The 63,435-nt window shown below is 46.6% G+C and overlaps 2 protein-coding genes and 1 long non-coding RNA gene across 3 annotated transcripts; 1 reads left to right on the top strand and 2 right to left on the bottom strand.

Moving 5' to 3' along the window:
* Positions 1–9,418: 9,418 nt before the first annotated feature.
* On the bottom strand, positions 9,419–25,954 carry LOC122364628. The gene is made up of 4 exons (XM_043335197.1): positions 25,499–25,954; positions 16,699–16,798; positions 12,185–12,338; positions 9,419–10,608 (listed from the first exon to the last, which is right to left on the bottom strand). Exons 2-4 carry the CDS (start codon positions 16,789–16,791, stop codon positions 10,490–10,492), a joined length of 366 nt encoding a protein of 121 aa, XP_043191132.1. The 5' UTR covers positions 16,792–16,798; positions 25,499–25,954; the 3' UTR covers positions 9,419–10,489.
* A 4,933-nt stretch (positions 25,955–30,887) lies between these two features.
* Positions 30,888–32,606, bottom strand: LOC122364617. Its single transcript, XM_043335193.1, has one exon. It carries the CDS (start codon positions 32,604–32,606, stop codon positions 30,888–30,890), a length of 1,719 nt encoding a protein of 572 aa, XP_043191128.1.
* Positions 32,607–53,360: 20,754 nt separating this feature from the next.
* On the top strand, positions 53,361–57,523 carry LOC122364625. The gene is made up of 2 exons (XR_006253602.1): positions 53,361–56,072; positions 56,921–57,523. It is a non-coding gene; the product is annotated as an uncharacterized LOC122364625 (long non-coding RNA).
* The last annotated feature ends 5,912 nt before the right edge of the window (positions 57,524–63,435 follow it).

Here is a 63,435-nt window from a genome sequence, read left to right as displayed (position 1 = left end):
CGAGAATTAGGTCACAGGTCAAAGGTCACTTGGGTTAGGGTCATTAACTTTTCAGAATAGGTGTCAAATTGATCAACTCGAATGTACTGAAAGTTTCGTCGCGATCAGTCGCTTTTTACGCGAGGTATTTGCGAAAAACCATGGGGGGTCATCCGACCCCACCCCCTCCCTACACATGCGAGGGCTCATTGTGTGAAAGCTGCAGTTATTTGCTTTCATTGCGAAGTGCTTAGTAAAAATGTTTGACTTTTTGTTTCAGGCAAGGTGTGTTTTTTTACATTAGCCAAGTAGGTTTGGGTAGTGTGGGGTAATTTGAACATATTTTTACGTCTTCTCCGTTGTACCAAATTCCAGCTCAACCCTGGATGAAGAAAAACTGTTTCAGTAGCGCATGAGTCACTTGCTTTCACCATGCAAACCTCATTTTTGGACGAGCCGAGCATACCTTGACTAGCATAGCATCACTTCTCCACCAAGTCATGGTGTGTTCAAATTGCCCCACCGTGGGGTAATTTGAACATACTGCCTTTACCTGCCATAAAAACGATAGTCTCGCCAGCACCGATGTTGTTTGAACCATAAACGAATAGGCAGAGCAATTCTAAACATACCTTCATTTGAAAAATCAACACAACAACAAAAATAACAGTTGCAAAGTATCAATATCTGCACGCTGCACACAGGTTAGTTGACAGAATTCGCCTCTCTTCGATTAATAGAACGTCTATCATCTCCGTTCGATAAAAACTACCAAACCTTACTTCATCTGTTATAGTGGTGCCAATCGGAACCTGGCCGACCTGGACATTCGGAGTTCCGATTCTTTATAATGTCCAATTCGGAATTGATTGCACAAAGGTATAGTAGTCTGGAAAACATTGGACAATGGCCTGCCACACTTAAGCATTTTTATCAAGTAATCGTGCGTATCATTGATTGGCGAATGGAAAGCTTGTAATGCTCTCAATATAATGAACATTTTTCGGCTGGTAAAATTACATGATAAGCAATATAAATGACGGTTTTGAGTGTTCATAGCTGCATAATTTTTGGACATATTTGGACAAATAGTTGACTTTAACATTTTTGGACGGAAAATAAACGAAAATGCCGGACATTAGACGGATATTAGACGTAAATTTTCTAAAACTGGCATCACTTATCCTGCTTCTGCTGTGGGTTGAAAATATTGGCAAATAAAAAACTGGGAGCGTTGTTTTTTCGGAGCTATCCCTGTCTTCGTTGAAATTCTCACACTATGTTCAAATTAACCGACGCTAAAAGTTATTTTGCCATTTTAACCCGCGCCCCGCTGGGGGGGGGGCAGAATCTGCCCCCTCCTCCTGTTTTTGGCCAATAACTTCTAAACGCGTTACGCCAGCTACGTCAAACATTCAGTACCTTATCATACATCAATTTGACACGTTCCCTGAAAATTTGAGCGAAATCCGCCGGCGATTTTTTGAGAAATTGACGTTTTAGTGACGTCATGTTCGCCATTTTCGCCTCAAAAACGGCAAAATTTCAAACGCCGCTAACATCTTCATTTTTAAAGGAATCAAGACGCAACAAAAAAAAGGTTATACGTGATTCTCCTTTGTCTATCAAATGGCTATCTCGTTTTTTTTTTTTAATTTTGGATTTTGGCCCAATTTTTCAAAAAACTTACTTTTTTGGGAAAATAATTATAAAATCCAAAATTTTGAGTGCATCGGAAAAACCGGAATATATGTCAGAGAAGTGGTCTATGTTTACCTACATACCAATTTTTAGAAGAATCGGTTCAAAAATGTGGGAGTTATTTAAAATTTTATGACGTCACGACACACAAAAATTATGAAAAATGTTTTTTTTTTTTGGAAGTTCTAGAACTCGTACGGAAACAAAAATAGCATCATTCGATTTGCCGTGAAAAACTGCATCAGATAGATACCTTTTTAGGCCTTAACAACCAACTTCAAAATTTGACCTTACTTGACCTGACCTTGACCTGACCTCGACCTGAAATTCATCCAGAGGTGGTCCATATCACTTATTGAGTGTGCCTATTGAATTCTATGAGTAAAATGACCCATAAAACATGTGTCGCACATGCCCTTTTCTATATTTTGTTTTGGGTGACCTGACCTGACCTGACCTGACCTGACCTTGACCTTGACCTTGGAATGACATTGTATGCAACGAATATTGTCTTGGTAGTCTAAGAACACGTTTTGGGCAATCAGTCTCAGTCCATTCTTCGGCAACTACGGTGCAAGGCCGACACTGTAGAAACTTGCATTTTGTACCCTTGACCTGACGTTGACCTGACCTCTGCAAAAAAAATTGGGCTCTTTAGATCCGCTTGTTGAGAGCTTTCGATTGCCGTTTTCCCCGTCTTTCTACGGCCATCGGTTCGGAAGTTAGACAGGGGGGGGGGCAGAATCTGCCCCCCCCCCCCCAGCAGGGCGCGTAGCGTATGGCTGAATAGCCCAGCGGGGCGCGGGTTAAAAAACAGGGTTCAAAAGCAAATTTCTTGGATTGAAGGCACTGATTAAGTTATTGTACAACAAAAGCCGTTGCGTATTATGCGCTAGCAATGCAAGATTTTGTGCTGGTTGCAATGACAGTGTTGTTAGGCGTTTTTCCTTGCGAAATTGATTTTTTACACTGTGCGTCAACATCTTCATTCCCTGGAACTTTAAACCCCGTGCATATGATAGCCCCTTTAGTTACGATATTTTCTCTAATTGGTCTTATTGTCATGCCACTTAGGATTTTCCGTAATTTTGTGTTATTCACACTATGTTCAAATTGCCCCTCATGTTCAAATTACCCCACCCTACCCTATGCACTTGGGTGACCGTTGCAATGTACCGAGTGGTTTCTTCCAGATAACACCGATTGACGATTCTAGAAAATACTTTGGACTAATAAGCGATCCACATGTTTTCAGCAGTCACCACAGGGGAACAGCGAATTATCGATGTGAAATGAGTGGAAGTTGTATAGCAGAGCAAATAACTGATCATGGTAGGTGATGTGAAATGTGGGCAATGAACACGGCGAGGGTAACGCCGAAACTCCGCTCCCGCCATGAATCTTATGCGGAGTGACGTTGCAGCAGTTCCATTATTACTATAATAAATTATGCATGCACAATACACATATTATGCTGGATATGAAACTTGGTAGGCAAACACTTTGAACAAAATATGGCTCCACTAATGCCTATGTCCTCATATTTTATCGATTTGACGAAAACCCACCGAGTGACACACTGCACAATGGTTCATTTTGCGCCGACTGGCCGCTCATGGGCGCGGTAATTCCCCGGTAATTTGGCCGTCATGATGTCTACGTCATCACACCAGCAGTTTCCCGTTATAATAGCTGCCGTAACATGGTTACGGTGGTTATGATTGGTTACAATTCGTTACACTTGCCGTGTCAGTGAGCTATTTCGCAGCTCCCCCCGTCGCACGCTGTACTGAACTGCTGGCCCCTGCTCCAGGAATAATACCAGGGTGGTCATTGTTCTCTTGTTCGTGATTTTCGCAATGACTAGTCTCCGTAGCCCAGGGGGTATAATAACTCGGCACAAAGGCGCACACGGGTCACGCCGTGCGAGGCTGGCAGTCGGCGTCGTCGCGTAGCATATTCAAATTCGCAGCCAGGTGACGTAAACGTGCGTAAAAGCGCACACGAATCACGCATACAGGTAGGTGGTTGGCGGTCGTCATTCTCGAATCCCCAGTGGTGGCATACATGCATGTGTAAAAGCCCACACGATTCACGCACATGTAACACTGAGCACGGCCGGCCAACTGCTTTTAACGTTACAGCTGAGCGATTCCAGCCACTGCCACTCATATAAACCAGTTTATGATAATTAAACCTGTCGTAATTTCTAGCCTCGCAGTACGTTTAGTATTCAATTATATAAGCGACTGACAAGGTGTTTAGTTTTGATTATATTTCATCATTATTTTGATAAATTGATAAAGCTAAGCAAATGTAAGATGGAAAAGGAAGTTGGTGGTAACTTCTGGAAAGAAGTTTGTTCTCCTTTTGGATACAAGACTGCATTATGATTATATCTAAGATTAAAGTTTGTATTCCTTTTGGATACAGGACTGCGCTATACCTAACTGTTCAAAAGATGAGGATGACGCTTGCCCGTGAAAAAGAAAGCAAAATGAATGCGCATGTCACCCATTTTGAGTATTTCGGGTCAGCATAGTCGCGAGGTCAACTAAAGCAACATTAACCCGGCAGTTGCTGGGGTATTTCGCCACTCACCGTTTGTTGGGGGGGGGGGGGGGGCGTTAAACGCCCCCAGCCGATAACTCGAGAACCAATAGGCGCAGCGAAACGCACGAGGCGGCAAACGGAAGAACGCGACGAGACGCTCACGATGAGTACTTTAACCCGCGCGGGGCTGGGGTCTCCAGCCGAACGCTCGGGGCTGGGGGGGGGGTAAATTTTACCCCCCTGTTATCTCCCGAACTAATGGTCCGATTTGGAAAATTCAAACGCCAATCGAAAGCTCTCATCACGAACTACTAAAAACATGTACTTAATTTAAAGTTTGAGGTCAAGGTCAAGGTCAGGTCAAGGGTACTAATTGCAAGTTTCTACAGTATCGGCCTTGCACCGTAGTTGCCGAAGAATGGAGTCATGGACTGAGACTGATCGCCCAAAACGTGTTCTTAGGCTACCAAGACCATATTCGTTGCATACAATATCATTCAGAGGTCAAGGTCAAGGTCAGGTCAGGTCAGGTCACCAAAAAACAAAATATAGAAAAGGGCATGTGCGACACATGTTTTATGGGTCATTTTACTCATAGAATTCAATAGGCACACTCAATAAGTGATATGGACCACCTCTGGATGAATTTCAGGTCGAGGTCAGGTCAAGGTCAGGTCAAGTGAGGTCAAATTTTGAAGTTGGTTGTTAAGGCCCAAAAAGGTGTCTATCTGATGCAGGTTTTCACGGCGAATCGAATGGTGCTATTTTTGTTTCCGTACGAGGTCTAGAACTTCTAAAAAAGTCATTTTTCAAAAATTTTGTGTGTCGTGACGTCATAAAATTTTGAATAACTCACACATTTTTGAACCGATTCTTCTAAAATTTGGTATGTAGGTGCACATAGACGACTTCTCTGACATATATTCCGGTTTTTTCGATAGACACAAAATTTTGGATTTTATAATGATTTTCCCAAAAAAGTCAGTTTTTTGAAAAAATTTAGGCCAAAATCCAAAATTTTCAAAAAACCGAGATAGCCATTTTATAGACAAAGTAAAATTACGTATAACCTTTTTTGTTACGTCTTGATTCCTTTAAAAATGAAGATGTTAGCGGCGTTTGAACTTTTGCCGTTTTTGAGGCGAAAATGGCGAACATGACGTCACTAAAACGTCAATTTCTCAAAAATTTTCCAACGGATTTCGCTCAAATTTTCAGGGAACGTGTCAAATTGATGTAAGAAAAGGTACTGAAAGTTTGGCGGCGCTGCGCGCCACCGTTTTTGAGATATCGCAAAAATTCGCGAGGGGGGGGTAAAATTTACCCCCCCAGCCCCGCGCGGGTTAAAGTTGAATTTTGAGGTCACAGGTCGGGTCAAGGTCAGGTCAAACACCTGAAATCGGGCTTTCAGTAGCATTGACTTCAGGACTTCGCAATGGGCGCCTCTCGTCATAATCTCTGTCAAAACGGTGCACAATCTATCATATAAGGCCTACAAGAGTGTCAGCTCCATGTAGGGGTCAGTCAAGCATCGGTCAGGGTCAAGGTCAGGTCAACCAGGTAGGCACGTATCCCCAAAAATCAAAACTGATATTCGCAGCCTGTGACACATGTTTTATGGGTAATTTGGGACGTAGAACACGATGGTGACATTCATTTTATCATATATGTACGTGTTTGGCTCAAAAAGTTGAATTTAAGAAATTCATGTATCATGGTCGTGAAGGAGTCACGAGAAATTGCCAAGATTCAGTTCAAGATTTTGGAAAATGTGGAACGATAATCAATAATCGAAGATAGCCATTTGATTGTTCATGGAATTGGCAGTCTAATGGCGTTTACGGCATGTCTGTATGTCTATTCTGTGATTTTATATGATTTTTTGAACATATACCGTTTTTGGTCGAAAACTCATAAATCATGACGTCACTAAAACCTCGATATCTCAAAAACTTTCCGACCGATTTTTTTAAAACTTTGTCACAATGAACTTCAATCAATTCCCTACAGGTACTTAAAATATGGCGCGCCTGCGGCGCGCCGTTTTTATGCTATGGCCCGGCGAAAAAAGTGGGGGCGTTTAACGCCCCCCCCCCCCAGCAACTCGCGGGTTAACAGCCCAACGGCTAGTTTCCATTTACTTATTTTTGGTTGCGTATTGAATAACTTCTGCAACAGCCAATAACAGTCTCAAAACAACGCTGTACGCAGCAATACAGTGGTTTTATCCAGGCGCCACTTATCCGCGCATGACTGGGGGGAGGGCTCTACAGAGCCCCCTCCCGTTTTTCGGCAATATCTTCTAAACCGTTTCACGGATCAGCACGAAACTTTCAGTATTCTCAGCGGTATCAATGCGACACCTTGTATTAAAATTTCTAGCTACCACAGTTTGGCCTGAAATGACGTCAGAGTGACGTCATGTCGGTCAATTTTGATGCAAAATATTTTTACGGCAAACGCTCTCAAGAGCTTAGTTTTAACCTTCGCCCCAGTGGGGGGGGGGCATATGTTACCACCCTGTCGCGTTTTTTGCGTGTAAATAAAAAACCGCGGCGCTAGTGCCGCGCCGCTTGGGGTAGCTTTTCGTACATCAATTTTTGACAATGTGTGAAATTTTTGACCCCAGGTCATGTCAGGTCAGGTCACCAGGTCACGTTAACTGACCAAGCCTAAAAAAGTTTGCAATCATGTCCAGCCTGCAGTGTTTGTCAGAAAGGTTTTAAACTTGGTGGATTGCATGATGTTATGGGCGCCTACAATTTGTAAATCTCGGATTTTTTATATCCGTGACCTAAGGTCAGGTCAGTGGCGTGACCTTTCCATGACAAGTCAATGGAGAAAAATGAAAATGCCTCTAGATCCGTGTGTACGCATAGGAACAGTCCAAATATTTCAGAATCACAATGATTTGGACCACCCGTGATGACCATGGTGTCATTTTTGCTGATAGCCTCTAGAAAGGTCATCCGAGGTCATTTGAGGCTACAAGATTTTTGCGAATAACTCGCGATTGGAAAGAGATAGAACGCTGGGGATGGTCTCATTGTGTTTTTCTTGCTCAGACGCATCGACTGATCTGCAACATGACCTTTTCCGGTCAGGTCATGACCTTGACCTTAGGTCAAAATTTCAAGTTGACCTTTCAAGGTCAAATTATAGTTCATTCGACGTGTCTCGGCGAGAGGAACACGATTCTGGCAATATAGATGTCGTGGCTTTTTGTAGCTATTATTCGAAAGTTATTGCCGAAAAAACACTTTTCGTAAAAACAGTTTTTTTTGGAGTTTTTGCCCTCTGGATGCTAAACCGTTGACCTGAGGTCAATTTTGATAATGACCTTATCAAAAGAAGAGTTCAAAAGCTATCGATTGCTTTTCCATGCGTTTTTCTAGCTAGCAAAATCCCGGTTTACATAGCATTTTTGACGAGGCTCTAGCTCGTTAATTTGGCGATAATGTCGATGCAGTGATCTTCAAATATTTAGAGGGGATCATTTTGTAAATTGTTAAGCACCATTGGCATCTTTTGCAACATCACGGACGGAGATATAAGCTTGCAACAAACCCTATGTAAACCGGTCTAAAGTTCCTGAGATAACGGCATGTTTCCTGAAAAATATAATGACCATTGGCAAATTTTGACCTTTGATGACCTCTGGTGACCCCAATATTGCTCTAAGATGAAAAATTACCGAAATACTTTCAAACGTACGCATTGAGAGCTATCGACTGCTTTTTACCGCGTCTTTCTATCCCTCTTAGTTTTTGAGTTAGAGGTGGGTGGTAACATATGCCCCCCCCCCCCCACTAGGGCGAAGTTGGCTGAGACCGCCACTGGGGCGCGGGTTAAAAGCTAGCTCCAATTTCTTTGCATCTGTGGACTACCAATCCACGTAGCTATCAAAATAATATCTCATGTTTAGGAGGCTAAGAAATCGGTAAAATGTTGGTATTTTCCTCATGTTCCCAAGTTGATTTGGTTTCAGTATTTCTCCACGGTTTTGGTTGGTATTTGGTTTGGTATCGGTATTCCGATTTTCCGTAATTGACATCACTAATCTGAACGCTGCACCCGGTATCAAATCACACCAGATCACATCAGATCACACCAGATCGCACCGGATCGCACCGGATCGCACCGGATCGCACCGGATCGCACCTCACCTGTGTGCAGTCGCCGGCCGAGTGAGGGGTACATGGGTGCCACGGGGCTGCTGCGACTCTGACCCCGAGGCTCCTAGGGAACGCACTAACAGCAACGACCCGCGCGGCGGGGGGGGGGGGGCTGAACGCGTGTGGTTCGGCTCACATGGTGGGGTCCGCTTGGGTACAGTTTGGGTGCTGTAAAGACTGGTGTGAAATCTGGACTCTGGTTAGGACACTGATCCTCAGACTCGGAGTAATCGTCACGCCATGTGTGGATCGTCCATGATCATTAAGATGCACAAATGCCTTGCAATTCAAAGATTAACCCAGCCACCTACATGGTGGTTGAGTCTGTTGGCTCTGTTGAACCCCACATGTGCATCAATCCAAGAAAATGGACCTGGAATCTGATCCCACGGATCCTGATCTCGGATCGGATGAGATCAGGGATACAGCTTACAAATTCATTGAGAGATCCTGTGAGACTATTCTTACTTTCTCGTCAACACAGAAATACCAAAGATTTACTCGTTGCAACTCATGAAAGTTTTGTGTCAGTAGTTTTATTTCGTTGCACGCCATATGTCATAGTTTTGAAGCACTTATTCACATAGAAACGCTTGAAAACATAAACTCATCTGTTGTGCATGTCAGAATCTACTCGGGTCATAGATCCACGGTCTTGGTTTATCGGCTAATCTTATGACATCATAGACCAGGATGCATTTTTTTCACCGGAGATGCTGTGGGATCAAAGATCCTAGCATGCAGTTTGCTTCGGCATCCATTGAGATCATAAATCTATCAGTGAAATCCTTACATATATATGTTTGAACGCATTATTTACAGCTGTTGACTGGTGGACCCACTATCCACAGATGTTGACTATGATGAACCCACTATCCACAGCTGTTAACTGGACCTGGTGGACAAACTATCCACAGCTGTTAACTGGTGGACTCACTATCCAGAGCTGTTGACTCTGGTAACTGTTGACTCTGTTTCTGCTGAGTGCACGTCTGACGTAACACAGCCGACACCAAGTTAGTTTGTATTTCAAACCGTCTGGGAGTGGCCACAGTACGCTACACAAAGCTCGATAGTTGGGCCGGAAAGCAGCCAGGACTCAGCACGGCATCGCGCGTTGGAAATCGCCAAAATCCTGCTCATGGACTCTTCTTATTCTTTCGCTAAAAGTACTCTACTAGCTAAACGACTCAAATTCACTTTTACGCGGCTAGACGAGTTGGCAGTTGGCACACTATCGTCATCAGAGCACCTCAACATACCTGGTTGCTCCTAACGAGCTGAAGGGCAATGAAGGCATGTTTGCTGCATGATGTTCTCTCTCCGGATAACCAAAGAAGCAATATTTCATCTTCTGCCAAACTGACGAAGACAAAACGTAGCACAATAACTGGGCAAAGTGATCCGGCGGCCAATGGATAGGGACTACATCACCAGCTGAGGTTATATTTTGATTGTCGCCTAAATATCTTCGAGACATGCATATGTGGCGCCCGGCAACGAGTTAGAGGGCCGCGAAAATCACGTCCGTTTTAGTTTCATCGATGAATAGCGGTGGGATTGCACAACGCTATAACGGACTGGCCTCCCCTCTTAGCATTATCCGTCAGGCCACATGAGTTCATACATACAAATTCCGTCGTTTTCCGCCGATAAGAAGCAGAAGCACACTGCAATAAACACTATAACGAAATAGGGAGCTTGTTTGCGTTACGTTCATCCCTGCGCAGCATTTGTCACAGCCGCGGCCACCGCGTCGTCACAAATGTCGCTGATGCAGCCACCACGCTTTCATAGATGTCGCTTTTACAGCCACCTTTTGCTGCTGCAGTAACCACATCAATATAGATGTCACTGCTGCATCCATGGCGCCATCATAGATGTCGCTGCAACTGCATCGTTATAGATGTCGTTGCTGCATTCGCCATACCGTTACAGATGTCGCTGCTGCATCCGCCACACCGTTATAGATGTCGCGACAGTTTCGTCGCTGATCAGGAAGCCTCCCCTGGTTTCGCCGCTGATAAGATGGATGTCGCCGCCGGCTGGTGTTGCCGATCAGAAGGAGGTGGTGTTGCCGATCAGAAGGAGGTGGTGTCGTTGGGCAGGTACCGCCCCTCCTCCGGTGTGATGTGGCAGACTCCCGGCGCCACGCGGTATCCGCAGTGGGTCTCCGGAAGACGGTTCTGCGCGAAAAACTCTGCGGGCAGAAACCAGAAAACATGACACAGTGGGTCTTTGCCATACGGTTCTAGGCAAAAAATGAAAAAGAACACTGAGGGCAGAAACGAGAAAACGTGACACAGCGGGTCTCCGGTGGACGATTTTTGGTAACAAAAAATGTTTACGACATTTAGGCTAAAGAAGCACGGAACCAATAACGTTGTTAGATTTTAGCCTACTCCTTTTTGGCTTTTTCATGTTAGCTAACGCACACGTAGCTATCGTAAACACAACGTAACGTAGCGGGCCAGCAGCTAAAACCCCAACACTCCAACCTCTCCAAGGGTGCCGTTCAGTCCAAGGTCGAGCTAGAGTTTCTCGAAAAAAGGGCGTGGCTCCTGTGGCGAGGGAAAGTCGATGGAAGGTATTCTATTTCAGCCGCTAGGTTACTGGCTGACCTTCCAATGACCAGACGTCCGGCAAAGCAGGATCTGCTAAAACTTATCTAGGTGATGTTTCCTTATCTATTTGGGGTGCTGATAGCGAATGAAGCATTAGTTGCACTCAACATATAATTCATGCCTTTTTAAATTAAAACAGCTGGGTCAGGTCAAGAACCCTGATTATTCTTAGCCCGGCGGCCGCTGGGCCTCCGCGCCACCTACCGGCCACTGAGGGGGGGGGGCAGCGTGTGCCCCCCAGTTAGGAGGATCAGCTCTCATCCCTACCACTTTGTGGCAATGCTTCCAGCTACGTCAAAAGGTGTGTCTGTTCACTGGTCAGTCGTCACGCTACCCCTTGTGACGTCACTGGTGGAACAGCTGAGCCGCAGCACGCCCGCTCTGGTGTGTCTCGGGAAGGGGAGGGGAGGGGCAGAGCCAGCAGTCTGAGCCTATCCAGAGGCTATTTCGGGGTCTGGTGGCCGGGGAGGGGGGGGGTCTGCCCCTGCCCTCTGGATATCGCCAGTCGACCACAGCAAACTATGGGGACGAGTGGACCAGAATCAAACTGATAGTAGGGTGGGGATACAGAATATAGAGGGACATAGCTGAGGCATATTCCCATCTGGGCCCATAGCGACCCATTCATCCATGTTTTATAGATTATTCTGTGTTTAACCGGTAGTATATTTGACCAGATGAGATAAACTATATACGTGACATTTCCCAGAGACATGCCATACCACGTGTTATTCAATACTAGCACTTTCAAACAGGATTGTCTGGAAAAGGAATCATCCTGACTAAATTTCGTAGGATTCGGAAAAAAAATCTTTAAAAAATAACCGAGAGGTCGCATAAAAAAAATGTTTACACATCTGTCACATCCACAGACCATACTTTGCAAATCACCGTGACGAAGAGTCCTGCTCCTCCCCACCCGCCCCTGCTTCTCCCCATCCGCCCCTGTCCGCCCTCACCACCCACCGCTGCTCCTCCCCACCCGCCCCCGCTCCTCCCCATCCGCCCTTGTCCCCCCTCCCCAACCGCCCCTGACCCCCTCCCCATCCTCCCCTATCCCCCTCCCCACCCGCCCCTGCTCCTCCCCTTTCACCGCTGTCACAGAGTCCTGCTCCTCCTCCACTCCCCACCCGCCCCTGAGTCGCCACTCACGTGTATAGTCCTTTTTGGGTAGCCGAGGGGTCTCTGTGCGCGGCGCGGGCAGGTCGTCACCCGGCTGTTTCCGGTAGGGTGCCGGAGGCCACTTGAGGTCACCGCGCGCCCGGACCGGTACACGCTGCGCCAGCTGCTGGTCGTTTTGGTACGCCTGTAGCCGGTCAGGGCAGGTCAGTAGGGTCAGTGGGGTCAGGTCAGGTCAGGTCAGAACAGGTCAGGGCAGGTCAGCAGGGTCAGTAGGGTCAGGTCAGGTCAGGTCAGAACAGGTCAGGGCAGGTCAGCAGGGTCAGTGGGGTCTGGTCAGGTCAGGTCAGAACAGGTCAGAGCGGGTCAGTAGGGTCAGACTACTATGCATTTCAGACCCCATGAGACCCTAATTTTTGGCGATAATTTGTTCAATATTTGTCCAATTTGCTTCAAATTTTCACAATGCACATTTCAGCTCAAGCGCCAATTTTCGCCAATATGGTCTCTTAACAAAATATCAAATTTTAGGGTACTTGTCGTTGCCTCGTAATGTTAAAATCGGCTCCGTAAATCCGTCAGTGGAGTAGAGGCTATCCGTGCGTAGGTGTGACGTCACAAACACGTGACCATTAAGCTCCGCCCTCCCGGCGGACGGGGTAGTGACCTTGGCCGGTCAGTCGACTGCGTGGGGCGGGCGGGGCAGTAGCTGTCGCACCGGGGCGGCTCGCATGGACCGTAGCTGCTGCCGTGCGGTTGTCGTTGCAGCCGTAATTTCATCGAATGAGCTAAATAGCGCGCATAAGTAACGCACCAGCTGAAGCCCTCGACTAATTGTATCTATCACAAATGCACGTACACCTTGTTCAGTCACAAAAAATATATATTTCCACACAAGATTCGGGGCTTGTGAAAAACGCGCATAAAAGACGCTGTTGATTTCAAATGATTGCGTAAGATTATGTATCACGTCAGACTACGTCAAAATTGCAAAACAGAATCACCATTAACATGATGCAATTTATGTGTTTGATATATGAAATTTTATTAGGAGTGTATGCCGGCGTGATCGATTTATATCATCCCGGTGCAACTAAGCATTGAACACCTTCAGGACTAATCCATTTGATCATCTACTTAGGTTGAGGAGGTCGCCGGACTAACTTTGCCCCCAGAGCTTGTGTGTTGAAATGCAAACATGAAAAGTAAAAGCCTAGAGATAGTTTCCTCACCATTGAGGACATACCTACTGTTACTTAAGTTTTACAAAAAAATACGAGTTTATTGATGATCGTTCTCGTGTAGTGCCCAACGTCCGCCTGCCACATTGCTATTTCTTTTTGTGCACGTCTTAACAATATATCACACACATGACACCGCGATAAAGGCCATTTCTACCATACGACACATTACGCTTCTGCCCCACCCGGCGCCCCGCACCGCTTCACGAATCACGAATACGGTCTTTTCGCTGGAGCGATGCCCCAGGCAATCGGCCGTGCCCGAGACTCTTCATCCTACTTTGTTGCTTTCTGCGCCTTCCTCAGAAACATTTATTGGCACTGCCAAATATATCAATATTTTTGGGTTAAGCACAGGCTTACACATGATCTTATAGGTAATCGGGTAGTGACCTGACCCAACCTGACGATGAGATAGGTGCAACTCCGGCTTAAATAAATGTTCAGAGTTTAAGAGTCTATCCATCTTTCCTTCTACGGCCGGTTCCGTTCCAATAGATCCTACCTTGATTCTGATCATTCTGAATATTCTGAGCTGGTTCGACGTTTAAATACCAAAATAAGGTGAAGAGGATACCAAATGCCCTCAGACGGATAATTTTTTTGGCTTTCGTCCCGAAACAACTTTGCCAGCTTCACTTGTCTCCAGTATGTGGTCCCGCTCCGACCTCTCCGCGGTGCTGACACCGACTGAAGCGGCATAGACCCATCCCGGTCACGGCCAGTGGGCGGAGTTTAGTTGGGCCCGGCGCGACGTGATTGGCCAGCGCTCCTATCCAATCCGGTGCGGTAGCGAGCGAGCCTCTATCCGGGTGCAAAAACTGATTAACATTACGAGCCAACGACAAGTGCTCTAAATTTTGATATTTTGTTAAGAGACCATATTGACAAAAATTGGCGCTTGAGCTGAAATATCGTTTGCCTAAATTTCAAGCTAATTGGACAAAAATTGAAGAAATTATCGCCGAAAAGTAGGGTCTCATGGGGTCTGAAATGCATAGTAGGAGAGTCAGTAGTTCAGACCAGGAGGGTTAGGCCAGGTCAGGTCTACAAATCTCAATTGAATACCATCTTTTTGGTATACCGATACCAAACCGATACCAGCTTGAAATTCGGTAATCTAACGATTTTAGTATTTCGTTGGTATTGAGAAGCCTTGGTAATGTGTTTACTTAACGTTTAACCCGGCCGGGCCCGGGGGGTAATCCCAACCACCGCAGCCCGGGGGGGGGGCGTTTTTCGCCCCCCCCCCTGTCTAACTCCGTAAATAAGAGAGCTACGGAAACAAAAGCGATACCAAACGAAAGGTCCTTACGAGACGATTCTAATGCACTTAAACTTTTTGACCTCAGGGTCAATTTTCAAGGTCAGAGGTCAAGGTCAAAGGCCAAAACCGGCACATGTGTAGTGATCTCAAAGTAAGCCTTCTAGAGGACGGCAGGCTGCATCAAACCGGCAAAATTGGGTGTCAAACGAAAGAAGAGAATCTGAGGATTCTGAAACTGTGCTCTAAATCAAAGGTCAAGGTCAAGGTCACGCTCAAAATTGACCTCAAACTTGGCACTTTTTCGCACATCTTGCGTGCTAACTTCCAAGATGTTTTGAAATGTTTTGAGGCTTATCAGTTCCCTATTTGTGGTTCATCTTACGATACAAGGCTGCTCAAAGGTCAAGGTCACACAAGAGTATCCCTGCTAGAGGCTATTTCACTGATTCAAGTTAGTAATAATAAATAAGACAATTTTGCCATCCGGAAGCTCTAAATGAAGGCTTAGAGGAAAATAGATGCCAGATTCGTGATCAGCGGGTACAAATCCATCATAAACGACCTTTCATGTGTCAAGGTCAACCAGAGGTCATTCGAGGTCACATGAGGTCAACATGAAACTTGACCTTTTCCGAACAAAATATATATCATTCGACGCGGCTTGACAAGGCGAATGCGATGGTACCACTGCTGTAGCTCTAGGACCATTTTTGTCGAAGTTATTTGCGAAAAACTAAAACCACATTTCGGGGTCGTTGACCTGACCTCTGACCTCAGGTCACCAAAACTATTTTTCTATTTTTCTCTAGGTCAAACGCTACACAGCCGTGCTCGTAATTTGTCTTTATCTCTAAAACTCTATTTTTAGCAGCTATTTGAAGTTTGCGTCTGTGACGCCGAAGTTTGCCGTGCAGGGGTCTAGAAAAAATGGACCTTGTGACGTCATCAAGGGGGCTAGGTCCAAATTATTTACTTCAGAAGATGTCAAATTGATGGGAGAAAAGGTACTGAAAGTTTCGCCTTCCTATCCCTAAGCGTTCGGGAGTTATCGCAAATATTCGCCAGGGGGGGCGAAAAACGCCCCCCCCCCCGGGCCCGCGAGGGTTAACATTTGGTAAAAAGTAGGTATTTTTTATCCGAATCTGCTAGTTGGTTCGGTTTTGTTTTCTGTTCCAGATATCGGTTTGTATTTGGTTTGGTAACGGTTTGCAAATAACCTGTGATCGACATCACTTGTCAGAACAGTTCCGGTTAGGCCCGGTCAGACAGATTAGACTGAAAATAGCCAATATCTTTGTCAAGGTCAGAACAGACCGGACTGTTCAAGGTCACATATCACGAAAATCAATAAAAAGAGAGAAAACAGAGACAAGTTACGAAAAGCAACTGAAAAGCCAGAGGAATTGGACAGGTCAGGTCGGTGACCGAAATGGGTACCTACTAAAGCGCTGGACGCCTCCAGATGTACATATGTAAAATGCAGGAAAATCGGGCCAAGTCTGAACAATCACTGGGAGTGACAGCGACAGTAACAAATAGACGAACTGGCTGACAGACAGACAGACAGACAGACAGACAGACAGACAGACAGACAGACAGACAAACAGACAGACAGACAGACAGACAGACAGATGGACGGACGAACAGACAGACAGACGGACAGACGGACTGACGGTATGACACATTGTACTCGTACTAACTAACCTGTGCTGCCGCCTCGTGTACTGGTCTGACACATTGTACTCGTACTAACTAACCTGTGCTGCCGCCTCGTGTACCGGTATGACACATTGTACTCGTACTAACTAGCCTGTGCTGCCGCCTCGTGTACCGGTATGACACATTGTACTCGTACTAACTAACCTGTGCTGACGCCTCGTGTACTGGTACTGGTACTAACTAACCTGTGCTGCCGCCTCGTGTACCGGTACTGGTACTAACTGACCTGTGCTGCCGCCTCGTGTACCGGTATGACACATTGTACTCGTACTAACTAACCTGTGCTGCCGCCTCGTGTACCGGTACTGGTACTAACTAACCTGTGCTGCCGCCTCGTGTACCGGTATGACGTGTTTGATGTTTTGCTGCTGAGGGGCCCGGCATGCCGTCGTGTACGCGGCCGACGCGTTCATCTTGTTACTGTGAACAGATACAGATATTCATGTTCAGCCTCTGAACAGACAATATGCTTATATTGACTCAAAAGTGTGATCTCTGAAGGCGTTTATATTTAGCCTGTAGACAGGCAAGTGTGCAGACTTTGCCTGCGTCTATGTGCGCTCTTATTTAGCCGCCAGCCACCCTTGTTTCGGGATACTCAGCCAGCGGTGAAGACGATGGAGCGCCGTTACCGCTGGTAGCTGGGGCTAACACGCATATGAAGCGAGGAGTACGAGTAGGTTCGGAAGGAAACAGGGGCGTGGCCTCTGTCCCCAAACTTGTACGGACACATTCCGTAGGTCATAACAATCGTCAAAAGCGTTAACCACACCAATGATATTGTTATCTACGTCTCGAAACGCCGTTTCGACGCTTGACGTTGACCCGACTTGACCCCGAATCACCGAAAATTACTTATCAGAGCCCTCAGAGCAGTCCTCAAGTTCAATATTTTCCTCTTCACGTTTCCGTCCATGTCTCTGCTTCTACATAGACGACACATCGGCATGAATCGAACACCATTCGAAAGCAAATTGGCTGGTGCCGCATTTTATGACCACGCAGCAAAGCAAGTGGCGCAGCAGCTTGTTTCTTCTAAAATAACAAAACAAAAATGTTTCATGACCACTTAGTATTATGCTCAGTTGCAAAAAGCTAACTTCAAGTTTACGGCGTCATTTTTGTGCGAAAAATTGCACTTTTAGTGACATGCTTCGTTAGAAGTTTGAACGGATTTTGTTTATTTTTTGTTGCTCATACGACGACCCTCTGTCGGAAATATCACCATGACGAAATATGTCAGCTGATTTATAACCAAGTTTCAGCTATACTTTGACAGCTTTGGTTTAACTGGTTTGAGTTGCTGAATCATGATTAGGCGGATTGAATGATAAGCTCTCAACTGAAATTTGTCTGGTGAAATTCATGGCCCCCACTATCCGATCAGGTAGCCGTAACGTCTCGCTGCGATCTGACGTCACGTCTGACCTGGTCGTCATGGCCATCGTCTCGTCGTCGGACGTGAATGACGTCATGTCTGGTCTAGTGGCCTCGATTTCGAGCCGGTCTGGTGCCTGATCCAGCCCCGTCTCCTCTCTTTCTCCAGTTAGACCTTTCGGTTTCGGTTTTATGCTATTCCAACATGGTTTACCAGCATCCGCTATTTTCCGTTTTGATGATCCATTTCTAGCACATGTCCTCTACAAGTACTACTGGCTCGTTCCCGTCACCATTCAGTTACCCTGTGTTCTGACTCCTTCCTAACGTGATTGTAATTGAAATTGCTTATGAGTAATGTAGAATGAATCAATCTAAAATGAGTAGTAATGTGAGTAGGTATGTACTTGTGTGTATGTACTTGTGTGCATGTGCGATACTGGTGTGTGCATGATGTGTGAACCAGATTTAACATCACCAGGGCCAACCGGCATTCGTGATTGTTGTTAACCCGCGCCCGGCTGGGGGTCTTGGATTTCCACGCCCTGCTGGGGAGGGGGGGTGTTTGAACACCCCCCCCCCCTTGTAACTCGGCTCCTGGGCCACGTAGCGATACGCGGAAGGCGGCGTTCGAAAGAGCGTCAAAAATAATGACGAAATCACTTCGGTCACTTTTTTGGTCAGGTCAAAGGTCAGGTCACCAGAGGTCATTGAAGGCAAAATTTCGCCTATTTCCAGGTCGAATGGCGAAAATTTCCAAGAAGCCAACGCATAACTCGGGAACCAATAGAGCTACAGCGCCGCAGAAAAGCGCATTCGATAGCCCTATTAACGCCCTTTCTGAGTAATTCTCTCAAATTTGACCTAACGTCAACGGTTTTGCCTGCAGGGGGCAAAAACTGCAAAAATAGCCGATTTTTTCGGAAACAGTTTTTCTTCAATAACTTTTGACCCAAGCCCTGTACGAGCTTACTTTTACCGGCATCGTGTTCCTCTCGTCAAGACGCATCGAATGAACTATAACTTGACCTTGAAAGGTCAACTTGAAAATTTGACCTCAGGTCAAGGTCATGACCTGACCGGAAAGGGTCATGTTGCATATCAGTCGATCCGTATCGTCGAGCTGAACACATCTAAGGCGTTTTCATCGCTCTAGCATGCCTCTATCAAAAGTTATTTGCGAAAAACTGTTAGATACCATTCGTGACCTAAGATGACCTCAGGGCATAAACAAGGGTCACGGACACCATTTTCATGTTCAGTGTGTCTAAACCACTTGTAATTCGGTGTTTGGGAGTGTTTATAATGTCTTTCATCCAAAAGAGGCGCATTTCAATTTTCTCCCATTGACTTATAATGGGGAGGTCGCAAAATTGACCTGACCTTAGGTCATCGATATCAAAATTCTGAGATATACATTTTGTACATGCTATTGCTCTTAGCAATCGCTGACAGTTTCAAAGCGATCGGTCACTCGGTGTAGCTATGACAGACATTGAAACTTTTTATGAGGTGAGGTCACTTCAAGTGACCTGGTGACCTGACCTTGAATGACCTTGGTCTGAAATTTTCACAACATGTGTAGAATTGATGTATGATAAGGTGTACCAAAAACGGCGGCGCTCCGCGCCGCCGTTTTTGAGATATTTGCGAAAAACCACAGGGGGGGGGGTGTTCAAACACCCCCCCCCCCCCAGCAGGGCGCGGGTTAATACATGATACATGATACATGGTACTTCCTCCTTTGCCGTCTCTTCCCAGCTACCCTCTGTCCTGACTGGTGACCCCTCCCCGGCCCCTCCCACCCGCAGTCTGGCCGCTCGACTCCCCCTCCCCCTCCCCCTTCCCCCCGCCCGGTCTGGATAGTGTGCCCGCGGCCAGTGGTTCTGGAGCCCCTCGCTGAATGTCTGACCGCAAAAATAGCCCGCGGCGCCGCCAAACGGTCGAGTGAGCCGACAGATGCGGATCCAGGTCAGCCACTGCGGGGAGGTCCTCCACGCAAAGTTTTACAACAACAGTAATCAAACATAGGAAAGTAAATAATGGGTAACTTAGTCTCAAATACAAATGCGACCTGTTTGGACAACTGGCCTCCCTGTTTCAGTGCCTGGAGTCGCCCCTGTCGCTCGCCCGAGGTGGTCTGGAATCCACCTCGGGGCCGCCCCGAACAATAACACCACTGGCCGACCTAGCTGTACCCCGCGGCGGGGTGGTGTGTTGACACGGGCTCACCTGAACACCCGTCCAAGGTGTCCGGGCTGCTCCTCGCGGTGACGACAAGGTAACACTCAGTGACACAGTTTTTGTTAGCTGAGGTTACCGTTCACAGCGCGCTGTGCCAGCGCTACGCACGAAATGAAAACACGGAGAGAGGACGATAGGCGAGGTGATGGCTAATTTGATCGCGTGAAAACGGAAATCGCTTGGATAAAGAGCGGCCGAGGCCACCTGTTAATCAGGATTCGGTTGCTGTGATAGCTCACTTATGATATATCTGCTGGTAGAGTTAGCAATGACATTGTATAGATGACCTGTACGCTTCATGGTATGCATATGCAGACATATCCAGAGTTCCTACAAAGTGAACTTGAGCCACGATGTTAGTGTTTATTTAAGCTTGCGATGTTCACCGATGAGAACATTATACCGTCACCGCAGCCTAAAGGGGAGGCAAGTTGACCCACTATGTTAATTGCATTACTTGACGAGCCATGCATATTGGTGTTATCCGAGCCAGTTCTACCTCGCCCACTTCCCGACATAGACTTCCACCTCCTCCCCCTCCCCCTCCCTGGTCCCTGCCAAGTGCCAACCACCGCGGTCTGCGACTAGGGTGGTCTCCACTCCCCGCATCTCATAGACAATACTTTGGTGTGCACCTACTATAGGTATATGATTAGGATGGATGGTCCTGCAGTCGTTCTGCACCTGGTGAAAATCCTGGCAGCTTTCTCGTGTGTTACTGAAATACACGTAAGCAGGTCAATTAGGACTAATTTATCACTAGGACATGACATCTTAAATCGAAAAACGGGGGCAACTTCAAACCACTTGACAACATAATGCATATGCTTTTCCATGTTTTTGGGCGGGCTGGTACTTGGAGTGGTTGCAGTAAATATGCACGTAACTAGCGTAGAAGCTGGGCATAAACTTCTCCGTCGAGGGGGATAAACGGAGGCGGGGCCAGGGGCAAGAGGACGAAGACAGCCACTCATCAACATCGGGTCCTTTCACTCCAAATAAATTATACTTCTAGACGACTAATATAGATCCAACGATCTATAAAACCCTAGGATGATAATTTATCAGCTGTATCGATGTCCTGATGGCTTATCAGGTTGTCAGTCGGAACTCGTAGCACCAGCAGAGTGGAGATTTCTTTGGTGCAATACTATATGCGATATGGTAGGGGAGAGTGGGGCTAGCTGTTACAGGGGTAAGTTGTTACAAAGGAAATATCTTTAAAAATACTCTTGATATGGCACCAATATTTACGCTAGCAGAAAGGTTACGCACATTTTACATGTCACTGCAGGCTCAGACCTGGTGGAACGCCATGTCGCCCTGTAGGCGCACTGGGGTAAGTTGTGACAGCAAAAGTATTTTTTGCTGGCCAACACTTTGGGTCGTTTTTTGTCAAGGTTATTTGTGTAAGAATGTTGAATGTATGTTCACAAAATTAAGCGATGATTTCTTTTGTAAGATCACCAAGTAAAACGCACTAGCCTCTTCATGTAAACAAACATTTGAGTTCAGTCTTGAGAAATTCGGCCGCCGCAGGGCCGGGGCATGTTTAAAGATGGCTACCCAAGACTGCTTATAGCGTGCTCCATTTCACCTGGGCGTAAATTTTGTGCAGAAAATCAAACTCCGGTCAGTATGGCAATGCATGGTGCCCTTGGCGTCGCAGTAAAGGCAAATCAGAGATTGGCCATGTTTGATGAGCCTTTTCATGCGTGTGGAGTACAGTAATGGTTTATGCTTTATTGTTCTTGCCTTTCAATGAGAAAGGAAAGCATGTTTAGTATTATCCATTAGGGAGGCTTATGATCGGTTCCGATAGGACGGGCAATGACCGTTATAATGATGAAGAAACTACGAAAAAAGAAGTGTAACATGTTACCCCATATCGTGTATCAAGTTGCCCCACAATTTTTCAACTTACCCCAAAAATCTTGCTTTGGTTTTCTGAATTTCACATAAAAGTGAATAGTCGTAAAGAAGTGAAAGTTTGCATGTGCTTTCCAAATTGATTCAGCTAGCATGTGACCAAATTTGGTGCAATTTCATTGAATAGCTTGGCCACTAAGTGCAGAAGACCAAAAAGTGTAACGTATCGCCCCAGTCTCCCCTATTTATCTCGGATGATATGGTCCGGTGTTTTTTTTCGCGTAAGTTGCACCATTTATACGGCTAAGGCCCAGATCACAATGAGGAACGTCCGATGATAATCGGATGACGATGTGGCTGCTTGTATTTATATATGATCCAAGGCAATATCAGAATAAACAATATCAACAATCATTTGCAGCTGCTTGATTTCTGAGACAAATAAAATTAAGCTTCGCCCTAGTGGGGAGGGGGGGGGGGCATATGTTACTACCCTGTCGCGTTTTTTGCGTGTGAATAAAAAACCGCGGCGCCGTTTGGGGTAGCTTTTGGTACATCAATTTTGGACAATGTGTGAAATTTTTGACCCCAGGTCATGTCAGGTCAGGTGACCAGGTCAAGTTAACTGACCAAGCCTAAAAAAGTTTGCAGTTATGTCCAGCCTGCAGTGTTTGTCAAAAAGGTTTTAAACTTGGTGGACTGCATGATGTTATGGGCGCCTACAATTTGTATATCACGGATTTTTTTTTATATCCGTGACCTAAGGTCAGGTCAGTGGCGTGACCTTTCTATTACAAGTCAATGGAGAAAAACGAAAATGCCTCTAGATCCGTGTGTACGCATAGGAACAGTCCAAATATTTCAGAATCACAATGATTTGGACCACCCGTGATGACCAAGGTGTAATTTTTGCTAATAGCTTCTCGAAAGGTCATCCGAGGTAATTTGAGGCTACAAACAGATTTTTGCCAATAACTCGCGATTGGACAGAGACATAACGCTGGGGATGGTCTCATTGTGTTTGTCTTGTTGGGCTGCATCGACTGATATGCAACATGACCTTTTCCGGTCAGGGCATGACCTTGACCTGAGGTCAAATTTTCAAGTTGACCTTTCAAGGTCAAACTATAGTTCTTTCGACGCGTCTCGGTGAGAGGAACACGATTCTGGCAATAGAAATGTCGAGGCTTTTTGTAGTCGAAAGTTATTGTCGAAAAACACTTCGTAAAAACAGCTATTTTTGGAGTTTTTGCCCTCTGGAGGCTAAACCGTTGACCTGATGTCAATTTTGATTGTGACCTTATCAAAAGAAAAGTTCAAAAGCTATCGATTGCTGTTCCATGCGTTTTTCTAGCTAGCATAGTTCCTGAGATAACGGCATATTTTCTGAAAAATATAATGACAAATGGCAGTTTTTGACCTTTGATGACCTCTGGTGACCCCAATATTGCTCAGGGATGAAAAATGACCGAAATACTTTCAAACGTACGCATTGAGAGCTATCGACTGCTTTTTACTGCGTCTTTCTAGCCCTCTTAGTTTTTGAGTTAGAGGTGGGTGGTAACATATGTCCCCCCCCACTAGGGCGAAGTAGGCTGAGACCGCCACTGGGGAGCGGAATAGCCTTTGTTATAGTACTGCCGGTAATAAAAGAAGCTGCTGCAATAGCATACCTCGATTTGATGGAGGAACTTCAAAGAAAAGACTATCACATTTCACAATCGCTGCTAAATGCATAATTTATCTAACATATGTGCGTTATACACTTTTACAATCGCCACCATACCTTTACAAACTATCTACTTTTGTCGATAAACACATGTATCGCTAGCGCAAGTGAGTAACTTAAAAATGAAGCATAAGAAAACAAACATATCACAGCAACGTTCCATTTAGCTCCAAATTTTCCCTCGAGCAGCTCACCCGAAATAGGGCCTGCCTCGTTCGGTCCCTTAACCCGCGCCCCGTTGGGCTCTGCCGAGCAACGCGCCCGGTTGGGGGGGGGGGCATTTTGGTCCCCCCCTAAGATCTCGAGAACCACGCAACATAGCGACAAGCGGTAAACGGCGTTGGATAGACCCAACGGGGAACTACCTTGTGACCCAATTTTATTGACCTAGGTCAAACCGATGACGTCACAGGTCAGGTCAAATGTCAAATTTTCACCGTTTACAGGCATTTCAAGAAATGCGTTGTAAAATCGAGTAAAATGCGTTTCATTGAAAATCATCGATGGGGAAATGTTCTTCAAACACATATTTTGCTATTCGAGGTCACTGATACCAGGTCAGGTCACAGAGGTCAGGTCACGGGGGGTCATAATATGAAAGTGTCGTGTGATACATGTTTTGTGGTCCATTTTACATGACAAATGCGATTATGTGGGTCAGGCAGCCTTTGGGGCCAGCTTAGGTCACGTTTTGGCCAAGGTCAGGTCAAGGTCAGGTCAAGGTCAGGTCAAGGTCAGGTCAAGGTCAGGTCAAATTAGGTCAAATTTCAAAGTTGATATTTTTGCATAAATGGGTATCGAATCGATGCAGCTCGTCACGGGGAGTTGGTGGTCTTTTGGAGTAACAATGGTGGTCTTTGTTTTGCCGTACGTGGTCTAGAATCGCTAAAAATTGAGTTCAAAAATTTGACGTCATCATTTTTGAACAGTTTGTTCGCTATAACTTGGCCAAAAAACGAGATATCGATCTGAAATTTGGTATGTATATAGAAGAGCGCTGGGACTATCACCAAAATTCCGGTTTTTTTCGAAATTCGGAATTTTTTTGGATTTTTTCCTAGTTTTTCTAAAAACATCAATTTTTTGAATATTTTTTGGTCAAAAACCAAAACTTTTGACAATCCGAGGTAGCAGTTTTGTAGCGCCGCTTTTTGTCTACTAGACCATATAAAGAACTTTAAAACTGCTTGATAACTGTAGATTTGGTGAGCGTTTCAAGATTCATGTTTTTTGCTCATTTTTGCTCGAACATGACCTCAGTTTGACCTCAATAACTCCTGACCTAAGGTGACCTAAGACTTGAAATTTGGTGTGAAGGTGTCAAATTGATGCCCGGGAAGGTGCTAAAAATTTGGCGGCGCTGCGCGCCGCCGTTTTCTTGCTATTTAGGAAAAACCACAGGGGGGCCAAAATGGACCCCCCCAACGGTGCGAGGGTTAAGTGGTATTCACACAACCCCTTCATTGCTTTGCAGCATTTGTGTGTGTAAACTCCGCACCAACGACAGTCACGGGGACTCTGCTCACTGCAGCGAGTGGCAGCCGATTTATGAACTCTGCTGCAAGCTGATGGAATGCAAGGGCCGATAGGAAGCGTTGCTTTGCATTTACAGATAGGTTCGCAACATTTCCGGACATACCAGGGAGCACTTTTATATGAGTCTCAGTAAAAAATGCGAATTTTAGCAAAAAAAAAAAAAACAACACACAAACGAATCTCCATTTCCACTATCTCTTTCCTTTCTCTCTATATCTCTGTTGCGTCATCTCTCGCTCTCCCTCTCCATCCTTTCCCACCTCTCTCTCTCTCTCTCTCTCTCTCTCTCTCTCTCTCTCTCTCTCCTCTCTCTCTCTCTCTCTCTCTCTCTCTCTCTCTCTCTCTCTATCTTCCCCCTTCCTTACCTTGTAGTATTGTCCGTCCTCTGAGTCCACAGTCCGTCCACTCCTCACTCTCGCTCAGCAGCAGTCCGACTCTCCCCGCCCTCTCTGTCCGACGCGGCTCGACTCTCTCTCCGTCGGTAGCGTCGGCTCCGACGAGCAGCACGGCGGGTGAATCAGCCGTCTGGCAGCGGATGGAGAGTTCCAAACAAAACACCCAGTGTCGGCCCACACCCACCGCCCTGCCGACCACCGACCGCCGGCCACAGGCCTGTCGACCTGCCGACCTGTCGACCATCGACCGCCGACCACCAGCCAGCCGACCACCAACCACCGCCTGCCGACCTGCCGAATACCGACCTGCCGACCAGCCAGCCGGCCAGACGGTCAGACGGCCACCGCCGCCCTCCGCCTGCCGACCTGCCGACCTGTCGACCAGCCAGCCGGCCAGACGGTCAGCCGCTCACTCCATTAGCTCCTAGCCGGCCTAATCGCCATCATCTGTACACACACTGGTAACTGCAGCACCGACAGCACCGACTGCAGCTTGACCGGCAGACCGGCCGACCATCTAACCGAATATCGACCACCAGCCACCGACCGAAGCTGCCAACCAGCCACTGGATGCTGGTAACTTTTGAAGTTACGTGTGATTTTTATCAACATTCGATAAAAAATGTCAAGTTGCTTGAAAGAGATGACCTCAGGCGCATTTGGGAGAAGCAAAATGTAAGGCAAACCATAAATATCTTAGAGAGGAATTATACATTTTGCACTTTTTAACCCGCGCCCCGTAGGGGGGGGCGAAACGGCCCCCCCCCCCCCTGTCCTTTTCGGTCGATATCTCCTAAACGGCTGGAGATATCGCCACCAAACTTTCAGGACCCCTCCGGGCATCAATTTTACACATTGTGACCAAAAATTTTTCTAGAGGCTATGATAGGTTGGCCACAAAAGACGTCAGAGTGACGTCATGTTCTGTCATTTTTGACCGAAAAAAGACCTTCGCGAGAAGACCTGTCAGGCCTACAGCTTTGAAGATACAGAAAAATGATCAACAAAAAAGGTGTAGAATTGACAGGGCTACAAAACTGCTATCTCGGATTTTTGAAATTTTTGAGTTTTGACCCCCAACAATCAAAAAAGCATTTTTTTGGATATATTAGCAAAAAAATCCAAAAAGTTTTTTGAGTTTCAAAAAAACGGAATATATGTGATAGTACCTACTGTCTTCTATCTACATACCAAATTTCAGATCGATACCTCGTTTTTTGGCCAAGTTATAGCGAAAAAACTGTTCAAAAATGATGACGTCAAATTTTCAAACTCAATTTTTGGCAATTCTAGACCACGTAGAGCAAAACAAAGACCACCATTAGACTCCCCGTGACAGCTGCATCGAATCAATACCCATTTTATACAAAAATATCAACTTTGAAATTTGACCTAATTTGACCTGACCTTGACCTGACCTTCACCAAAACGTGACCTAGGCTGGCCCCAAAGGCTGCCTAACCCACATAATCGCATTTGTCATGTAAAATGGACCATAAAACATGTATCACACGACACTTTCATATTGTGACCCCCGGTGACCTGACCTCGCTGTGACCTGACCTGGTATCAGTGACCTCAGATAGCAAAGTATGTGTTTGACGAACAATGTACCATCGATGGTTTTCAATAAATTACCAATTTACTCGATTTCACAACACATTTCTTGAAATGCCTGTGAACGGTGAAATCTGACCTTTGACCTGACCTGTGACGTCATCGGTTTGACCTAGGTCAATGAAATTTGGTCACAAGGTAGTTCCCGGGTGGGGCTATCGAACGCCATTTGAATTTTGAAAATCGGCCGGTAACTTTCCGAGATCTTAGGGGGGGGGCCGAAACGGCCCCCCCCCTACGGGTGGTAGGGTCCGCCGGTAGCCCTACGGGGCGCGGGTTAAGGGTTGGATCATTTTGGGCTATATTTTCTGAACGCGCATAAATGAAAGCATGACACTATATGTTTCAGGTTAGTGGCCTGAATTGAAATTGATATACAGTTGAGAAAATAGCTGGTTAACCCGCGCCCTGCTGGGGGGAAGGGTGTTTGAACACCCCCCTTGTAGTTTTTCGCGAATATCTCAAAAACGCCGGCGCGGTCACCAGGTCACTTGAAGTAACCTCACCTCATAAAAAGTTTCAATGCCTGTCATAGCTACACCGGGTGACCGATCGCTTTGAAACTTTCAGCGACTGCTAAGAGCAATAGCATGTACAAAATGTATATCTCAGAATTTTGCTATCGATGACCTAAGATCAGGTCAATTTTGCGACCTCCCCGCGCCCGTCTGGGGGTCCTGGATTTCCACGCCCTGCTGGGGGGGGGGGGGTGTGTTTGAACACCCCCTTCTAACTCGGCTCCTGGGAAACGTAGCGATACGCGGAAGGCGGCGTTCGAAAGAGCGTCAAAAATAATGACGAAATCACTTCGGTCAATTTTTTGGTCAGGTCAAAGGTCAGGTCACCAGAGGTCATTGAAGGCAAAATTTCGACGATTTCCAGGTCGAATGTCGACAATTTCCAAGAAGCCAACGCATAACTCGGGAACCAATAGAGCTACAGCGCCGCGGAAAAGCGCATTCGATAGCCCTATTAACGCCCTTTCTGAGTAATTTTCTCAGATTTGACCTAACGTCAACGGTTTTGCCTGCAGGGGGCAAAAACTGGAAAAATAGCCGATTTTTTCGGAAACAGTTTTTCTGCAATAACTTTTGACCCAAGCCTTGTACGAGCTTACTTTTACCGGCATCGTGTTCATCTCGTCAAGACGCATCGAATGAACTATAACTTGACCTTGAAAGGTCAACTTGAAAATTTGACCTCAGGTCAAGGTCATGACCTGACCGGAAAGGGTCATGTTGCATATCAGTCGATCCGTATCGCCGAGCTGAACACATCTAAGGCGTTTTCATCACTCTAGCATGCCTCTATCAAAAGTTATTTGCGAAAAACTGTTAGATACCATTCGTGACCTAAGATGACCTCAGGGCATAAACAGGGGTCACGGACGCCATTTTCATGTTCAGTGTGTCTAAACCACTTGTAATTTAGTGTTTGGGAGTGTTTATAATGGCTTTCGTCCAAAAGAGGCGCATTTCAATTTTCTCCCATTGACTTATAATGGGGAGGTCGCAAAATTGACCTGAACTTAGGTCATCGATATCAAAATTCTGAGATATAAATTTTGTACATGCTATTGCTCTTAGCAATCTCTGAAAGTTTCAAAGCGATCGGTCACTCGGTGTAGCTATGAGCAACATTGAAACTTTTTATGAGGTGAGGTCACTTCAAGTGACCTGGTGACCTGACCTTGAATGACCTTGGTCTTAAATTTTCACAACATGTGTAGAATTGATGTATGATAAGGTGTACCAAAAACGGCGGCGCTCCGCCCCGCCGTTTTTGAGATATTTGCGAAAAACCACAAGGGGGGTGTTCAAACACCCCCCCCCCCCCAGCAGGGCGCGGGTTAAGTCAATGGGAGAAAATTGAAATGCGCCTCCTTTGGACGAAAGACATTATAAACACTCCCAAACACTGAATTACAAGTGGTTTAGACACACTGAACATGAAAATGGTGTCCGTGTGACCCCTGTTTATGCCCTGAGGTCATCTTAGGTCACGAATGGTATCTAACAGTTTTTCGCAAATAACTTTTGATAGAGGCATGCTAGAGCGATGAAAACGCCTTAGATGTGTTCAGCTCGACGATACGGATCGACTGATATGCAACATGACCCTTTCCGGTCAGGTCATGACCTTGACTTGAGGTCAAATTTTCAAGTTACCTTTCAAGGTCAAGTTACAGTTCATTCGATGCGTCTTGACAAGAGGAACACGATGCCGGTAAAAGTAAGCTCGTACAATGCTTGGGTCAAAAGTTAATGCAGAAAAACTGTTTCCGAAAAAATCGGCTTTTTCCAGTTTTTGCCCCCTGCAGGCAAAACCGTTGACGTTAGGTCAAATCCGAGACAATTATTCAGAAAGGGCGTTAATAGGGCTATCGAATGCGCTTTTCCGCGGCGCTGTAGCTCTATTGGTTCCGAGTTATGCGTTGGTTTCTTGGAAATTGTCGACATTCGACCTATAAATCGGCGAAATTTTGCCTTCAATGACCTCTGGTGACCTGACCTTTGACCTGACCAAAAAATTGACCGAAGTGATTTCCTCATTATTTTGACGCTCTTTCTAACGCCGCCTTCCGCGTATCGCTACGTGGCCCAGGAGCCGAGTTAGAAGGGGGTGTTCAAACACCCCCCCCCCCCAGCAGGGCGTGGAAATCCAGGACCCCCAGCCGGGCGCGGGTTAAAAATGTTAATGTAGGCCTAGTTTCAACTCCCTTTTATTGTGTTTTGGGTTATCACCAAAAATGAATGAATACAAATAAATAAAGTATGAATACAACACGCTTAGCGTTAGATAATATTTACCCTAAAAAAGTTCGTAAAAACCGTTTTCACGATGGCTATCCGGCGAATGCACCTAATTTGACCAAATCTGTACCAAATCTCTCTAACACCAAATGCTTTTAAATAATGAACTCATTTCAGTGTTTTAGTAGACGATAATGTCTGATAGTATAACAAAGAAGGCATATAAGCAATCAGCGCGACCCAAGCTAATAGCTACGAAGAAACACACTGAACCTAATTTGACCAAATCTGCACCAACTCTGACCAAATGTGTACCAGATGGCCGTCGTGAAAACGGCTAATGCCATTCACGACACAGCCCTCTTCATTGTTTGGCTGTCTGACCAGGGTGACGAATGATTATTTGTCCTGCGTTTGTGCTGCATCTTTTTCTCGTCCTCTCGTGCGCAGTGATGATGTGTAAAACCGCGTGGTGTCTCTTTTGTGAGTGAAAAAAGTCATTAGAGTGAGTGAAACCGCGTGGTATCTCTTTTGTGAGTAAAAAATTCATTAGATGTGTGTGAAACCGCGTGGTATCTTACTTGCCCAAGTAAGCAAGCCCTTTTATACAACAAAACCTGTTTGTATCCCAAATCTTATCATACAACGCATAATTTAGCATATCATGTGTTGTTGTAGTAACCACAATATAGCTTATTGCGCCATATTTTTAGTATAGTCTTATGCAACACAGACTCCAGTTTGTGACGTGCACCGAAAGCGACCAGACATAAGCTGTATTTTACTCGTAATAAAATTCACATATCCTTGTATGTATACTGCAACGGCTATCAAACTCAGCAAGCAAATCTATTGATGACCAGCTTCGATAATAAATCGACTTGTATTAACTATTTTTTCAGCCTTCTCAAAACATGATGACTCCAGACGGTGATTCACAGTCCGTCCCGCCCCCTTCTTCTTCTTCTCTGCGCGGTCGCGGACCGCGCCTAGGGCGCGGCCGGCGGGGGCGGGTCGGTGGCGACCTGCACCCGCCCCACTCTTCTCAAGAAGTTGATGACATGTTCGGCCGGCCCCGAGAACACTTCCTCCAGGGTAGGACAGTGCCCCCAGAAGCCGGCCCTCGCCGCCACGTGTGCGGGGCACCCGACCAGGAGGTGCTCCACGTCCTCCTCCTCCTCGCCACAAGCTCGGCAGGTCGAGTCTGCGACCAAACCGAGACGATGGGCTGTGGCTCGCACCAGTGGGCAGTATCCAGTGCGAAGCTGGGACAAGGTGACCTGGCCCCACCTGTCCAGCTCATCGTGGCTCGGAGTAGGGTCTCGGTGAGGGTGTCGCTGCGCTCGTGCGGAGGCCAGCTCCGATGTCCAGCGGCGAATAGCTGTCCGCGCGCTGGGTAGGTCAATCGGGGCCTCCTCTTGAGCGCAGTCGGCGGCGGCTTGGTTAGCGAGGCGGTCAGCTGCCTCGTTGCCGGCGAGGTCGGCGTGGCCCGGGACCCAGTGCAGGGTGATGTCCGTCCCTGCGGCTGTCAGCGCGTCTATTAGGCCCCAGACGCGCTGACCGATGGCTGACTGTTGGTCATCCGGGCCGCGGCTGAGTAGCTGGAGCCCCGACCGGGAGTCTGTGCAGAGCAGCACTCTCTTGATGAGTGCTCTCGAGGGGGCCGGTAGCTCCTGGAGGCGTGTCAGAGCCTCCGTCATTGCCACCAATTCCGCCCTCATGCTGCTGCACACTCGACCGGCCGGTGCCACGCACTCGATTGTGCGTCCCTCGCGGTGGAGCTCCAGGATCGCTCCACCGCCGCCTTGGATGGTGCCTTCCTTGGCGGATCCGTCCGACCAGATAGTGCAGTCTGGGTCGGGGACGAGGGCCAGCGCCGCTAGCGCCGCCTCCTTTCTTTTCTCCGGCTGGTCTGTCCTCCTTGTGGGCTGCGGCAGGTCCAGCACGAAACGGACGGCGTCTCCACAGTGGTGCCAGGGTGGTGCGCCCTGGTAGAGTGCCAGGGGCTCCACTGGGAGGTCGCTCAAGCCCGCCCTGTCGCAGGCCCACCTACCGACCCGACGAAAGCATGGCTTGTGTGAGAGGGTCGCGTCCTCGTCTGCCGGCGGTGGCGGTGGCAGACCCGCCTCCTCGGCAGACGTCACCGCGCGCCTCCATGCCTCGTGGGCCCGGTAGCGGAGTCTCGGTGGTGGTGTCTTGTCCAGTAGGTTGCGAGCGGGGTCTCCCGGAGGTAGACGGACTATGCGCGCGTACTCGCCGGCTGCTAGCTCCTTGGCACGGAGTGATAGCGGAGGGAGGCCTGCCTCCGCCACCAGGGTCTCCTTATCCGTGAGCTTGATGCAGCCGGTAATCAGGCGCGCACATTTCCGCTGCTCTACCTCCAGGCGCTCGCGGACAGCCGGTGCCGCATGGGTGAAGTAGATGGCCGCCCCGTAGTCGAAGAGGGAGCGCACGTAGCTCTTGTAGGCGATGCGGAGTGTGCTACGGTGGCTTCCGTAGCTCCTTCCGGCAATCGCTGACAGGCAAGCACGGCGCTTTGCCATCTTCTCTCTGAGGGCGGCGATGTGGGCGGCAAAGGTCAGCTGACAGTCCAACTTCAGGCCGAGGAAGGTGGGCGTCTCCTCGTAGCCTAGCGGATGGTCGCAGAAGCTGAGCTGGGGCTTGACCTTGCCGCCGCACTCCTTGGGGTCCAGCGTGAAGGTGGTCATCACGCACTTGGATGGACTAGGTTGGACCTTCCAAGTCTTCACCCAGCGGCTGACCTCGTCCAGGGCCGGTTGGAGCCTGTCCGCACACTCCTGCAGAGAGCGGCCCGTCGCGAGAAGGGCCACGTCATCCGTCCCGCCCCCTCCCCCTTCTCCCCCGTCCGTGTCTCTGCCAATGGCCGTATCAGCTGATCGGCTGCCGCTAGACCGGTACTTACATGCGGTGACACAGGAGGTGTGAACAGACACTGGGTGACAGCGCTTTTCACCTGAGACCGCCGGCGGGCAGTGGAGAGAGAGAGAGAGAGAGAGAGAGAGAGAGAGAGAGAGAGAGAGAGAGAGAGAGAGAGAGAAAGGGAGAGAGAGAGAGAGAGAGAGAGAGAGAGAGAGAGAGAGAGAGAGACAGACAGACAGACAGACAGACAGACAGACAGACAGACAGACAGACAGACAGACAGACAGACAGACAGACAGACAGAGATAGAGAGGGAGGGAGGGAGGGAGAGGGGGGTGTCTGGGTGGGCGGAGGTGTGGCAGACGCCGCACAGTGGGCAGACTAGGGTGTCAGAGTATGATTCACCCGTGGGCGGGAGCCGCTATTTCGAGGGCTGACGTACCGGTAGCGGCGGCAGGGGTGGAGTGGGTCGAGGTGGCAGCAGGGCTTGGGAATGTGGAGTGTCATTGAGTAGTAACGGGAAATGTACCGGGAAACGCCCCCCACCCCCCAGCCCCACCCCACCCGATCGTTTTTGACCCCTCGACCGGGTGCTTCACATCTGACGGCGGAAACTGAAACTAGTCGACAATTAATTAAATGGCAACGTTATTTAACGACCCCTAATGCATTTTCAGAAGCTTCGTTGTTAGACAACAAGCCCCATTCATTGTAACAGTCAATGATGAGTTGCTCAAGGGCAATACCTACTCCTGAGGGCATACGCCCAATAAACGACATATACATAATGAATGAATGCGGGCGAATTTGCACGTGGGATAGCGGTAGGTTTTCAATCAACCACTGAACTTCAGCTCCACGTCTCGCACGTCAATGACAGTGGAACACATTCCAAAATAATATCAGATTTATTTTTATTTGTAATTGTAAAATGTTACAGCTTTTGCCAGGCGCCATATCAAAACGTCACAGCTAAAAACGTATTTCGGAACTATTTCGACAAGATGTAGCGCTCTCACGCATACATTCCTCATCAACAAGTTACTGTCGTGTTTACTTTCACCATGAGCTCGATTGACAAACGATGAGTCTACTCTACTTTGACAGAATGTGACAGGCTAGTTTTACGGCGCCTGACGCAATCAGTGACATCTGAACTGACTTATAATTTTCCTAGAGACAAGTGCTACGCAACACGCGTAGTTTTTACTTACAATGACCAATTGTCGTAAACCGTCGATAAAAAAATGCTTGCATGCATTTATATTCATGTGCAACGTAAAAGAGCTGCAACTTTACGAAATATTTCTTTCTTCACTATCTGGAACATAGTTCTGTTTTCGGAAAGCTTGAGGCAAGGCGTTATAGTGTCAGTTCTGTTAACTGTCATCTCAACCAAAGACGGGGACAAAAGTCCGAGAACTAACACCACTGATACAATCTGGAACATTTGACATATCAATAACTGACGGTCAGTTATTAATGTGTCCAATGTTCCAGATTGTGTCCAATGTTTCAGAGTGGTCAGTTACTGACCACTTTGCGACTGAGAATCGTAATACATACCACGCCTAATCGGAGAGCTATTCACATGACTTGCAATGTGGGGCGCTATTTCAATTCGGCCAGCCTATTTCTAAATCCGATCTGAGCCAGACTATTCGGAGCCACCTGTCTCGTTGGCGACATTCATTTCGGCCTGACTCGCCACTATAATTTACAGGCGCTTTCCTCTAATGCAGGAGTCCGACGTAAAACAAATCACCGCCTGTTGGCAGTGGGCCAGGCGGATTGGTGGCCCGGGATTTATTAGAGGCCGCTGATATGGCTAATCCGGTAGATTATCGTAATTATTGGTGACTTCTGTCACGTTTGCAACTCCACCAAATACAGGTAGGTTACCTTTATCCCCGTCAACGAGTTTGCATATCACCTAACGCTTTTCTGCGTTCTAGCCCTCGCCCTGGCAGGGCATTTTTCATAACACGGCCTGGCAGGGCACATTGCCCCAGCAGACGGTAAATAACTTTTGAAAATACCAATTTCCAATTTTAGTATTTTCTGGACCAAAACTTTGCGAGGAATCCGATGGTGTGGTCCCCGAAATCTGAAAAATTTCCATTTTGGAGATAGCACCTATTTTTTGAAAAATAAATATTTGTCAGGCTTAATAGTCAAATAAATTGGAAATATAATGAGTTAATTTTTGTAACAACACTAGAATGTGTCGAACATGAATTAGAGATATATTTTAGCTGAGATGATACTATATCTGCGCATACATGTACATGAACTAGTACATTAACCCTCGTCGGCCGAGAAGGGGTGGGGCGGGTGCCGCCTAATAGGACTTTTCGCGATAGCTTAAAACTCGCTTAGGGTAGACAGCTGAAACTTGGCATACCTAATCTTTTATTCAAGTCGGATCTTTTGACCTCAACTGCGTTTTCAGGTCAGGTCAGGTCACTGACCTATGACGTCATAAATGAGCCTCTGCGAGGTCCTCAGATGTTGCAACTTTGCAACGCCCTCAGTGCCAGAGGAACTTTCACAGGAAGATGAAACTTACAGGACGTAGTATCCTTCAGAGGTCTCACAACTTGTATATCTCGGATTTAACCTAAATGTCACATGAGGTCAGGTCGGTCACGTGACCTCACCATTATAAGTCAATGGGGGAAATATGAAAACTGTTATTTTGGCGCCGGAAATGATCTAAAACTGTCCCAAGCACATGAAATCGTGGTTTCATGTACTCTTTGTAAGGTCCGATCATGAAACCACGATTTCATGTGCTTGGGATAGTTTTAGATCATTACCGGCGCCAAAATAACAGTTTTCGTATTTCCCCCATTGACTTATAATGGTGAGGTCACGTGACCGACCTGACCTCATGTGACATCTAGGTTAAATCCGAGATATACAAGTTGTGAGACCTCTGAATGATACTACGTCCTGTAAGTTTCATCTTCCTGTGAAAGTTCCTCTGGCACTGAGGGCGTTGCAAAGTTGCAACATCTGAGGACCTCACACAGGCTCATTCATGACGTCATAGGTCAGTGACCTGACCTGACCTGAAAACGCAGTTGAGGTCAAAAGATCCAGCTTGAATAAAAGATTAGGTATGCCAAGTTTCAGCTGTCTACCCTAAGCGAGTTTTAAGCTATCGCGAAAAGCCCTATTAGGTGGCACCCGCCCCACCCCTTCTCGGCCGACGAGGGTTAATGTACTAGTTCATGTACATGTATGCGCAGATATAGTATCATCTCAGCTAAAATATATGTCTAATTCATGTTCGACACATTCTAGTGTTGTTACAAAAATTAACTCATTATGTTTCCAATTTATTTGACTATTAAGCCTGACAAATATTTATTTTTCAAAAAATAGGTGCTATCTCCAAAATGGAAATTTTTTCAGGTTTCGGGGACCACACCATCGGATTCCTCGCAAAATTTTGGCCCAGAAAACACTAAAATTGGAAATTGGTATTTTCAAAAGTTATTTACCGTCTGTTGGGGCAATGTGAAGGGGGGGTCGATGCGACCCCCCCCCCCACTCCCGATTGGCTCCTATGGCACCTAGAAACACTAAATTTGGTAGGTAGGTGGGCCTTCTGGAGTTCTCGTCCTTGTGCAAATTTGGTTGCTCTAGGTCAATATTTAGGGGGTTTGGGGGGGTATAAATGTAAAAATTTCGCTAAAAACAGGTCAAACGTTTTTCGCTTATAACTTTTGATCTAATTAAGATAGAGCAAAAAGAAAAGCACCAGTGAACTCAGCACGTCAAGGCGCGTCGAATGATATACTTTTTAGCTTGCTTAAGTGTACTTAAAGTTTTTCTTAAATTTTAAAAACTTAAATTAATAAATGAAGTTCAAGTTAACCAAATTGCACCATATCGCATATCATTCGATTCGGCTGATCGCCAGGAACACAATGATACCATTTTTTTAAGCTCTAGCGTAATTATGTGCCAAGTTATTGGCAAAAACGTCATTTGACCTCAGTTGACCTCATTTGACCTGACCCATGGATAAGTACATCAAAACAAAGAAGCACCAAGTGACCTGCTGTTAAGTACCGTGGTTTCAAAGCACAAAAGTGATAGAACGAAGCGGATATCTCCAGTATTTTCCGAATTTAGTATTTTCCCATAGGCTTAACATTACGACGTAATGACCTCTAACTGACCTCAGGTCAGTGACCCCAAAAAAGCCGGACTATATGTTATACAACTCGGTAAACTTAGCACATCCTGAAAGTTTGAAGGAAATCAGTCGAAAACTGTGAGTTGGACAGGTGCAAGAAGAAAATTGAAATTTGACCATGACCTTGTACCGGTTTTTCTGACCTGGTGACCTGACCCAAGGTCACCCGGACCTGTAATTTTCAGGTCATATGTAAAAAGGTTGCCCAATAGGCTGTGCCAAATTTGGCGGCGCTGCGCGCCGCCGTTTTTGCGCTATCTTCGAAAAACCTTAGGGGGGGTCGCATCGACCCCCCCCCCTGCCAGGGCGAGGGCTAGCGCTTAGGCTCTGTGTCGCATGCGTCCGCTTTTCCTCCAAGTTATAACATGATGCAAATGTTATTTACGGATATCATATCATTTCAGTTTATAATGCATGATTTATGATTTTTCACTGATTTAGTGTATTTGAATTCACCTTGGATTTAGTGTCAACAATAACTCGAAAGGGCTGGCTGGTTCTGTTTTATGTTGACCGGGCTATCAATTAACCCGCGCCCCAGTGGCGGTCTCAGCCAACTTCGCCCTAGTGGGGGGGGGCATATGTTACCACCCACCTCTAACTCAAAAACTAAGAGGGCTAGAAAGACGCGGTAAAAAGCAGTCGATAGCTCTCAATATGTACGTTTGAAAGTATTTCAGTCATTTTTCACCTTAGTGCAATATTGGGGTCACCAGAGGTCATCAAAGGTCAAAATTTGCCAATTGTCATGATATTTTTCAGAAAACATGCCGTTATCTCAGGAACTATGGTAGCTAGAAAAACGCATGGAACAGCAAACGATAGCTTTTGAGCTCTTCTTTTGAAAAGGTCATTATCAATATTGACCTCAGGTCAACGGTTTAGCCTCCAGAGGGCAAAAACTCCAAAAATAGCTGTTTTTACGAAAAGTGTTTTTCGACAATAACTTTTGACTACAAAAAGCCACGGCATTTCTATTGCCAGAATCGTGTTCTCCTCGCCGAGACGCGTCGAATGAACTATAATTTGACCTTGAAAGGTCAACTTGAAAATTTGACCTCAGGTCAAGGTCATGACCTGACCGAAAAAGGTCATGTTGCATATCAGTCGATGCGTCTCAACAAGGCAAACACAATGAGACCATCCCCAGCGTTCTATCTCTTTCCAATCGCGAGTTATTGGCAAAAAACTGTTTGTAGCCTCAAGTGACCTCGGATGACCTGTCTAGAGGCTATCAGCAAAAATGACACCTTGGTCGTCACGAGTGGACTAAATCATTGTGATTCTGAAATATTTGGACTGTTCCTATGCGTACACACGGATCTAGAGGCATTTTCATTTTTCTCCATTGCCTTATAATGGTAAGGTCACGCCACTGACCTGACCTTAGGTCACGGATATAAAAAATCCGAGATATACAAATTGTAGGCGCCTATAACATCATGCAATCCACCAAGTTTGAAACCTTTCTGACAAACACTGCAGGCTGGACATGATTGCAAACTTTTTTTTAGGCTTGGTCAGTTAACTTGACCTGGTGACCTGACCTGACATGACCTGGGGTCAAAAATTTCACACATTGTCCAAAATTGATGTACAAAAAGCTACCCCAAGCGGCGCGGCGCTACGCGCCGCGCTTTTTTATTTACACGCGAAAAACGTGACAGGGTGGTAACATATGCCCCCCCCCACTGGGGCGAAGGTTAAAGTTGTCTGCAAAAGCACTATTGATCTGCATTAGCACCAACTATGAGGGATTGATTTATGTGCGCAGACCATCCATGAGAGAACAAGACGAGCTTTATGAGTCAAAAAACAACTCATCAGACATGGGGTTGTAAAATGGAAGTAAGTCAAACATTGTTGAATGATACATCCGAATCAGACAGCAATGAGCAAAGTATTGACATTATCGCTGATAAAGAGCTGCACTGCATTAGGAGGGGCCGACGAGCCATGATTTAGGTTATGCTAATTTATACTGAGTGAAGTTTGTGCGTTAGCTATGCCTATTGATCTAATTGCTATCAACAACACTGCGTCACGGTCAGTACTACGTTAATCCTTCAATACACCATAAATCTGCAGCACATTGGTATGCAGTATATCTGAGCAGTGCACCGTGCATTTAAACCCGCGCCACCTGGCCTCCCAGTTCCCGGACTCCCCCTCCCCCTCCGTTCATTCATTCATCCACTGTTCCACACAACCCGCAGTTTTTGTTTGCGGTGTCGCTCCCTGCAGCCCCAGCAGGTGATAGTGCCCGATCCCGCTGCAGGGCCACGGTCAGTCACATTGTTGCAGAATTGCAGACGGTGCAGCAATAGTTTTTCATATATCAGCCCGGCTGCATTATCCCACGATAAATTCCCACGGCTGCAGGTGATACCATTGTGGGCTATTCATTGAGCGAAGCTAATGGTAGTGTTTTGTGGGCCCCTCGCCAACCACTCTCACTTTTACTCACTGTCTGTCTGTCTGTCTGTCTGTCTGTCTGTCTATCTGTCTGCCTGTCTGTTTGTTTGTCTGTCTGTCTGTCTTTCTGTCTGTGTCTGTCTGTCTGTCTGTCTGTCTGTCTGTCTGTCTGTCTGTCTGTAGCTGTCTGTCTGTCTGTCTGTCTGTCTGTCTGTAGCTGTCTGTCTGTCTGTCTGTTTGTCTGTCTTTGTCTTCATCTTTGTATCTGTTTCTGTTCTGTTTCTGCCTCTCTGTCTGTCTGTAGGTCTGTCTGTATGTCTCTGTCGCTGGCGCGTCGCGGAAAAAACGAGCGTGTGCGCCGTTACGGGACGCAGAGATCGATACCCGATTTTAAGGTCCTACGTCAACCGGTGACCTCTGAGGTCAGGTCAAATGCCTCAAGGTACGGGTTAGTTTTTGGCGAATAACTTCGCCAAAAAGGGCCGCGATTTTGGCAGCATCGTGTTTGCCTTGCTTAGGCGCGTCGAATGATATAATTTTTGTTTGGGTCAGGTCAACTTAGGGTGTTGACCTCAGGTCACGGTCAGGTCAGCGCCCCCAGGTCATGAAGTTGGTGGAAAGAGAACGTGTGGCATATTATTCGATTCGGCAGGTCTTCCTGAGTCCATTGGTGGCTTTCCCGACTCGCTAGCTCAATTTGATCGGGAGTTATTGACGAAAAACTAATATGACCTTGATGACGTCATAAATGACGTCACGCAAGGTCAACATTGCAAAAGTTACGCATCTTACCTTGCAAGGAAGGCGTCAGATCACGATTCTGTGTGCTTGAGATAGTTAGAGGTCGTTCCCGGCGCCAGAATAGCAGTTTTCATTTTTCTTCTTGACTTATAATGGTGAGGTCATGAAAATGACTTGACCTTTAGGAAAATCTGAGATATACAAGCTGTGAGACTCGTAATGGATATCAGGTCCTGCATGTTTCATTTCCCTGTGAAAGCACCTCTGGCCGTGAGGGCGTTGCCAATTTGCGACATCTGAAGACCGTGCAGAGGCTCACTTATGACGTCATAGGTGGGTGACCTGACCTGACCCGAAAATGCGGTTGGTGTAAAAAGATCCAACTTGAATCAAAGGTCATCTATGCCAAGTTTCAGCTCTCTATCACCAGCGTGTTCGGAGCTATCGCGAAAAAACCTTAGGTGGTGCGGCACCCGCACCCCCCACCTCGGCCGGCGAGGGTTAACCTAGTAATATTTGACTTACCTTTTTTCTGTAACCGCAGGTTGTTTGAAAAGACAAACACTATTCGTTAGAATTGTGTTTTTCTATTGAAAAACAACCGGAGCGGTCGTTCTCCGGGGTATGTTTTGCATGTCTGGCCGCGAATCAGTACAACTTGGGTGGGGCCTAAACGAATCGTTCAATCTTCGTAAAAATTTCAGGGTATGGGCTCCCGCAGGCGATCTACCTGATGGCACCGGTCGGTACTCGCTAAGAAGTCTTTTGCGCGTGGCACGTGCGATTCCATTTTCCCCATGTTAAGTCAACGGGGTTTTGGACACTTTTTGCGCGATCGCGAATGGCGGGAAAACGAGCCAAGGAAGAGGTGGTTTTCTTCCCAGCATTTTATGGCAAACACGTTTGGGTACATGCTAGTGTGCGCTGTATACCCCTCAGAATCTCGGAACGTGTCTTAGCACGAGGTCAAAGTTGGAATTTTGCTGTGTCCCATGTTAAGTCAATGGACGGCGATGCCGAGACTTTGCAGAGACATTTTCATTCGATCTTTGTACAAAATTTTAGAGATAGATTTCGCCCAAACTCTTATATCTTGTAGAGGAAAGAGCATAGTACATGCCGTTTTGCTTCGTTAAGGTGGCAAAACTCATTTTTTCTTATAAAGTTAATTTGAAATTTAAAATTTTTAACATGGAAAGTCAATGGGAGCGTCTTTATTCCTCTATAACTTTTAGCTTTAGTAAGATATATAGGTGACAAGTTAATATAATATATAACTTTTGATGCTCTTTCCACTGATGCATAAGACGTCACTGCACGATGTGCCGTTTTTAAGAAAAGCTGTAAAAAATCAGGGCTCGACTGTGACTTGAACCCAACCACATTAGAGTATACGAACAGGTGACGGCGATACCTCCCGTGTGCGGATGCGACACTGATTATTGCTAAATATTAGCAGTAGGCCGCCTGTGGGGTGCCTTTACAAACCTTATATCTCTGCAACCACTGGACCGATTCACTCGCGGTCTTTTGTGTGGGATAGCTTCTTCCTTTCTTACACGTAGTGTGCTGTTCTCGATGCGTATGGGTGACCCCTAATGCACGTGCCACGTGCAAAACGAAGAGGTGTCAGTTCGGTAACAAGTCTAATAACTCTGTAGTTAGTTTGCCGATTGCGCTGATACTTGGCATGGTTGTAGGCACCTGCCGCGCAATGCATTTCCATGTGTCACGGTTGGGGTGCCGCTGCACGTGCACACGGGCAGGGTGACGCTTCCAGATCTCGAGAACGGCTGGGCCGATTGTGATCAAAGTTGGCACACCGCTAGAGGCTGGTAAGTAGGGTGCCGTGCACAAGTCAGATGGGACCCGTTATGCACGTGCGCACGTGCAGGCTGACGCTTCCAGATCTCAAGAACGGCTGGGCCGACTGTGCTCAAATTTGGTATACCGCTAGAGACTGGTTAGCAGGGTGCCGTGCACAAGTCAGTTAGTATGTATTTTCATGTGCCACGGTTGGGGTGCAGCTCCACGAGCGCACGTGTAGGGGTCGCTTCCAGATCTTGAAATTGACGGGGCCGATTGAGCTCCAATTTGGTACACCGCTAGAAACCGGCGAATAGAGTGCCGTGCACAAGTCAATTGGGGCCTAGGCTGCACGTGCGCACGTGCAGGGTGTCGCTTCCAGATCTCGAAAACGGCCGGGTCGATTGCACTCAAATTTGGCACACCGCTATAGACCGACGAATAGGGTGCCGTGCACGTCAGTCCGTAGCACACCGACTGCGGTCTGCACGTGCAAGGCTCATCCTCTCGTTTGGTGGCGGGCGTTTTTGCTGCGTTTACAAAGGTGCTTGCTCAAACAACCTGCGGTCCCGCGATGCGGAGCCCGGCATCGCAGATGCCGGGTAACCGCAGGTTGTTTGAAAAGACAAACACTATTCGTTACCGCTAGAAACCGGCGAATAGAGTGCCGTGCACAAGTCAATTGGGGCCTAGGCTGCACGTGCGCACGTGCAGGGTGTCGCTTCCAGATCTCGAAAACGGCCGGGTCGATTGCACTCAAATTTGGCACACCGCTATAGACCGACGAATAGGGTGCCGTGCACGTCAGTCCGTAGCACACCGACTGCGGTCTGCACGTGCAAGGCTCATCCTCTCGTTTGGTGGCGGGCGTTTTTGCTGCGTTTACAAAGGTGCTTGCTCAAACAACCTGCGGTCCCGCGATGCGGAGCCCGGCATCGCAGATGCCGGGTAACCGCAGGTTGTTTGAAAAGACAAACACTATTCGTTAGAATTGTGTTTTTCTATTGAAAAACAACCGGAGCGGTCGTTCTCCGGGCTATGTTTTGCAAGTCTGGCCGCGAATCGAGACATTTTGGGTGGGGCCTAAACGAATCGTTCAATCTTGGTAAAAAGTTCAGGGTATGGGCTCCCGGAGGCGATCTACCTGTTGGCACCGGTCGCTACTCGCTAAAAAGTCTTTTGCGCGTGGCACGTGCGATTCCATTTTCCCCATGTTAAGTCAATGGGGTTTTGGACACTTTTTGCGCGATCGCCAATAGCGGAAAAACGAGCCAAGAAGGAGGTGGTTTTCTTCCCAGCATTTTATGGCAAACACGTTCAGGTACACGCCCGTGTGCGCCGTATACCCTTCAGAATCTCGTGGCACGTGGCACGTGCGATTCCATTTTTTCCATGTTAAGTCAACGGGAGTTCGGACATAACCGCAGGTTGTTTGAAAAGACAAACACTATTCGTTAGAATTGTGTTTTTCTATTGAAAAACAACCGGAGCGGTCGTTCTCCGGGCTATGTTTTGCAAGTCTGGCCGCGAATCGAGACATTTTGGGTGGGGCCTAAACGAATCGTTCAATCTTGGTAAAAAGTTCAGGGTATGGGCTCCCGGAGGCGATCTACCTGTTGGCACCGGTCGCTACTCGCTAAAAAGTCTTTTGCGCGTGGCACGTGCGATTCCATTTTCCCCATGTTAAGTCAATGGGGTTTTGGACACTTTTTGCGCGATCGCCAATAGCGGAAAAACGAGCCAAGAAGGAGGTGGTTTTCTTCCCAGCATTTTATGGCAAACACGTTCAGGTACACGCCCGTGTGCGCCGTATACCCTTCAGAATCTCGTGGCACGTGGCACGTGCGATTCCATTTTTTCCATGTTAAGTCAACGGGAGTTCGGACACTTTTTGCGCGATCGCGAATGGCGGGAAAACGAGCCAAGGAAGAGGTGGTTTTCTTCTCAGCATTTTATGGCAAACACGTTCCGGTACACGCCAGTGTGCGCCGTATACCCGCCAGAATCTCGGAACACCTCTATGCACAAGGTCAAAGTTGGAATTTTGCTGTGTCCCATGTTAAGTCAATGGACGGCGATGCCGAGACTTTGCAGAGACATTTTCATTCGTTCATTGTACAAAATTTTAGAGATAGATTTCGCCCAAACTCTTATAGCTTGTACAGGAAAGAGCGTAGTACATGCTGGTATACTTCGTTAGGCTGGCAGAAATCGTTTTTTCTAATAAAGTTCGTTGGAAAATGAAAATTTTTTACATGGAAAGTCAATGGGAGCGTCTTTATTCCTCTATAACTTTTATCTTTAGTAAGACATATAGGTGAAAAGTTGATATAATATACAACTTCTGATGCTCTTTCCAACAATGTATAGAACGTCACTGCACGATGTGCCGTTTTTAAGAAAAGCTGTGAAAAAAGCAGGACTCGACTGTGACTTGAACCCAACCACATTAGACTACACGAACAGGTGACGGCGATACCTCCCGTGTGCGGATGCGACACTGATGATTGCTAAATATTAGCAGTAGGCCGCCTGTGGGGTGCCTTTACAAACCTTATATCTCTGCAACCACTGGACCGATTCACTCGCGGTCTTTTGTGTGGGATAGCTTCTTCCTTTCTTACACGTAGTGTGGTGTTCTCGATGCGTATGGGTGACCCCTAATGCACGTGCCACGTGCAAAACGAAGAGGTGTCAGTTCGGTAACAAGTCTAATAACTCTGTAGTTAGTTTGCCGATTGCGCTGGTACTTGGCATGGATGTAGGCACCCGTCCCGCAATGCATTTCCATGTGTCACGGTTGGGGTGCCGCTGCACGTGCGCACGGGCAGGGTGACGCTTCCAGATCTCGAGAACGGCTGGGCCGATTGTGATCAAAGTTGGCACACCGTTAGGGCTTGGCGAGTAGGGTGCCGTGCACAAGTCAGATGGTACCCAGTTTGCACGTGCGCACGTGCAGGCTGACGCTTCCATATCTCAAGAACGGCTGGACCGACTGTGCTCAAATTTGGCATACCACTAGAGACTGGTTAGTAGGGTGCCGTGCACAAGTCAGTAAGTATGTATTTTCATGTGCCGCGGTTGGGGTGCAGCTGCACGTGCGCACGTGTAGGGGTCGTTTCCAGATCTTGGAAACGGCTGGGCCGAATGCGATTAAATTGGTACACCGCTAGAGACCGGCGAATAGAGTGCCGTGCAAAAGTCAGTTGGGACCCAGCTTGCACGTGCGCACGTGCAGGGTGCCGCTTCAAGATCTCGTAAACGGCCGGGCCGATTGCACCCAAATTTTGCACACCGCTATAGACCGGCGAATAGGGTGCCGTGCACGTCAGTCCGTAGCACACCGACTCCGGTCTGCACGTGCGAGGCTCATCCTCTCGTTTGGCGGCGGGCGTTTTTGCTGCGTTTACAAAGGTGCTTGCTCAAACAACCTGCGGTCCCGCGATGCGGAGCCCGGCATCGCAGATGTCTATTGAAAAACAACCGGAGCGGTCGTTCTCCGGGCTATGTTTTGCAAGTCTGGCAGCGAATCGAGACATCTTGATTGGGGCCTAACCGCAGGTTGTTTGAAAAGACAAACACTAGCACACCGACTGCGGTCTGCACGTGCAAGGCTCATCCTCTCGTTTGGTGGCGGGCGTTTTTGCTGCGTAACCGCAGGTTGTTTGAAAAGACAAACACTATTCGTTAGAATTGTGTTTTTAACCGCAGGTTGTTTGAAAAGACAAACACTATTCGTTAGAATTGTGTTTTTCTATTGAAAAACAACCGGAGCGGTCGTTGTCCGGGCTATGTTTTGCAAGTCTGGCAGCGAATTGGGGCAACTTGAGCGGGGCCTAGACGAAATGTACAATCTTCGTAAAAAGTTCAGTGTATGGGCTCCCGGAGGCGATCTACCTGATGGCAACGGTCGCCACTCGCTAAAAAGTCTTTTGCGCGTGGCACGTGCGATTCCATTTTCCCCATGTTAAGTCAACGGGGTTTTGGACACTTTTTGCGCGATCGCCAATGGCGGGAAAACGAGCCAAGAAGGAGGTGGTTTTCTTCCCAGCATTTTATGGCAAACACGTTCCGGTACACGCTAGTGTGCGCCGTATACCCCTCAGAATCTCGGAACGTGTCTTTGCACGAGGTCAAAGTTGGAATTTTGCTGTGTCCCATGTTAAGTCAATGGACGGCGATGCCGAGACTTTGCAGAGACATTTTCATTCGATCTTTGTACAAAATTTTAGAGATAGATTTCGCCCAAACTCTTATATCTTGTAGAGGAAAGAGCATAGTACATGCCGTTATGCTTCGTTAAGCTGGCAAAACTCATTTTTTCTTATAAAGTTCATTTGAAATTAAATTTTTTTAACATGGAAAGTCAACGGGAGCATCTTTATTCCTCTATAACTTTTAGCTTTAGTAAGATATATAGGTGAAAAGTTAATATAATATACAACTTTTGATGCTCTTTCCACTGATGCCTAGGACGTCACTGCACGATGTGCCGTTTTTAAGAAAAGCTGTAAAAAATCAGGGCTCGACTGTGACTTGAACCCAACCACATTAGAGTATACGAACAGGTGACGGCGATACCTCCCGTGTGCGGATGCGACACTGATTATTGCTAAATATTAGCAGTAGGCCGCCTGTGGGGTGCCTTTACAAACCTTATATCTCTGCAACCACTGGACCGATTCACTCGCGGTCTTTTGTGTGGGATAGCTTCTTCCTTTCTTACACGTAGTGTGCTGTTCTCGATGCGTATGGGTGACCCCTAATGCACGTGCCACGTGCAAAACGAAGAGGTGTCAGTTCGGTAACAAGTCTAATAACTCTGTAGTTAGTTTGCCGATTGTGCTGATACTTGGCATGGTTGTAGGCACCTGCCGCGCAATGCATTTCCATGTGTCACGGTTGGGGTGCCGCTGCACGTGCACACGGGCAGGGTGACGCTTCCAGATCTCGAGAACGGCTGGGCCGATTGTGATCAAAGTTGGCACACCGCTAGAGGCTGGTAAGTAGGGTGCCGTGCACAAGTCAGATGGGACCCGTTATGCACGTGCGCACGTGCAGGCTGACGCTTCCAGATCTCAAGAACGGCTGGGCCGACTGTGCTCAAATTTGGTATACCGCTAGAGACTGGTTAGTAGGGTGCCGTGCACAAGTCAGTTAGTATGTATTTTCATGTGCCACAGTTGGGGTGCAGCTCCACGAGTGCACGTGTAGGGGTCGCTTCCAGATCTTGAAATTGACGGGGCCGTAACCGCAGGTTGTTTGAAAAGACAAACACTATTCGTTAGAATTGTGTTTTTCTATTGAAAAACAACCGGAGCGGTCGTTCTCCGGGCTATGTTTGCAAAGTTGGCCTGAGATTGGGGCATAACCGCAGGTTGTTTCTTCATTGACAAACACTATTCGTTAGAATTGTGTTTTTCTATTGAAAAACAACCGGAGCGGTCCTTCTCCGGGCTATGTTTTGCATGGCTGGCAGCGAATTGGGGCAACTTGATTGGGGCCTAAACTTGTGGCTCGATTTTCGTAAAAATTTCAGTGTATGGGCTCCCGCAGGCGATCTACCTGATGGCACCGGTCGCTACTCGCTTAAAACCTCGTGGCACGTGGCACGTGCGTTTCAATTTTCGCCCATGTTAAGTCAATGGGGTTTTGGACACTTTTTGCGCCATCGGGAATGGCGGAAAAACGAGCCAAGAAAGGGGTGGTTTTCATCCCAGCATTTTATGGCAAACACGTTTGGGTACACGCTAGTGTGCGCCGTATACCCCTCAGAATTTCGTAACGTGCCTTTGCACGAGGTCAAAGTTGAACTTTTTTCGCTCCCCATGTTAAGTCAATGGACGTTTTTGCAGAGACATTTTCATTCGTTCATTGCACAAAATTATATGATACGATTTTGTTTAAACTTTCAGGACCTGTTGAGAAACGACCATAGAACATGTTGTTATGCTTCGTTATGAAATATAATGGCCCGTTTTGGGGTAATCGGCACGTGCATTTTCCCATAGGGTTAACATGGGAAAAATTTAAAATGCGATTTGCGAAAAATTTCGTCAATTATATTTGCTGATATTTTTAGGGTCGGATCTCGGGCTGGCACCCCAACTGACGGTGGTAATTATTTAAAATATAATTGACAAAAATTCGGGTAATCGTCACGAACATTTACCTCATGTTGAGCCTATGGCGATTTCGAAATATTATTTTCAAATCGATTTTGTCAAAAATTTCCACGTTAGATTTTGAAAATGTTCCAATATGTTGTGCCCCGGGGTGTCGGCTACCACATGGTATGGGTCAGATATGGGGCGATTGAAAAGCACGTGCCACGTGCAAACGTGTTTGATGGGGTAACCTCGGGGAAAATCCGACATTGGCCTACTCGGGGTCCTATGGCGTGGAAACGACTTCAACTAGCGACACCAAATCAGTGCAGCCGGTGAGCAGATGAGTCCAGCTTGTCGCACTAGTGGTCACGTGTCGCACGTGCTATTGCACGTGCCGTGGCACGGGGTCAATTTTGGTGCTTAAACATACTAGCATTGTGAAATGCAAGGAGTGGGGGAAATAGCCGTCAGGCCGTCAGTTTTTATGATAGGGTCGATCTGAAAACGGGTTTAGGCACAGAATGAAGGACGCTAAAAAACTGCTATCTCGGATTTTTTGTAAAATGAAAAATTTAAAATTCTGGGGAAATTATATATTCGAAAGGTGAAATTTCCCTAAATTTTCCCGTTTTTCGAGTTTAGCCGTCCACTGCTCAGAGACGGTGACACCGGCCGGGGTCATCTTTTACATGCTGATGGCCACGTCGATGGGTCATCACGTGGCGTGAACGGTGAAGCTATCAGAGGTCCGGCACGTGCCACGTGGCCACGTGTTTGAGTCGCGTACCTCCCAGATTATCGTGTGTTTGCCGATTTGTGGCCTTATAGCACGAAAACAGCACAAGCCAGGAACACTGAAATGGTGCAATCAGTGAGGGGACAAGTCCTGCTTACACTACCGGCGGTCACGTGGCACACGTGCAAATTTGGGCACCTCCGTTGCGGAGATATTTTAGAGTGAAATATTCAAATGAACATAACTTTGCCAGTTTAAGTCCGATTGGACTAGAATTTGGTGGGTTGATGAATTGTTAAGCGACATGAACGAATGCGGCACGTTTGTTGCAGTGCGCCACGTTTGTCTCAAAGCGCCATTTTTGCCACAAAGTGCAGTATGTGCGTAACTTTGTCGAACATTGGACGATTAGGATGCGCTGTAATTAAGGGATGGCTGCTTAAACGGCAGATATGAATGCACCACATTTGCCACATTTTTTTTTGCAGCGTTTTGCGGTTGGCGGCGGGCGGGCGTGCGTTGCGGGCGTTTTTTGCGGAGGTGTTTGCGTTTTTTGCGTTTTTTTGTGTTTGGCGGCGGGCGGGCGGGCGATGCGGGTGTTTTGCGGTGTTTGCGTTTGTCGGCGGGCGGCCGTTTTAGCGGCGGTTTGCGGCGGGCGGCTGTTTTTTGCGGCGTTTTGTAGTTTGCGGCGGGCGGCCGTTTCTTTTGCGGCGTTTTGCGGTCGCCGGCGGCCGGGCGTTATTTGCGGTGTTGCGGTTTTAGGCGGGCGGCCGTGTTTTGCGGCGTTTTGCCTTTGGCGGCGGGCGATGCGGGCGATTTTTTTGTGGCGGTGGTATTTGCGTTTTTTTGCGGTTTTTGCGTTTTGCGGCGGACGGGCGTTTTGCGGCTTTTTTGCGTTTTTTTTCTGCGATTTTTGCCTGCGGGCGATTGTTTTTTGCTTGTTTTTTTTTGCGGCTTTTGCGTTGGCGTTTTGCGAGTTTTGCGGTTTTGCGTTTTGCGGCGGACGGGCAGTTTTTCACAATTAAAGTCCCAACCTTTGGATCCGCAGTGCTGTTCGACAAGCGCTGCCCGGGCCTAGAGTGCAGTGCATGTCAGTTCGTAGCACACCCATTCCGGTCTGGACGTGCAAGGCTCATCCTCTCGTTTGGCGTTTTTTTTTGCGGCGTTACAGAGGTGCTTGCTCAAACAACCTGCGGTCCCGCGATGCGGAGCCCAGCATCGCAGATGCTGGTATGTATTTTCATGTGCCACGTTAGAATTGTGTTTTTCTATTGAAAAACAACCGGAGCGGTCGTTCTCCGGGCTATGTTTGCAAAGTTGGCCTGAGATTGGGGCAACTTGACGGGGGCCTAGACGAATCGCTCAATTTCCGTAAAAAGTTCAGAGTATGGGCTCCCGCAGGCGATCTACCTGATGGCACCGGTCGCTACTCGCTAAAAAGTCTTTTGCGCGTGGCACGTGCGATTCCATTTTCCCCATGTTAAGTCAATGGGGTTTTGGACACTTTTTGCGCGATCGCGAATGGCGGGAAAACGAGCCAAGGAAGAGGTGGTTTTCTTCCGAGCATTTTATGGCAAACACGTTCCGGTACACGCCAGTGTGCGCTGTATACCCGTCAGAATCTCGGAACGTGTCTTTGCACGAGGTCAAAGTTGGAATTTTGCTGTGTCCCATGTTAAGTCAATGGACGGCGATGTCGAGCCTTTGCAGAGACATTTTCATTCGATCTTTGTACAAAATTTTAGAGATAGATTTCGCCCAAACTCTTATATCTTGTAGAGGAAAGAGCATAGTACATGCTGGTATGCTTCGCTAAGCTGGCAGAAATCGTTTTTTCTTATAAAGTTAATTTGAAATTTTAAATTTTTAACATGGAAAGTCAATGGGAGCGTCTTTGTTGCTTAATAACTTTTTACGTTGCAGATATACCAAAGTGAAAAGTTAATAAAATATACAACTTTCGATGCTCTTTCCAACAATGTATAGAACGTCACTGCACGATGTGCCGTTTTTAAGAAAAGCTGTAAAAAAGCAGGGCTCGACTGTGACTTGAACCCAACCACATTAGAGTATACGAACAGGTGACGGCGATACCTCCCGTGTGCGGATGCGACACTGATTATTTGCTAAATATTAACAGTAGGCCGCCTGTGGGATGCCTTTACAAACCTTATATCTCTGCAACCACTGGACCGATTCACTCGCGGTCTTTTGTGTGGGATAGCTTCTTCCTTTCTTACACGTAGTGTGCTGTTCTTGATGCGTATGGGTGACCCCTAATGCGCGTGCCACGTGCAAAACGAAGAGGTGTCAGTTAGGTAACAAGTCTAATAACTCTGTAGTTAGTTTGCCGATTGCGCAGATACTTGGCATGGTTGTAGGCACCTGCCGCGCAATGCATTTCCATGTCTCGCGGTTGGGGTGCCGCTGCACGTGCACACGTGCAGGGTGACGCTTCCAGATCTCGAGAACGGCTGGGCCGATTGTGATCAAAGTTGGCACACCGTTAGGGATCGGCGAGCAGGGTGCCGTGCACAAATCAGATGGCACTCATCTTGCACGTGCGCACGTGCAGGGTGACGCTTCCAGATCTCGAGAACGGCCGGGCCGACTGTGCTCAAATTTGGAATACCACTAGAGACTGGTTAGTAGGGTGCCGTGCACAAGTCAGTAAGTATGTATTTTCATGTGCCGCGGTTGGGGTGCAGCTGCACGTGCACACGTGCAGGGTGACGCCTCCAGATCTCGAGAACGGCCGGACCGATTGTAGCCGAACTTAGCACACCGCCAGAGATCGGTAAGTAGGTTGCCGTGGAAAAGTCAGATGGGACCCATTTTGCACGTGCGCACGTGCAGGGTGTCGCTTCCAGATCTCGAAAACGGCCGGGTCGATTGCACTCAAATTTGGCACACCGCTGTAGACCGACGAATAGGGTGCCGTGCACGTCAGTCCGTAACCGCTGGTTGTTTGAAAAGACAAACACTATTCGTTAGAATTGTGTTTTTCTATTGAAAAACAACCGGAGCGGTCCTTCTCCGGGCTATGTTTAGCAAGTCTGGCAGCGAATCGAGACATTTTGGGTGGGGCCTAAACGTGCATTGCGATTTTCGTAAAAAGTTCAGTGTATGGGCTCTTGGGGGCGATCTACCTGATGGCACCGGTCGCTACTCGCTTAAAACCTCGTGGCACGTGGCACGTGCGATTCCATTTTCCCCATGTTAAGTCAACGGGGTTTTGGACACTTTTTGCGCGATCGCCAATAGCGGAAAAACGAGCCAAGAAGGAGGTGGTTTTCTTCCCAGCATTTTATGGCAAACACGTTTGGGTACACGCTAGTGTGCGCCGTATACCCCTCAGAACTTCGTAACGTGTCTTTGCACGAGGTCAAAGTTGAACTTTTTTCGCTCCCCATGTTAAGTCAATGGGCGTTTTTGCAGAGACTTTTTCATTCGCTCATTGTACAAAATTATATGATACGATTTTGTTTAAACTTTCAGGACTTGTTGAGAAAAGACCATAGAACATGTTGTTATGCTTCTTTAAGCTGTGCAAATTCGTTTGTTGTCTTTAGGCTCGTTTAAAGATGAAAAATTTTAACATGCAAAGTCAATGGGAGCGTCTTTGATGCTTAATAACTTTGTACCTTGAAGACATATTCAAGTGAAAAGTTGATAGGATATACAATTTTTGATGCTCTTTCCAATGATATATAGAGCGTTATTGTACGTTGTGCCGTTTTCCAGGTGTTGTCCATCTGAACTTGTCAGTCACGTGACCCATTTGACCTTCGGATCCAATTCTCGTAGTCAATTCTGGCGCTTTTGTTACCATAGCGAATTATGTAACACCGTGTTCACAGTTTACTGACGACGAAGATCCTGCTTAATCTGGTCAATGGCGTTCGAGAACTGCGGCCAAGCCCCGCTGATCTTCAACGTGATTGGTCGGTGGGCGTATAGAATCTCCGTCGTCAGGGAGACTGCGAACACGGGGTAAACCAAGGGGTAAACAATCTGTGCGTGTGGAATGGGGAGTGGCAAGGCCATCTATAGAAGGTACAGTCACTCCCCCGCCGACCAATCAGAGACAGATCCTGAGTGACGTCACCCCTGATGCTCGCAAGGGGTACTCCATTCCTTTGCAACGTAAAAATGACTAACTTCATTTGAAGATTATTGATCGCACTCTACACATATCGCTCAGCCGTTGATGTCAATGGAAAGCTTAACTAATTTTTCAGCGACAAAAAAGAGCAGCAATATGCTAAGAAATGGCCGGTTTTGAAGATATAGACGATTTACAAGCCCTCTGCAGCAGCAGGAAAGCAACGAAAAAACGCATCTAGCTTATATTTTTACTATGGATAAATCATTTTTCAGTAAGTTTTTAGATATGGTATAGATTTAAGTTACAACTTTATTACAATATTTTCATTACTTGAAACTTTATTTCAAAATAATATTTTCAAAAATGGCAGCTGTTGGCAAGTAGCTTGGGAGCGATTGTGGCGCATCGCGCCATTAATTGTCCTGAGGCCCCCTTATGATGTCATCAAAGGTGGAGTGACATGGGCCTGGGGAGTGGTGAATGTGCAGGGGCGATGATAGGCGCTGATGTCGATTTTTATTTATACTTTTATCCTTATTATACATTCTGATCATTTTTTACGTTCAGGAGTTTTCTCTGTTGATTTAACATAAAAAACGGTGTGTTTTACTGTTATTGCCAAGTGCCATATTGATATTGAAATTGGGGTACAATTCAACATTCACTCAGTTGGGGAAACTACGAGGAGCCAAACAAAAATTGGATTAGCCAATCAGCGGCTGGAGTGGGCGGGGCGATGACCATATATGGTCATAAAATCAGACAACTTCATCTTTTCAATGAATTTTAGCATTCAAATGAAAAGATAAGGCATAAGAATGTTTTTTAACCACGCAAGGCCTACACTCACCCGGTGCATAATTAACTGGCGGCTCTAAATCGCAGAGTTACAACGCAAGGTCAAACCGTGATTGGTCCGTGATTGGCAAATGTGGCGGATTGAAACGGACGCGCCAAAAAATGTAAGCAGTACCGTGGTTTAAAAATGTCATTATTTTTATTATTTTGTTTATGGTTTTTTAAATTGTAGTTAAGTTATTATTATAGAATTAAATATTTTTGTTTATTGTAATTAAATTAAATCTTTGAACAATTTTCTTTTATAAAACCAATCCATTTATTGAATGGCCAGCTGATTGCGACGCCCAGAACCTGCAGAAAAGCCGTTTTCCTATCGCCATTTTCGAGTCAATTCGCCAAATTTTATCAAATCACACCAATTGCTAGTGAAAAATGGAAGCCTTTTCTCTCCAATAAGTGGACGCGATACCGCAAGTACCGGCTTGTCATACCGTTTTTCACACTTAGTAGCGGGGGCTGCATTTATGCCCATATATGGTCATCAAAAGTCCATTTATTGACCAATCCATTTTTTGACGTTCACCTTGTAGTTTCCCCAACTGCACTGGTTTTCTATGGCCTGTTGTGCATCATATTATTGGTAATGTGAATATAGGTACTCCATACACTGCTACTTTTGGGTACATATAAATGTTTGACCTGATTTTAGTTCACTTCACCTTATTTTTTTTTGCAGGAACAGTTATCACACCATTATTGTGCAAAAAATAAGGGTGGTTTAACGCGGCACTCTGTCAGCCACTTTTGGCTTCCATAGACATCAACAAGCCTATACCTCCAACACTACCAGAGGTTGACGTTAGCTCCACGGAATGCGCTGGCAGCTGCTGGCAGCGTGCCCATGAAACACAGCCAGGGGTTTCCTCTGTAAAGTCATTATTGTCTAGGTACATGGGCCTTTAGCAATTGTTAACAGCTATAAAAATTGGAATTAGAAATGTTCAGGTATTATGAGCATCAGCTAAACAGGGAAGCATATTTGGCTACAGCCCATCTTGCAACGCCTCAATGAAATTTAACGAGAAACTTAAATTGAGGGAGCAGCTACATAACTGAGGTAAAGCCCATAAATCCTTGTGGATTTACCTACATACCTGAGGTAAATCCACAAGGCACCTTGAGTTCAAACTATGAAGTGACTCCAAGCGAAATATAGCAGAAATTGTGACTTAAATGAGCTTAGAAATAATCTGCTTAGTTCATTTGAAATGTATTGTTACCCCCTTTCTAACCATGCATATTTTTGTGTCTTGTGAGGTCTCATATAGCAATAAAAATAGAAAAGTTATACAAGAGCAGTGACATGCATAGTTTGCTTGTGTTGTCACAACTTTGTACAATATTTCCAGCTTTATAATATGCAGTTATCAGTCACATTGGGCATCACACATGTATTATTTTTTCCTGCAGGAGGGAAGACACAGGAGGGAACTAGTGACTCATGTTTTTGCTTCTATCGCTTCACCCCTGGGGAATCAGTTCCTACACTCCTTGAATATAATGGTCACCAAGGGGTGCTGTCCTGACACGTTCACTTTCTGTTGAGAAGGTTAGAACAAACACCATGTGTGTCATTTAGTTGCATATATAATGCTTCAATGTTAAGTCTGCATAAAGCCTGGAGTCTGTAGCCACTCTTAATCCTAGGTTGTCGTGACCTTAATCTAGCCTGGGTGGATATTTTGCTGTGCTAAAAGCACGGACTCCGCTACGCCCCAGTGCGGCGGCCGGGGCGCCTCCCCTGGAAGAAGACGGCGCCGGGGAGGGGATGGACACTGTTACACTTGCGGTTTTTTGTGTGGGGTAGCGTATACCCTTCTTACAGGTATTTACTATGGACAATGCATGCGGGTGACCTCCACTGCACGTGACACGTGTAAAACAGAGAGGTGTCATTTTTGTTGTAATGACAATAGCACGGTACAACTTGATTGTGATGACAATAACTACATTATAAAAAGGATGTAGGCACCCACCGGGCAATGTGTTTAAATGTGTCACGGTTGGGGTGCAACTGCACGTGCACATGTGCAGGGTGACGCTTCCAGATGTCGAGAACGGCCGGGCCGATTGTGCTCAGATTTGGCACATCGCTAGAGACCGGTTAGTAGGGTGCCGTGCGCAAGTGGGAACTGAAAATGTCTAAAATAGAGATGTTGCAGCTTGAAGGAAATGCAATCAAACTGTCAATCATACAGTGATACTGTTTTTTTTTTTTACAGGAGACAAGATTGAAGTGCAGCCAACACTGCATGGTGCTTCTCACAAGAGCTGACCCATTGCTGTTTTTCAACTCTTCTGGAAAAGGTAATATTGGCAGATACTTACATTGTTTCACAATCTACGTTCTGGTATGGGTCTCCCCTCCGCGGACCATCTGGTGGGACCATCAACCGCTGGGACACGACCCAGCGGTTGTAGTGGTCTACTATTCATCTATAAATCTTAAAAAGTCCGCCGCCGTCGGGGTTACGCTTAAAAAGGCTTTATGCGGCGCCGTCGATTGACGCACGAGGGTGAAATTTTCACGGCTCGTGGGTCGCGTCATTCAACAGGTCGTATTAAATCTTGGGCACGATGCGGCCGGGGGTGCGCCCGTGGCGCGTGCTCATGTGCGCCATAGGGTTAGCATTAGAATCGGCAAAAACAGGCTGCGGCGGCGTGACGCCCAAAAACGGATATTGCGGCGCCGTCGATTGACGCACGAGGGTGAAATTCTCACGACTCGTGGGTCACGTAATTCAACAGGTCGTATTAGATTTTGGGCACGATTCGGCCGGGGGTGCGCCCGTGGCGCGTGCTCATGTGCGCCATAGGGTTAACATTAAAAACGGCAAAAACAGGCTATTGCTCCAGATGGTCCGACCACTACAACCCTATATGATGCACTCTTGGCTGCATCCCCACCCCACCCTTTCCCCTTACAGTATGAAGTATGAATAACAGTGATTTTTTACTGGAGCTGCAAAGTGTGCCTTTGAACCACCTTATGATATACTAGTATCTAAAGTATTTGTCCATCAGGATCAGTTATCTAATGGCAGTAGACTGTTGTCTTCACATACTTCATATCTATTTTGGCTACTGCATTGTGTTCTGTAAAAAAATATGGAAAACGTTTCGGATGTATTTTTTAGTGGAATGCTTCTTTACAGATCCCGAAAGAAGATAACAGCTTGTTTTCTTCACCGCCACCAGTCTACCTGCTCTCTGCACACTCGGCAGAGCGCGGCAGGGCACCCCACGGAGCTGCACTAGTCACATCCGGGCCCCACGCCGGTCGACGGCCGATGCGATGGAGGCACTACTCCGAGCTGGACTGGTGGCCGGCTCGGAGCTGGTGGATGTCGACCGCGGAGCGGCGATCTACTCCTTCCACCGGGGCCGGCAGCAGGAGCTCCAGATGTCCTTGTGCCACCCGTCCGGCCAGGCCTCCATCCACCTTGTAGAGGCGGAGCGGGAGACGGTGAAGCTCACGGCTCCGTTGGAACATGGCCGCTGGGAGGCCTGCGGCGCGGACGACGGATGCGGCAGTTGGTCAAGACACGGCAGCGTACTCGAGGTGCTTCTCGCCTGGAGGACGCAGGCGAATCGCGTTATCCGAGCTGTGCCTCGTCATGGTGCGATGAGCCTTAATAGACTAATGCATATTCTTCCTTTGGCTGTAATTCATTTGCTGCTGCCCGCTGGGCTAAGGAGTAACTCTGGGCGCCTACTTTGGGCAGACGCTCGTCCAGTGCCGCTCTTCGTTTGCCGCACATATCTTTATTTATTCTTTGTTACAATTCCGTCTTTGGTCATTTTTTTTTTACCATGGGGGCACTTGAAAGTTTTGTTTTTAAATCTGTGGACATTGAACCTGGAATCGGTTTTTGTCGGATTTCGGTTTTGTTTTTGCACTGTGGAAATATCTCGTTCAATATTTTTTAAGATAGGGCGTGCATAAACTTTTAGTCTCATTACTCCTCTGTGCATCTAAATTCTAAAGTACTATAATGTGTATCTCAAGTGTTTGGTGCTGTACTGTTATTATTTATGGTTAATCCAGTGCTGATTTATGGTTAATCCAGTTTTTATTCGATTGAATCGTTGTGTGTAATGTGCATGACATCCGCGTACCGCCTGTAGCAGTGTTATATATTTTCATTTATGCTGGAAAATAATAATTTTCTTGTTCATTGGCTTTATTCGATGACAGAGACGTGCCAGATGACTGGGGCTGCGACTTGACTTGGTAGTTGTTAACGTTGCAAACTTCAACCATCAAGCATGATGTGGAAACGTCACATTCCGTTATCAAATCTTCGTACCGTAAATACTGAATAAGATCAATACTAGGCTGGAGCTTGCTAGAAAAACCGTGCATTGACAACGGCGAGTGGTGGACCTGAGTAGCGGCCGGGGCTACCCGGACGGTTTCGTCCTCCAGGTGGAGTCCCAGACTGGTGACTGGGAGGGCTTGCACCCAGGCGGCGGTGTGGGGCTCTGCGGCAGCAAGAAGACGCACCCGGACCACCTGGTTTGCCCCATCCAGCAGACACTGCTGAGACGTCTTAGAGAACGCCTCATCCCAAGCGCGCTGCTTGCCCTCTTCTGACCATTAGTTATACCACGGATCACCTTATGTGACACCTTATAGGCCCGGGCAGTATGTGATCTGTGGTTATACCCAAGTCTATGTTAACTTATTTTTTATGCGTATTCATACCTATGCTCATTTTATTTGCCGCATACGCTAGAGCAATCTTAGCATAGAAATGAGTATTGTATAAATTGTATTATACCTATAATGGGTATGAAAAATTTTCTAGCCTGAATCTTCAATGCAAAGCAATGTCAAGAGTATTACATAAATAAGAGTTTTACGCTTAGGCCAAAACTTTTGTTTTTTGCTTATTTCTGTTTATTAAATAAAATCAATTTTTTACAAAAATATATGTTAACATATTCAGCTACATTTTGTCAAAATTGTTTAAAGATATCAATAAACCACGATGGCGGCACAACGGAGTTCTATAGCCTTGGGCACAACTCAAACACCAAGCAGAAACTGTCACGTGACTGCCTGGCCCAACCTTATCTTTAGGAATCGTAGGAATCTATGGGAATCTATAGGAATCTTGTCGGGACGTCGGGACCCTTGACGGATCCGGCTGTTGATTGAGGTGTCAGTTGTGATAGAAGTGATCAGATATTATTTCGAAAAATTCGTCATAAATTGTTGCTGTCTAATGGTTTGCTAGAAGAGACTTGAAGACTCGGGAAAGAACAGACACGGTGAGTTTGACGCTGCACTGCCACGCTCGACCATCTTCGTCGGCTCGACTAACTTGTTTAGCGTCTGTTAACTTTTTCGAAAGGTAGTTAGGCAAGAAACATGAATTTCGCAAAAATCGTCCTTATTGATAGTCAAATGGTCACTCTGTTTTGCAACAAATGACTCCGAGGATAACAGATTCTGGTTATATGCTCCGAAAAATGCGCATCTGAGACAAACGCGAGTTGTTTACAGCTTTGATTCACGTTGCTAGGTGGTTGCTATGGAGCTATGGATACTTCCTTGCAGAGTAATTTGCATTTTGGTGTCTTATGTGATATCGACATATGCCACCCCTAATAGCTCAATTAATGCTGATAACAGTCCGGCGCACTGTGGTATCTCCGATTCATTTATGGAGACATTTCTTTTATTGGAAACGTTTCCAATTTTGACTACTCTTCTGTTCCAAAAATGAAAACGCTTGCTCCATAAATAGAAACGCTAACATTTCCGCACAAATTTTCTTGCCAAGGGTGGCTGGATTTGATGTAGGTATAACCACTGTTTTGCGTAAAACAAGCACGGATACACCAAAAGCACTTGTCTTCTTGCATGGAAAGCTGTCGTATGCATTCAAAGTCACCACCTAAAAATGCTCCTGAATCGTATCCATTTATGGAGACTTAGTTTCCAAAAATGGGAACGCTGACGTTCCAAAAATAGAAACGCTGAAGTTCAAATGTGTGCAAATTTAGCTTAAAGGAACTATCCCACCTTCTAAAATGTTGTTAAAACCAGTTAAATTGTGGTCGACTTTATAGATTGGATGATATGTGACGTCACAGCCCAAAATTACCTCCTTCCCCAGGTCACATTACTGTCATAAAGCTGATTCTTTTTACTCTGTAGGCACTACAACAAAGTTCAGACCAAGTTTTAAGTGATTTTTTAACTAACAAACCCATTTAAATCAGAATGACTAAACGAGGTGACGTCACACTAACGGTCGCTCCATGTTGAAGATAGGGCCTGGCGCAAGGCCCATTTTCAAATGAAGGGAACAAATTTCTTCAACACCAAGAGGCCGCGGGGGTTGCAACCTAGATAGATAGTGGTTTCTGAACCTCGCCGCAAACTTGGCTATCTCAACTCAAACCCCATGTTAAAGGTGGGATAGTCCCTTTAAATGTGTTTTTTAAAATTCACATGCAACTAAAAATTGATGTTTTGGGACTGGTTTAGCATCTCGGCTCTCGGCAGTTACCTTGGACGTCGGGTTTGATACTAATATATTATGCGCCGCAACTTAGCACATTCAAAAGTCAACTAAAACTAAGATTTCCTAGAAACTACTGGACAAATGTGGTCCAAAGTGGGCAGTACATAAAGTGTAGATATCATTTCAATATATAAAATTGATATCAATGTTACACATGAGCTAGAATGAATAAATTCATCGTCAGAATACGACGGTATTTGGTGTGACGACGGTGCAGACCTTATTTGATTAGAAAACTTGTGAATTTTTTTATCACGTCAACATGTTATAAGCATCGCCTCGTTTGTCGACTTTCGGTTTCTGATCGGAAATTCGGAGAAGAGGAATATAAACTAGAATGCTGGCTGTCGATTGGTGGCATCCTGCGCATGCCAAATTGCAGCAATCAATGCCCAGTTTGCTTTCAAGGTAGCGATGCACGCAGCGTCTCCATTAATGGAACAGACCGTTTCTATTTTTGGAAACGGCGTATCCATTTTTGGAACATTGTTCCAAAAATGGAAGCGTTTCCATAAGTGGATCGGAAATACTACAGTGTGCCCGACTGATAATATTGTTGATTTGTTGAAGAGGATGCTGAAATGTATGAATAGAGCTCTGCAATCCTTGTTTTAATTAGTTAAGCGGTAAGCTACATAGAGTGACATTCAAAAGTGGGCCAAAAATCTTGTCGGACGTTTTTTACCTTCAACCTTGGGCGTTGTTGGCCACACCTGCTAGTCTTTTATTGCAGGTGAATAAAACCGCAATCAAATTTACATAAATCAAAATTACAGCTTATGGTGCTGCAGTGTACCTGAACGAACTTTCAAAACTGGGTGAAAACAGAAAAATGTAGGTGGTGACCCATGACAGTCTTCGAGTTATTCTCGATTTTGTAGAAAAAAGAATACTTGCCACGCAATGACAAGAGGGCTTTATATTGTTTAATGTGTATGCAATAGGTACATTAATTCGAGCCGGCAGGGAAGGGGGATGTTTTTGGCCACAAATGTCAGTTGTTTTCTTCTTATGTGTAACAAAAACCATGGCACGCAGTAGGAGATAATTGAAATGCTATTCTTTTAACCGAAAACACCCTCAAGCATTGTGGTTTTACTTTAAGGTTTCGGGATTTTTAGCCATAATGGCCTGTGGTACCCGATCTTATCGAGCTCCTGGGATTATGGCTTTACGAGATCAATCAGGATCAGGTACGGAGTATATGATGTGGGACCAGTGTGCGTCCAGTCTTGCCTTGAAGCAGTTCAGCGAGGGTGCACCAACCACCTCGGAGGGGAGTCCATTCCAGTCGTTCACGACTCGGGCGGCAAAGGCCTCACCCTCGAGGCTGCTGGAAACTTCTGGATTTTAAACTGATGTCCCCGAGTAACTCCTGCAGCCAGAGCGAAGAATGACCTGGGGTCGGTCGGCATCGACCCCTCTGTGAAATAGTTGGTATGTGAAGATCATATCACCTCTCAGCAGGGTTGTGCTTGACTCATGAGTCGAGTCAGAAATTTGACTCAACTCTGACTCAAATGAGTCAGATTTGAGTCGAGTCGGATAAAATGTTGAGCTGTTGAGTTGAGTCAGAGTTGAGTCGGACAAAAATATTAAGGTGTTGAGTTGAGTCAGAGTTGAGTCAGTAAAATAACTTTTGACATTGAGTTGAGTCAAAAACATTTAGGAACATGAGTCAGCTGACTCAACTTTCTAGAAACAATATATAGTATAAGTTTATCATTCTCCCCCCGCTTAACAACTTGGGCCTGGCCCTGCTGCCGGATTTTTTTACCCCCCCCCCCCCCGCTCAACAACTTTTTTATCTGAGTCAATTTTGAGTCAACGCACTTGACTCAACAAAAAATTTGAGTCAAGTTTGAGTCAACTCATATTTTCATTGAGCCGCTTGAGTCATGAGTCGAGTCAAGGGAAAAAAATCAGCTCCTTGTTTGAGTCAGAGTTGAGTCAGGGCATTCTGAAGTTGAATGATGAGTCGAGTCGGCAAATTTTTTTGAGTCGAGCACAACCCTGCCTCTCAGTCGTCTATAATGCAGTGATGGCATCTTCAGTTCTTTGAGTCGCTCCGTGTAGGGTTTGTGGCGGATGCTCTCTACCAGCCGGGTTGCCCTGCGCTGAACTCTTTCGACCTGTCGCTGATTCGCTCTGTAAAATGGACCCCATACAAGGTTCCCGTATTCTAAGTGTGGGCGAACCAGGGTTTTGAAAAGAATGGGCAGCGTGACTTCGTTGATGAGGGAAAACGATTTCTTGATTACGGCGAGGAGCTGCGTAGCCTTCGCCACTGCTGACGCTGCGTGTTCACGAAACTTAAGAGCGTCGTCCACGTGGACACCAAGGTCTTTCTCCACTCTTGCACTGGCTAGGGGAAAATCGCCCAGAGTGTATGAGAATCCGCAATTCGTGCTTCCTATGTGCAGTACGGTACACTTGTCCTTGTTGAAAGGCATCATCCACAAATTTGACCACTTTAAGAGAGCATTCAGATCATTTTGCATGAGAGTCGCGTTGTTTATGGAATGGGCGCAGGAGTACAATTTTGTGTCATCAGCGAACAACTTCACTTTGCAGTGAATTTCGTCTGGCAGGTCGTTCACATGATTAAGAAGAGTAAAGATCCGAGCACAGATCCCTGGGGTAACCGCAGGTTGTTTGAAAAGACAAACACTATTCGTTAGAATTGTGTTTTTCTATTGAAAAACAACCGGAGCGGTCCGTCTCCGGGCTATGTTTTGCAAGTCTGGCAGCGAATCGAGACATTTTGGGTGGGGCCTAAACGTGCATTGCGATTTTCGTAAAAAGTTCAGTGTATGGGCTCTCGGGGGCGATCTACCTGATGGCACCGGTCGCTACTCGCTTAAAACCTCGTGGCACGTGGCACGTGCGATTCCATTTTTCCCATAGTAAGTCAATGGGGGTTTGGGACACTTTTTGCGCAATCGCGAATAGCGGGAAAACGAGCCAAGGAAGAGGTGGTTTTCTTCCCAGCATTTTATGGCAAACACGTTTGGGTACACGCTAGTGTGCGCTGTATACCCCTCAAAACTTCGTAACGTGTCTTTGCACGAGGTCAAAGTTGAACTTTTTTCGCTCCCCATGTTAAGTCAATGGGCGTTTTTGCAGAGACA

Source organism: Amphibalanus amphitrite, unplaced genomic scaffold (assembly GCF_019059575.1).
Source record: "Amphibalanus amphitrite isolate SeventyFive unplaced genomic scaffold, NRLGWU_Aamphi_draft 000687F_arrow, whole genome shotgun sequence".
Lineage (NCBI taxonomy): Eukaryota > Metazoa > Arthropoda > Thecostraca > Balanomorpha > Balanidae > Amphibalanus > Amphibalanus amphitrite.
The sequence above is the reverse complement of the archived record's forward strand: the minus strand, read 5'-3'. Positions and strand labels throughout refer to the sequence as shown.

Excerpts from the sequence above, each read along its gene's own strand:
- LOC122364617 (XM_043335193.1), bottom strand. The coding sequence starts at position 32,606 with ATGACCACCTTCACGCTGGACCCCAAGGAGTGCGGCGGCAAGGTCAAG.
- LOC122364628 (XM_043335197.1), bottom strand. The coding sequence starts at position 16,791 with ATGAACGCGTCGGCCGCGTACACGACGGCATGCCGGGCCCCTCAGCAG. Across the intron at positions 12,339-16,698 it reads TACACGAGGCGGCAGCACAG|GCGTACCAAAACGACCAGCA; the intron begins GTTAGTTAGTAC and ends GACCGGCTACAG. Across the intron at positions 10,609-12,184 it reads ACCCAAAAAGGACTATACAC|AGTTTTTCGCGCAGAACCGT; the intron begins GTGAGTGGCGAC and ends TTCTGCCCGCAG.